This window comes from Rhinichthys klamathensis, unplaced genomic scaffold (genome assembly GCF_029890125.1).
Source record: "Rhinichthys klamathensis goyatoka isolate OS25496 unplaced genomic scaffold, OSU_Roscu_1.1 h1tg000531l_1, whole genome shotgun sequence".
Classification (NCBI taxonomy): domain Eukaryota; kingdom Metazoa; phylum Chordata; class Actinopteri; order Cypriniformes; family Leuciscidae; genus Rhinichthys; species Rhinichthys klamathensis.
Window position 1 is genome coordinate 154,574 of NW_026607007.1, and position 72,089 is coordinate 226,662.

The window sequence follows — 72,089 nt, forward strand, 5'->3', positions numbered from 1 at the left end:
GGCCGCGAGCGCAGAGCTGCCTGACGTCGGACAGCTGGAACAGCGAGCGGAAGTACGAGGCCAGAGCCGGATCGTTGCGCTGCAGGACCAGTGGCTTCTGCTCCCAGTACTGAAGGAAGAACTGGTCCACGCCGACCGGACTGATCAGACTCTGGAAGAAATCCCTCGGAGAGTCGAAGCACAGCGGGTTCCCCATCTTCATCTGCTTCACAGGTACATCCTCCTCCTCCTCCTGTCCATCACACTTCTTCACTCTTCTGCCCTTCTTTGGCATCTCTGCGGCATAAATATCATAATATAAATATGCTCTTCATAACCTTCACTGCGCTGATTATTCTGGAATTTTTGTCAAATACAGGCTATTTTCACTGTGTGTAAAACATGCAATACGCTTCAAATGATTATTCATAAATGTGTATGTGCACTACTTTAACATCAAGACAAGGTGATGCGGCTGTTGTGGAAAAACTAATGAAGAACAGAACAGCAGTCGCATCAGTCGTCCTCTCCTCCGCCATGTCTACAGTTTAGGACCCGATCAACTCAGACACTCGGCTATCAAAATGATCTTCGAGTTTCCCAGTAGTAAATACGCCCTTCATGTCCAGTTCCTACTAGGAAACTAGCATTTACAACAATTCCAATTCCTAGCACGTGAAAGCAGAATTAATAACCATTAATTCTTGCCACTGTGAAGAAACTAGAATGAGAATTAATGTTCATAACTAACGTACAGCACAGATGAAGCTTAAAATAATTACATGCTTTTAACCATTGATTCAGTTCACGCATTCATCATCACGAAATAACCAATTAGTCCAGTTTAATTTAGTCAGTTTATGGAAAAGTGTCAACACAAGTGACAGATTGAGGGAGAATTAAGGTGTGCAAAACCTAATAATACAATTTATTGATTTGCTTTTTATTGTAATTTAAAAATGCAGTGTCAAATTAAAATACAAAATGCAATTGATGATTTGACATTTTATTATTATCTATTATTTAATAGAAAAATGCAAAGGAAACAATTAAGTGCATATAAAATGCTAATGCAACAATAGTGACAAGCTTCAAATTAATGCGTTGTTTAGTTTTCCTCTTTTTTTTTTTTTATGGTTTAAATTTCAAAACCTAAGACAACCGGACATGTTTAAAATTTTGACATAATTTAACTCATAAAAGTAGAGTAAGATATTTAATCGTATACTTGTTATTCAAATAAGACAGACGGGTCCGTCATAATTTATATGCCAGTAAATAACTCATTCGCAGTGGAAGTACAGACAAACATGTTCCTTACCGACAGCATCACAGGCGCACGTGCAAAGATGGTGTCACACTTCAAACGCTCCGGGTGGAAACTTATAAAAACCGTTCCTGGTCATTTTTTAGTCAAGTTCATAATCGTAGCAACCACAATCAATCACAGGAAAATATGTGGCGTATGCCGATTTTTATTTCACGAGCTCGTCCAGTTCAAGTGCTTTGTTGTCTGAAAGAATATGAATCATGGTGGACACCAGGTTTATTTTTGCTATTTCCTGTGGAAATTTTATTATAGGCAAAATGTTGAAGAAATTTAAGTTTGAATACAACATAGTGTCCCATTTACTTCTATATACACATTCACTACACTCTAGATACTCGGCTTGCTTACTACTCTGGAATTCCTGTCAAATTGAGGCTATTATAATTATTAAATTTGTAAATATGACTTGAGAGGGCATTTGTGTCCAATTTCTGTCTCGGAAACTCCGATAGGAATTTACATTTACATTTACATTTTACATTTATTCATTTAGCTGACGCTTTTATCCAAAGCGACTTACAATTGCAATATATGTCAGAGGTCGCACGCCTCTAGAGCAACTAGGGGTTAAAGGGATAGTTCACTTTGAAATTAATTTTTGATATGTTTTAGCTTACCTTAAGGCATAGGTCGGCAACCCGCGGCTCTTAAGCGCCGCCCTAGTGGCTCCCTGGAGCTTTTTCAAAAATTTGAAAATGGGAAAAATATTTTTTGTTTTAATATAATTTCTGTAGGAGGAAAAACATGACAAATATTCGTAAAGTTTTTCAACGTTGTAAAAATGTGTATAATAAATATTTTAAAAAAAATTTTTTATTGAAGGCAACATTGGGTACAAACGTGTTAAACCATCAATATACAAACAAACATTTATACAGATATACCATACCAGAGACAAAGAGCAAAAAAACAAAAACAAAAAAAAAACACAACAAAACAACAACAACAACAACAACAAAAACATACATACTAAATAAAGGAGTAAAAATAAGAAAAATGAAGAGGAATCGGGGAATAGGTCATAATATTGACACAAGAGTTTTCCATTCTTCTTGTTCTTTACAAGCTTATGTGATTTAAGAAGCATATTAAATTCCGAAATATAATGTTTAAAACATAAGGAAGACTTATTAAATTTCTGCTTGTGTATGAAGAACTTAGCATATAAGATTATAAAGTTTAATACAAACTCCAGGGTGCCATCTTGTGGGAAACAAAAGTAACAGATAACATCTTTCAGGGTGAATGAGTGAGTTATATTTTGAGATTGGAGAAAGTGAGTACCCAAATCTTCCCAAAACCTTTTGGTAACTGGACAATTAAAAAATAAATGAGGAATTGTTTCAGTGTCCTGTTTACAAAAGCTACAGCATGTGTCAATGTCTAGAAACTTGGCAACAAAACAATTAGTAGGGTAAATGTTATGTAAAAGTTTAAAGCGGACCTCTTTAGCTTTATTAGAGATACAATATTTGTGAGGAATCAACCATGTTTTTTTCCAATTTATTTCACTTATTAAGGAATTCCAATAAAACATCCCCCTTGGAGCAATGGAGTTACGCTTTTGCAAATGTCGGCGAATATGCTTATTATTACATTTTTTATCAGACAGTTCTACACCATCCAACATAAGTGAAAGCTGTCTGATATCATTGTTTCCATAGCTCAGATGATTTTTAATTAATTGTCTGATTCCGGAAGGGATGGCATCAGTGATAGATTTAAACTCTTTAAAGGGTATTGGGAAATCATGAGCTACCATAAACTGTTCATAAGAGAGCATGGTGCCAGAGTCATCAAATAAGCAGAGTACATGGTTAATTCCTCTATCGAACCACTTAGGGAAGAATACTGATTTATTCCTAATAAGAATGTTGCTGTTGTTCCAAAGGAGAGATTTGTGTGGTGAGAAGTTGTGATTGAAGGATAATTTCCAGGCCAAGAGGGACTGTTGGTGGAAGTTGGACAATTTGATAGGTCATTTATTAGGTAGAAAATTACACTTTAGAAGAAATGAGAGCCCACCCAGTTTATTAAAAATAAAGTTTGGAATAAAGAAAAAAATAGAATCAGGATTTCGAATGCACCTTTTTAACCAATTCATTTTGAATGTGTTGACCACATCTATAAAATCCCAAATCTCTAGACCTCCCTTTTCTTTAGGGTTAGAGAGAACATTCTTTTTAAGCCTATGAGACTTGTTCTTCCAAATGAAATCTAAAAAAGTCTTGTTGACTTGATTAACAATTGAGTCCTTTACAAAAAGAGACAAGGAGGGGTAGACAAAGCGAGAAAGGCCTTCTGCCTTGGAGAGTAATACTCTACCTAAAACGGACAAGTCTCTTTGTAGCCAGCAGTTGAATATTAATTTGGTTTTCTGTATCCTATTCGAAAAATTTAAGTCCTGTCTAACTATAATATTTTTACATACATGTATACCTAAATATTTTACATTCTGTTTAACTGGAATGTTATCAATAGCAGAGTCACTATACAACAATGAAGAGGCAACAGCTCACACTTGGATCGATTAAGCCTTAAACCAGACGCAGAAGAGAATTTCTCCACCAGTTCAAAGACAATGCTCAACTGGTCCTTGTTGTTCAAAAAAATGGTGGTGTCGTCCGCCAGCAGTGAGATCTTTATTTCTTTTCCAAAAATCTTTATACCTCCAAAATGTACTTGTGTAAAGTGTATAGCTAGTAGTTTGGTTACTAAGATAAATAAAAAGGGAGAAATGTTGCACCCCTGCCTGACCCCCCTATTAATCTGAAATCGTGGAGAAGTATTTTGATTAAATATAACAGAACTGTTTATATCTTTGTAGAACATGCTGACAATGTCGACAAAAGGGCTTCCAAAACCAAATGCTTTGATGGCTTCTATTAAAAAAGGGTGTTCGATTGTGTCGAACGCTTTGTAAAAATCAAGAAACAAAATGAAGGCGTCAGAATCAATATTGTCAGCATAGTCAAGCAAGTCTAAAATGAGTCTTATGCAGTGTTGGGGGTAACTCATTACAAGTAACTTGAGTTACGTAATCAGATTACTTTTTCAAGTAACTAGTAAAGTAACGCATTACTTTTAAAATTTACAACAAAATATCTGAGTTACTTTTTCTAATAAGTAACGCAAGTTACTTTGTTTTCCCCTTTATTGACTGACAGCTCTTCTGTCCTAATGTTGAGACAAATCGAAGTGCAGAGGCGTTGTGTGTAAACATGATGGTTATTATAGTTCTAGATTAAATGTAAGCGTGGATTTACTCATCTCACTTGCACAAAAAAGATTCAATATTCCTCAAAATGAATAAAATCAGTGAAATGCAGAATCAGAACACTTTGCAAACCTCCAATACCTAAATATATTAAATAAAACATAAATTTTTATGCATTTAATCTTTATTGACCAAAGTACTTGCTTCTGACCTCCGATTTTTCAGTTAAACCATCAGCAAAAATGACTATAGATTTTTTTAGATGTTTTTATTGTTAAAGTAAGTGTTAAATTTGTTTCTCCTGCATCCTCTTCTTCTGTTACCCAGAACAGCAGCAGCTGAAAGGTTTGTTTGAGCGGCGCCCTCTACTGAACACTACTGTACTCTACTGTACAGGAGTAAATCTGCATTTCCTTCAGTCTGAGGCTTATTATTTCACTTTTGGTGTGAAAGGGTCTTTACATTTGCCCAAAAATACATCTTTTTTGGTATAAAAAAACAAGCCCAGCCCAGGTGGAAAAAAAGTAACGCAAAAGTAACGTAACACATTACTTTTCTAAAAAAGTAACTAAGTAACGCAATAAGTCACTTTTTAAGGGAGTAACGCAATATTGTAACGCATTACTTTTCAAAGTAACTTTCCCCAACACTGGTCTTATGTTATTGCTAATGTGGCGTTTTTTCATGAAACCCGTTTGAGTTTCTGCAATTATTGAATTTAAATCAGATTTTAATCTATATGCATATACAGAGGCCAGAATTTTATAATCTATAGTTAATAATGTGATTGGACGCCAATTATCAATTAAATGAGGGTCTTTACCAGGTTTCGGGATCAAGGAGATAATGCCTTGCTTCATTGTTGTGGTCATTTCCCCTTGATCTATACACTCCCTATACATGTGCAATAAAGGGAGTTGAATAAGCTCCCAGAAATGAGTATAGAACTCCGCTCCTAGCCCATCTATCCCGGGAGATTTTCCTTTCTTCATAGCAAACAAAGCATTTTTAACCTCATTTAAAGAGAGATCAGCGTCACAAGAAGCTTTATAATCTTCACTAATAATAGGGATACTGTTCTGAATTTTTTCAAAAAAACTTGCACTTTCTACTCTGTTAAAATTAGACTGATATAAATTACCATAAAACGAGCTAACAAATTTAGAAATGTGAGTAGGATCCTTAGAAAGGGTGCCATCAATGTAGAGCTCAGTTACAGAATTTCTTTTAGCATTCCTTTCTTCTAAAGCAAAAAAATAATTGGTGTTCTTTTCGCCCTCTTCCAGCCACTTAGCCCTTGATCTAATAAATGCCCCTTTTGCCATATCTGTATATATTTGGTCTATCTGAATTTGGATGGCTTTTATCTCAATTTCTTCTTCTGGGTTAATGTTTCCTTTTGACATTAATTGAGTTAATTTATTCATCAAGACATGTTCTGAATTATATTTTTCTTTCTTTATTTCCTTAGATCTCTTTATAGCCAATTGTCTAATTTTATACTTGAAGTACTCCCACTTTTTCTTATGTCCATTATTAATGTCAATCTCGAAGATCTCTTTAGCTAGAAGCTTAACAGAATCATTAAAGGAGTCGTCACTCAAAAGAGTATTGTTAAACTTCCAATAACCTCTCAAGCCCGATTGCGGGTCAATGGAGCCTAGATTCAAAATAATTAATTTGTGGTCCGAAAGGGGTGCATAAACATGTTTAACCTCATTAACAAATTGAAGAGAGAAGAAGAAGAAACTAAAAATAAATCAATTCTTGACTTCAGAGTCAGACTTCTATTACTCCAGGTGAAATCTTGGATGTCTGCGTTAAAAAAACGCCAAGCATCAGTCAAGGATAGGTCTGAGCACAGAGAAGAGATTAAATCGCTTCCCTGGGAGGAGCGAGCCGCTCTAGGTGGGTATCTATCCTCTATTTCGTCAGGACATTCATTGAAATCCCCCGAAAGAATTATATAGGCATTTACGTATTTTCCCTTTAAATCCCTTAGCTTGCCAGTAATGGAATTAAATAAGTTCTTGTTGTCAAAGTGTGAATTAAATCCATATACATTGCAAACTATGAAAACTGTATTGTCCTGCTTGACTATTGTTGTTATCCATCTTCTGTCACTAGAGGGCACAACTTCCAGAATATCCCCCTTGAAACCATGCACAAGGATTGAGACACCAGCAGAATGGTTAGAACCATGACTAAAGTGAGCAACATTACCCCATTGAGCTTCCAGAACCCTGTATCAGAGTCACAAGAGTGCGTTTCTTGTAATAAAATCAAGTCAGCTTCAGACCTTTTACAGAATAAAAATAATGCTTTCCTCTTTGTTAAGTCCCGAATACCTCTCACATTTAAAGACAAGACGTTAAGACGTTTAAACAAAAAATCCATAAAGGAACAGAGATATAGAACAGAAATTACCTGAAAGTGCTATTGAACGCAAAAAGTATGTAAAGACCTTACAAGAAGGTGATGATAACCTGCTTTAAAATAGCAAGAACCTTGTACACAATACACATAGCCGTCAACTTGGAATTAAGAACGGTCGAAACGGTTGCACTTAGTAAATGAAAAAACTAACATGATCTCATTTAAAGTCCAACAAGGAGATCATATATATTTGTATAAAAAATAAAAATAAAAAAAATAAAAAAAATAAACAGAGTAAATTCTGTTAAGGTAGCATTAGTATTAAGTGCTCAACCATCTCAGCCTGTAACGAGCGCAGGCAGAGTATTCAAGCCTGCCTGTGGCTACAACAAAAAGGAAAATTAATCCAAGTCTAAACGACAAGGTAGCCTGGCTACATACGTTGTATTAAATCTCCAAAACAAAATAGACCATTTAAGTTATTTTCCAAAAATGCCACATGAACAGTGGGCTTATGTGTACTTTAATACCTTTGGTGAAAGAAGATGCTCAGCCAACGAGGCTATTCCGGACAGTCAATAACTTTTCCATTGATGACAGCCGAAGCACCACGGAATGAAGCCTTTTTCCCTTCATCACGCGCCTTCTTAATCAAAGGCCAGAGCTTCTCCCGAGCCGCTCTGTCCTCCGGAGAAAGAGCTTCGGTGATCCTGAGACGATTCTCCTGCAAATACTGAGAGTTTTTAGCTTCTTTCCAGACGGCATCACGAAGGCGACGAAAGGCAAACAAAACACTATAGTTGATCTCGCAGCGCCGTCATCTCTCAGTTTCCCCACGCGATGGACGATGTCAATGCCGTGTTTCAAGTCTTCTCGAAGCTTTGGTGCCATTTTCCCAAGGATGTCGATTATCTTGCCTCTGATGTCTTCATCTCTTGACTCCCTTACGCCGTGCATCTTAAGCGACCACCTTCTGCTGTAGCGTTGACACTCAGCAACAGCTTCTCTCAGGTGCTTATTTTCTTATTGGAGCTTTGTATTGGCAACTTTCATTTTCTCCAGTGTTTGCTTGTGTTGTTGAACATCCAGTGACAGCTGTTTGACAGTTGTTGTCAGCTCCTCAACCCGTTTGGAAGTAGCTTCAGTAGTTATGCCTATAGCAGAGACTCTCCGGAGCGTTTCATCCTGCTTGCTGGTCAATGCTCGTATCGCCTCCATGAGTTCAGCAGTAACCGTCTCCCAGTTTCGCCCACCTGACTGAGATTCACGATTCCTTTTCTTGGCAGGCTTCTCTGGTGTCTCCGCCGCCAAAATGGGAAATAAATCGGCATCTGACAATGGCTCTGGGCAGTGTTGGGGGTAACGGATTACAAAGTAACGGATTACAGTAACGATATTACTTTTTTGGGTAACGAAGTAAAGTAACGCAGTACAGTAAAAATATCGGTAACTACATTACTTTACTATACTATAGGAACGCGCTTTCCTGCGTTACCCAAGCCGTGTTTGCCTATGTGTAAAGTTCTGTCTGTTTAAGTGGCGCGTGCGTGCGTGCTGTGTGTGTGCTTGCCTGCGCACCGTTGCCATAGAGATCGATTTGAGTGACGTAGCTACTGGTGTGAAGGAGAGAGGGAAATGGAGACGGAGACGGAGATAGGGGGTTTCGGCCAGTGGCGATATGCACATTACTTTAAATTTATTGCTCGAAAGGATAAAAATATTCATGTGAAATGCACTCTATGCCCAGGAGACAAGTGTCTTTCAACTGCAGCCAACTCAATGAGCAACCTGTCGAAGCATTTGTCAGCCCAGCATGGCAATACCAAACTTGTGGCGAAAGATCCTGCTCGCCGGTCATTTGAAGTCACTGATCAGCCGACCCCGCCTAAACAGGCTAAGCTTTTCTCAAGTCTTGGAGCGCAGCAGGTAACCCAGAATGAAATGAACAGGCTTGTTGCAGGGTTTATTGTAGAAGACATGCTTCCCCTGTCGACCATTGAATCGCCCAGGTTTAGAAAAATACTCGATAAAATACCCGCGATTTGCAAGCCAACGTCCGACAGGAAAACATTTTCCCATTACCTGGATAAGTGTTATTCCGACATGGAATCAAAGCTCAAAAGAACTTTCGAGTCCCTGGATCATGTGTCCACCACCGCGGACATTTGGTCAGCCAATAACAAAAGTTACTTAGGAATGACGGTGCATTGGATAAACCGCGAGAAGGCTGCTCTTGCCTGCAAGAGGGTGAGAGGAAGACACACTTACGATGTCATAGCTAGCGAAATAGAACAGGTACATTCAGCTTTTGGACTTTCACATAAAGTAACAGCATGTGTCACCGATAATGGCAGCAATTTTGTAAAAGCCTTTAGAATGTTTGAATCCCATCCTGATGATGGGTTTGACTCTGACGAGCCATCTGATGAGGAGGAGGAGGAGGTCACTCTTACTGATGTTGCTGAAGCACTCTCCACAGAATCAGATGAGACATTTTCACTGCCACCTCATCTGCGCTGTGCATCACATACACTAAACCTAATCTCAAAAAATGACCTGGAGAAATGGCTGACCAGTAACAATGACTGTAAAGCAGTTTACAGAAGTGCTCTCGCCAAGTGTGCAGCTCTCTGGACAAAAACTAGTCGCTCTACTGTGGCTTCAGACCAGGTTGAGGATGTGCTAAAAAGAAAGCTCATCATACCCACTGCTACACGCTGGAACTCGACTCATGACGCCTTGTCTCTCATCACAGAAATCCCAATCAGAGATTTAAACACCATTTTCTCTAGACTGAGTGTAAAGGGCATCACTGAGCGAGAGTATCAGTTCCTGAAGGAATATTGTGCCGTGTCAAGACCTCTTGCTGCCACATTAGATATACTACAAGGAGAAGATGATTGCTACTACGGCACCCTCCTGCCAACCTTGGAGATTCTCATGTCAAAGTTGCTTGCGTTGAAGGATGGCCTTTCCCAGATGACAGCTGGCATGCCTGGTGCTATTGTACAGGTAAACACATATTGAATATTACAATTAATTGGCCCTACACGAAAAAAAAAAAAGTTAAATTTACTTAATTTTTCTTTGGCAAGTTTTTGCACGGATATTTTTAAAGTAAATTTCACATATGGAATTAAGTAAACTCTACTTAACTGTTAAATGAAACTAAAAAAGAAATGAAGAAAATTTAACTTGGCTAGAAAAAGGTTGAAAATCTATTTAGTTGAAGTTTCCTTTTTTAATACATTTAACTCAAACAATATAACATTGAATTAATAATTTACTTAGTTTTTTTATTCTTGCCTGAACTAACTTTTTCATGTAAATTTATTACATGATTTATTTTCTGTAGTATTTACTTCACCACAAAATCATTTTTTTCAGTGCCGCCTTAAATAATAGCTTGCAGTGTAGGCTATAGGCCTACAGTTTAATATAGCTGATGTAGCCCAAATTTATGAGGCTGTAAAAGCTGATAATTGAACTGTATATGTTTGTCTAATGTAGCCTACTATTTCATATCACAGGTGATCAAAGACAGATTTGCATCTGTCTTGGACACATGGGCGTAGGTTTGGTCTCAGCTTTGGTGGGGACACAAACCCCCCCCCCCCCGGCGGGAATTATTTTGTTGTAAGATAAGTAACAGTGCTTTAATGGCGATTTCCTTCGTCATTTCAGACTGCTGGCAATACAGAATATCACAATACAGAAGTGAATCTACTTCATCTCATTATATTGTATCCTGACCCTTCTATTCTATATCAAATTCTATTGATATATTCTATTCTTAAAAAAAAAAAGAAAAGAAAAGTGCATTAGATTAAACTGGGAAGGGTCATAAAACTTGCATATTGCTATCCTAGGTTTACTGCTTCTATTGTTCTCAATTGTAAGTCGCTTTGGATAAAAAATGTCTGTTAAATGAATAAATGTAAATCTGTTGTGGTTTGATGCTGTCTTTCCTGCATACAAAATGGTTAATTAATTCTGTTGTCTATCCTATGGCTAGCAAGTTTAACCCTCCTACCAGATATTGTTATTTGGATATTATCAATCAAATAATGATTCATTATATTTGAATAACCAACAGTGTTAACTTTTGCCTTTTTAACATTGCCAACATGTTTTTCCAGCACATGTGTCTAGCAAGTAGGCTACACTACAAATACATTACATAAACAGAATGTAGAAACGAAAAATGTCTCAGATGATCCACTGTTTATGACTGCAAGATTCTAAGTTAAGGTAGGCTAATTAACATTCAGTGACTTGCTAACGTCTATCATGATAGTGCGACTTCTATGAGTCTATCCGTGCTGCACACCCCTAATTAATGCTCCTAACCGTGAAAGATTGCAGAAGCTAGGTTTAACTGTAACAATATCCTGGGTAACCAGGATCACCAGTTAATACTATTTTCCACAGTAGAATCTGCATTTGAAAGCCTGGTCAGTCACTACTACTGCTAATTATTTGTGTGGCTAGTTATTTTTGCCTACACTCTGCTTTATGAAAAAGCTTCGTATGTCCCCTTTCTTCTTCTTGGGTGACATAGCTGATCTACAAAGTACAAAAAGGGGCAAAAAAACCGGAATATTAAAATGTTTTACTCTGGCCTTTGTATATGGCAGGCAGAGAGACAGCCCTGGTAACTTACCGTCGGCGTCGTCACGCGCACACACACACACGCACACACCACCCGCTCGCTGCCAGTGAGTGCAAGCACAAAAAGTAGTCCCGGCCCGCGCGTGTAGCCTGCCTGTCAGATACCCCGCCGCCAATCAAATTACGGCGTATCTTGTACTGTAGTCGTCCTGGCCGTTGGAATCGATCCAAATAGCAGCGCAAAGATCCAAATGCAGCGCAAATATCAAAATAGCAGTTCAAAGGAGCTTGCTAAATATTGGTGGGGACAAATTTGTCACCTCAAAATATTGATTGGGACTAGTACCTAGCGTCCCCCCCTAAACCTACGCCCTTGCTTGGACAGCAAGGATGCTCTGATGGCTGCTGCCACAATGCCCAAATTCAAGGTCCGCTGGCTCAAAGATGAGAAGAGAAGAGATGCTGTTAAAACCATGCTAATCTCTGAGTGTCGTGGCCGGATTCCTGAAGAGCCACTGATGAGTCGAGCAGTTGAGAGCCCTGCCACCTCCAGGCAGTCACAATGACTTTTTTGAATTTGAAGAGGAGTTTTCCTACACAGCAGAGACTGAAGTCATGGAGTACTTAAAATTGCCTGGATCTGAGTGGGATGTTCTCTCCAAGTTCCCCAGGATTAAGAAACGTGTGTGTTGACCCCATTTTAAAATGACCCCACCATAGCTTCCTTTATCCTGTGGTTTGTGGATTTTACAGTGAGGCATATTTCTTTGTGCAGACAGGTATATTGTTCTTTCATATGGTTTTGCATGCCATTTTGTATACATTTATACAATAAACACTATGCAGACAGGCTAAGTGATGATAGGGGTATGATATTTGTCCATGTATACACGGTAAATTAAGAAACGGGAAAGTAAAGTAATAAGTAGTGAAGTTACTTTTCAAATGCAGTAACTAGTAAAGTAATCTTATTACAATTTACAGAAGTAACTAGTAACTAATTACTTTTTTTGAGTAACTACCCCAACACTGGCTCTGGGGTGGCTTCATACCAGCACATTTCGTCTCCACTCAAAGGATTCTGGGCTACCGACTCTTGAGACTGGTTATCTTCCATGTTTAGCGACACGTGTTGAGAAATCGTTAACCTTTCAGAGTTCCTCTTTTTCTTTTTAGACTTGGGCATTCGTGGTAGTCTACAATTACTACGTCTTGCTATATGTTCGTTTTCCTTATGTCTTTTCTTCTGAAGGTTCTTGCATCAAAATTTTTTTTTTTTTAAAAGGCAGTAATATCATAAACCCTTCGAAATTGCTCGCAGAGCGACAAGCACACGTCCTCCTACAACGCTGCCATCTTGGGAGCCCCAAATATTTAATTTCAACATTTCTGACAATGAAGAATTTACGTCATAGACTGTAACACACGTGTCTGTCAGATCGGCGTGATGCCAGACCGGTGGCTGACAAACAAACAAACAAACAAACCGGCGGGTGTGTCATGGGCCATGGATCCCAAGGGGAAAAAGAGAAAGATAGCTGAGCACTCCCAACGCACTCTAGTGCGGCGCGGGACTAGATTTGATGGCCGAGCGCGAGCGCGGGCGCGTGCGGTAATGCACTCACTCTACTAAAACAAAATAGAAACGATTTACAGCCAGGCCAGAATTTCTATTCATAACGTGTTTGCAGCGTTGAGCGATATAGCCAATCACAGACATATGTGTTGATTTCTTGAACGCAATGGCCAATCAGAAGCATTTAAGATAGACTCCCCTCACCGCTCAAAACTGACGTTTTTGTTCAGTGCTGAATTCTGTATGCTGGCAAATCCTTTAATTATAACGAACAAAGTGTGGATATTATGAAAGATTCATTGTGCAGTCAGCTTCATTGATAATAACAGAGATGTGTGAGATCGCGATGAACTGTCAGCTTTTTAGGAATTATTAAGAGAGCGCACTTGGCGCGCATTCAGTCATGGTAAACTGCTTGCTTTTATGTTAAATTAACAGTGGTTTGTGTTTTAATGCTTTAATAACAAATAATTTATCAGGAAGATGTATGGTGGCGACACGTAGGCTAACTTGAAAGTATTTGGAGGTACAGAAAAAAAGTGTATTTGCGGGCGGGAGCGGGACAAAACATAAATGTTGCGGGCGGGAGAAAGAAAGTTGAGAACGTCAGTTATAACGACCCACGCATTAAAAAATGGTCGGGTTAAAATCGGGCTCGGGCTCATAATTACGTTTAATGTGTCGGGCCGGGCTTAATTTTTTGGGCCCGATCTAAGCTCTAATTTGTAGCCTACTTATCATTTTGATACTAATAAAGCTAATAGCCTATAACACTTACAGCATGTGTTGCCTTCATTATAAGGCTTATATAAAGCTTTTAATTTTTTGCGGCTCCAGACAGATTACTATTTTTTTTTTTTGGGTCCAATATGGCTCTTTCAACATTTTGGGTTGCCGACCCCTGCCTTAAGGGCATCCAAGATGTAGGTGTCTTTGTTTCCGCAGTAGTTTCAATTTTGATATTTTTAGGTCAAACCGTTCTTGTCTGTCAGTCATATAATGCAGGTCTATGGTCTCCACCTCAAAGAGCAGCACAGAGAAGTCCAAATTTAAACATGATTTAATGACTCGTAAATGTAAGTACACATTGATGGCCTAAGACACGAAACGAGCGGTTTGTGTGAGAAAACGAACAGTATTTATATAGTTTCTTGTAACGCACAGACCGAAGCGCCGGCGCCCTCAGATCACTTGGACGTGGCTGTGGTTACTAGGGTTGCCAACTGTCCCGAATTAGCCGGGACGTCCCGATTTTTGGGCCTAATTTATTTGTCCCGATCGGGACTTCTCTTGTCCCGATTATTGAGTGCTACGCTGATCTGACTGATACAACAGCAACACAACCCGTAAATTAGTTCAAATCTCCTAGAATCTAGAGCTGCGCATGCGAGACAGAACATTATCCAGATTATTATAACATTATCTAGGAGTTTCCTGGTCGTAAATTGGACATGAACAGGTCATATTTACGGGTGTTTCTCAAGGCTGCGTTTCTCGGCTGTCACGCTGAAGGCCGTCTCAGTTTGAAGGATCCTTCGTTTCGAGTCCTTCATTCGGCCTGTTTTGAAGGATGCATCGGATGTATCCTTCGCGATCCTATCCTTCACCCACAATCCTTTGCACACATTCAAATTCACACAAAAAAAACCTGACGAAAACAGTCAGTACTGAGCCTTTCTGAGTTTATTATGAAAATAATGCTTTCGGACATGAAAGCATGTTATCTTTTGTTGCAGTAAATTAATCACGAACACTAAACTGACAGTAAGCCACTGGGAGACAGACGGCTCCTTCACAGCACTGCATTAATAGACAACCAGTTAACAAAGTTTTAACAGTATTTCCATGCCGTGAGCGTAATCGCTCGGGAGGACAGTAGTTTACAAGCCTCAGAAGTCCCAGACTAACACTCTACTACGGCGAGATCATTTTGATACCCGAGTTTCCGAGTTGGTCGGGTCCTAAACTGTAGACATGGCGGAGGAGAAAACGACTGATGTTCTGTTCTTCATTAGCTTTTCCACAACAGCTGCATCACCATGTCTTGATGAAAAGTTGTAGGGGTGGCAGTGGCTCATGTAGATTGTCTACAAACCAGAAGGTTGGTGGTTCAATCCCCGGTTCCACCTGACCGTGTGTGTGTGTGTGTGGCCTTGTATGGCTGACACCGACGTCGGTGTATGAATGGGTGAATGTGAGGCAATATGTAAAAGCGCATTGGTGGCCATTGGGTCTGTGTAACCGCTATATAAATGCAGTCCATTTACCATTTGATGTTAAAGTAGTGCACATTTATGAATAATCATTCAGATTATTGTATGTTTTACACAGTGAAAATAACCTGTATTTTACAGCAAGCTGACTATCTAGATAGTGTGGTGGTCAATGTTTATATGGTTGTAAGTGAACAGGACGCAACATTTTAATTAAAATTATCTTCAATACATTTAGCCTATAATAAGATTTCCTGGTGTCCTCCATGATTCCGGTTCGTCCTGAGAGCAAAGCCCTTGAAAAGTGGGATACTTCTGATAGCATAAATCATCGAGCTTCTCCAACAGGGAGTTCCTCCTTATTAATGCAAGCTTTAAGTCATTATTTTTCATTTCTCATAACATCTAGACATATTTTCTCAATCCAGTGAAATCATTTAAAGCATTTTAATAAAATCTTCTACAATGACAAACAGATCAAACAAGCATTACATTACAAAGCAGACATTCTGCACCTCACGAAAGTTACAGGATGAGACTCTACAGGACAGTTTCAGAAGTGATCATAACGAGGGTGAACGAGTCTTCCGGTGTTCACTCCCGCCACAGTGGAGACTGTGATGCTCCCGCCGGCGTCTCCGGGAGCTGCAGCTTCTCACACTCGGTGAGCTTCAGGGGCAAATGCTGCGCGATCTCGTTGGGGTCTGTGTAAAGCGCAGGAGGAATGTGCTGCAAAGTCAACAGAGACAAACACACCAGTGTCAGATACAGAATAATGCGACACACACTATTTGCCAGTTTAATCAGTGTTAATAAACTTGTTTGGGCCCGATGACAACGCGTGTTGAAGTGTCCACTATCCTCTCCCTATGGAGGATCCCTATTCCACTCTACAGATAAAGCGTTGTGAAATTTCGGTTCACGTACCAACCCCAAAGTGATCAAATAAAATTCTGTATAAAAATGTATAGGCAAGACAAGTAGTTCGTTTAGGCATGGTCTGTAGAGAATTACAAACCTGCGCACATATATGCAAATGCACATAACTATAGAAATACTTAATGCGCATGTGAACGCCATCAGGTCACAGGTTCGCGTTTAAAGTCTGTTTAGAGAGAACAGTGTCGTCTTAGCGGCCCCTAATTTAATAACAAATGATCATTTCGACGGAAGTGAATCAATCAAAACTAACTTTAGCTGGAAAATAACATTATTCAAGAACCGCTATAAAACCAAAACAATCTCTGTTAACTCAAATTATATGTTTATCTCTGTAAAGCTGCTTTGAAACAATCTACATTGTTAAAAGCGCTATATAAATAAGGATGACTTGACTTGAAACAACATAAGGGCGAGTAAAAGATGACAAAATATATATTTGGATAAATTGTCTTTAATCTCTCTCCGGCTGAGGAGAGAGTCTTGGATGGCCTGAGGGCGAGTAAACCATCAGGAAACTCAAGTATTTCTTGAGTAAGCAGTTAAAGCACTCACCTGAAGATCTGATATTTTACTTTCACGTGTGCTGAATTCTCGAAGCATGTGGTTTCTTCCAGCCTGCAGAACAAAGAAGTTTAAGAACCGCTGAAATCATATTTGAACATTAAAGCATTCAACGCCGTCTTGCCTCGTGATAGAGACGGGTGTCGTTGATCCTGATCATCACTCCATCCACTCGCAGGAAGAACCGCAGCAGGAGGAAGAAGCTGGTGGGCATCACTCTCTGAAAACACACATCGCTTTACCAACCAGTAATGCTGCACATCTGCAGATCAAGCCGAGAACACTCACGATTTTGACACTGATCATAGACACGCCGTGATCATGCAGCTCGTCCTCGAACAGCAGCACGTCCTCGAAGAACTGGATCTGTTCTCGCGCCTTCAGCTTCTCCATGTCGATGCGGTCGGCGGTCGGCATCACCTGGTCACGTCAAGTCTGTTATTTATACTGCGCTTTTACAACACAGAGCGTTTCAGAGCAGCTTTACAGAGATAACAGGAAAATAATGCAACAGAGTTTGTTTCCAGAAGAAAATAGTGTCACAGTCCAGCTTAAGTCAGTTCAGTGATGCTTCATTTCTGATGTAAAAAAGTTATTAATTATATATATATATATATATATATATATATATATATATATATATATATATATATATACACACAGGGCCGGCGGAAGCGCTATGCAAACTGGGCACTTGCCCCCACACCATGACGAGCACCTCAAACTTGATCTGCGATCGACTATACGTTTACATGAAAAACAAATGATCCATTAGTAATCGGATTGACGGCTCAATCGGACTGAAAAACCTTCCTCTAAACACCTTAATCGAGCGGAGTGTTTATTCCTTTTCTAATCCGATGGAGAGAACATATGAACACTTGATCAGATTGAAAACCCAAACTGAAAGGACTGCGCATGTGCGATGTAGAAATAGCTTAATGACGTAGAAATAGCTTAATGACGTAGAAATAGCGTAATGACGTAGAAATAGTGTAATGTAGAAATAGCGTAATGTAGAAATAGCATAATGATGTAGAAATAGCGCAATGACGTAGAAATAGCGTAATGTAGAAATAGCATAATGACGTAGAAATAGCGTAATGTAGAAATAGCATAATGACGTAGAAATAGCTTAATGACAAAGAAATAGCGTAATGACGTAGAAATAGCGTAATGACGTAGAAATAGTGTAATGTAGAAATAGCGTAATGTAGAAATAGCATAATGATGTAGAAATAGCGCAATGACGTAGAAATAGCGTAATGTAGAAATAGCATAATGACGTAGAAATAGCGTAATGTAGAAATAGCATAATGATGTAGAAATAGCGCAATGACATAAATAACGTATAGTAGAAATAGCGTAATGATGTAGAAATAGCGTAATGTAGAAATAGCATAATGATGTAGAAATAGCGTAATGTAGAAATAGCGTAATGATGTAGAAATAGCGCAATGACTAAGAAATAGCGTAATGACGTAGAAATAGCGTAATGACGTAGAAATAGCATAATTAGAAATAGCGTAATGATGTAGAAATAGCATAATTAGAAATAGCGTAATGACGTAGAAATTGCGTAATGACGTAGAAATAGCACAATGACGTAGAAATAGCACAATGACGTAGAAATAGCGCAATGACGTAGAGCGTAATGTAGAAATAGCGTAATGTAGAAATAGCGTAATGACGTAGAAATAGCGAAATGATGTATAAATAGCGCAACGACGTAGAAATAACGTAATGACGTAGAAATAGCGTAATGACGTAGAAATAGCGTAAAGACGTAGAAATAGCGTAAAGACGTAGAAATAGCTTAAAGACGTAGAAATAGCTTAAAGACGTAGAAATAGCGTAAAGACGTAGAAATAGCGTAATGACGTAAAAATAGCGCAATGACGTAGAAATAGCGCAATGACGTAGAGCGTAATGTAGAAATAGCGTAATGTAGAAATAGCGTAATGACGTAGAAATAGCGAAATGATGTATAAATAGCGCAACGACGTAGAAATAACGTAATGACGTAGAAATAGCGTAATGACGTAGAAATAGCGTAAAGACGTAGAAATAGCGTAAAGACGTAGAAATAGCGTAAAGACGTAGAAATAGCGTAATGACGTAGAAATAGCTTAAAGACGTAGGAATAGCGTAATGACGTAGAAATAGCGTAATGACGTAGAAATAGCGTAATGACGTAGAAATAGCGTAATGACGTAGAAATAGCGTAATGACGTAGAAATAGCGCAATGACGTAGAAATAGCGTAATGACGTAGAAATAGCAATAGCGTAATGATGTAGGAATAGCGTAATGACATAGAAATAGCGTAATGATGTAGAAATAGCGTAATGACGTAGAAATAGCGTAATGACGTAGAAATAGCGTAATGACGTGTGATGCGCTGAACGAGCTGTTCCTCCTGTTGAATAAAGTGTCGTATAAACGAGCTCATCCTGTAATCCTCGTTCTCTGCGTGTGTGAAGTGGAGCAGGACGACGGGCACCAGTGCCGCTTCAGACTCTCACACACACACCACTGGGTTTGGACAGTTTTACTGCGTGATGATCAAATATAAGGCAGCACGCCACAACAGCTCATATTATGACCAGAGACGGATATTAAGTCTGCTGTTTAAAACAAATCAAGAATCAATCTAGGAGAATAGTTATTATGCGCAAACATCGGGAAACTCTGTATATTCGTGCAGTGAGCGCACGTCAAAAAATATATTTCGATTTGAAGCTTGTGACTTATAAACACACACATCAACCCGAACACATTATTTAGTGTTCATGTAAACAGTGCATTGGGATTCATCGATCGGAATGAATTCAGTGCGACTGGAAGGTGTGCATGTAAACAGATCGTTTGAATGGATTGGCCGAAATTTCATTTGAGCACGAAATCTGTCGCAAATCGTATTACTCCCAGAAGAGCAGCCGGAGCAAGAGCACTCATTTAAATTGTGAGTCAACTAATTCATTACACCGGTCTTAAGTCAACAGTAGTGGTCAATATGGGATACATTGGCATTTTTTCTCTTAAATACGTGAGCGTAGGGGGCGGCGCTCTGGAGACACCGTGATGTCATCGTCCAGCTCAGTTCAGCTCTCGTATAATGGTGTCGATGCAGCAGAGCAGAATATTGCTGATCATTCTAGCTCTTCTGAGCCAGAGTTAAAGCACAGAATACCTTGATCTGCATGTGCTCTCCCAGTAAAGTCCCTCTGTAGTCGGTTGTGTACGTCCAATCGTAGCGCTTCACCACGTCCTTCGAATGCTCCGAGTCGGCCCTGAACACACACACACACACAGATTCTCCTGCGTCAAAGCCTCTCTTCAGGCGCTCCTGCCAAGCACACACACTATACCTGCTGTCCTGCCACTCCTGGGCACAGGCCACCTTCACCGAGTCCTGCACGTTGTTGACACGTTTGAGCGCGTCGATGGCGTTGAACTCGATCCCGAAGCCGTCGCTGTGCTGAAGGCGCAACACGTTCTCCCCGAACAGCATCTCTGGCAGAGCCGGCATGTGCATCGTCTCCGCCAGCCTGCGACACACACGTCATGAGCTTTCATCATCATCATCATCATCATCATCATCATCATCATCATCAACAACAACATCGTCTCCGCCAGCCTGCGACACACACGTCATGAGCTTATATCATCATCATCATCATCTTCATCATCATCCTGCTCCCATTAATCTGATGTGCTCGTAATAATGTTCAGATACAGCAATGGCTGACTGGCCAGATTACATCATGTGACCCATCTCTCACTCGAACATCAGCTGGGTCTGCGATGAATCACAGTTTAGTTTCGGTTCAGATTTCGGCTTCCAACGATAACGAAAATGTGATAATCAAGATGATCATTGTGCCGCATATTCCTTTAAAGCAGAGTCTTCCACCCCTCCTTAAAGCCCAACCCCCCGTCCCGATCAGCCCGATCGTGTGGCGCGCCTGAGGGGAACGCATGGGACACGCTCTATTCCAACTAGAGTTATTAAAGACATGTCGCTCTATTCCAACTAGAGTTATTAAAGACATGTCGCTCTATTCCAACTAGAGTTATTAAAGACATGTCGCTCTATTCCAACTAGAGTTATTAAAGACATGTCGCTCTATTCCAACTAGAGTTATTAAAGACATGTCGCTCTATTCCAACTAGAGTTATTAAAGACATGTCGCTCTATTCCAACTAGAGTTATTAAAGACATGTCGCTCTATTCCAACTAGAGTTATTAAAGACATGTCGCTCTATTCCAACTAGAGTTATTAAAGACATGTCGCTCTATTCCAACTAGAGTTATTAAAGACATGTCGCTCTATTCCAACTAGAGTTATTAAAGACATGTCGCTCTATTCCAACTAGAGTTATTAAAGACATGTCGCTCTATTCCAACTAGAGTTATTAAAGACATGTCGCTCTATTCCAACTAGAGTTATTAAAGACATGTCGCTCTATTCCAACTAGAGTTACTAAAGACATGTCGCTCTATTCCAACTAGAGTTACTAAAGACATGTCGCTCTATTCCAACTAGAGTTATTAAAGACATGTCGCTCTATTCCAACTAGAGTTATTAAAGACATGTCGCTCTATTCCAACTAGAGTTATTAAAGACATGTCGCTCTATTCCAACTAGAGTTATTAAAGACATGTCGCTCTATTCCAACTAGAGTTATTAAAGACATGTCGCTCTATTCCAACTAGAGTTATTAAAGACATGTCGCTCTATTCCAACTAGAGTTATTAAAGACATGTCGCTCTATTCCAACTAGAGTTATTAAAGACATGTCGCTCTATTCCAACTAGAGTTATTAAAGACATGTCGCTCTATTCCAACTAGAGTTATTAAAGACATGTCGCTCTATTCCAACTAGAGTTATTAAAGACATGTCGCTCTATTCCAACTAGAGTTACTAAAGACATGTCGCTCTATTCCAACTAGAGTTATTAAAGACATGTCGCTCTATTCCAACTAGAGTTATTACTAGAGTTACTAAAGACATGTCGCTCTATTCCAACTAGAGTTATTAAAGACATGTCGCTCTATTCCAACTAGAGTTACTAAAGACATGTCGCTCTATTCCAACTAGAGTTACTAAAGACATGTCGCTCTATTCCAACTAGAGTTACTAAAGACATGTCGCTCTATTCCAACTAGAGTTACTAAAGACATGTCGCTCTATTCCAACTAGAGTTACTAAAGACATGTCGCTCTATTCCAACTAGAGTTATTAAAGACATGTCGCTCTATTCCAACTAGAGTTATTAAAGACATGTCGCTCTATTCCAACTAGAGTTACTAAAGACATGTCGCTCTATTCCAACTAGAGTTACTAAAGACATGTCGCTCTATTCCAACTAGAGTTACTAAAGACATGTCGCTCTATTCCAACTAGAGTTATTAAAGACATGTCGCTCTATTCCAACTAGAGTTATTAAAGACATGTCGCTCTATTCCAACTAGAGTTATTAAAGACATGTCGCTCTATTCCAACTAGAGTTATTAAAGACATGTCGCTCTATTCCAACTAGAGTTATTAAAGACATGTCGCTCTATTCCAACTAGAGTTATTAAAGACATGTCGCTCTATTCCAACTAGAGTTATTAAAGACATGTCGCTCTATTCCAACTAGAGTTATTAAAGACATGTCGCTCTATTCCAACTAGAGTTATTAAAGACATGTCGCTCTATTCCAACTAGAGTTACTAAAGACATGTCGCTCTATTCCAACTAGAGTTATTAAAGACATGTCGCTCTATTCCAACTAGAGTTACTAAAGACATGTCGCTCTATTCCAACTAGAGTTACTAAAGCAGGGTTCCTACACATTTTCCATTTCAAAATTCCATACTTTTCCAGACTCAAATTTCCAAACCTCTTCTGTAGATTTTCAGACCGTATTTAAAGTGCCCCTATTATGCTTTTTCGGATATTCCCTTTCATGCAATGTGTAATGCAGCTTACTGCAAAGTTACGAAGACAAAAGAGCACACGTAAAATAAAGTTAATGTTTCTAAAAAAGAAAGAATCGACTCTGACCCGCCTAAACAAGTAGTCAGGAATTTGAATCTTCCGTGAGGGCTACACGTCACTGGGTAACACATTTGCCTAATACCCACAACCAGTGGTTAAAGTGGGATTTGGCAGGTGCCAGGTGGGGGAACCCTCAAATTTTGCGTAGGTGCAACAGGGAAAAATTACTCACCGTAGGACAACATATTGAGTATCGTGGTATAGCAATACTTTTTGGGACAAGAGTGTGACTGTGGCACCACGTATCACACTTATTGACTTGATATTTTAATGGTTTTATTTTGGTCCATCAACACTGATATGATGACTATACTATATGTTAAAATTGCTGAACACTGGGACAAAAATTTAGCCCTGGCACTCTAGCCACCCCCCTCACGGCCCCACTCACACAGACATGTGCATTTAGATGTTAGGTAGTTAGGGGGGTTGGGGGGTATGCTCCCCCGAGAAAATTTTGATTTCTCTGACCTACATTTGTGCAATTTAAGACTTTTGAAGGCCAAAACAATGGATAACAAATAGCTTTAAAACCATGTCAGTGCGGGCATTAGATTATTTGTCAATACCTGCTCTCTCCTCATCTTCATCTTTCTTTTTCTCTCAGTCTCCTTATCCTGCCCTATTTCTACCTAAACCCCCTGAACTTTGACTGATAGTCTTTTCATTTTCATCTGTGTCAGTGAAGAAAGTAAACATAGGCTCAACTGATATTTATATGTTTTATTAATCATTTTCTTAGATAAGTTAATTTACTCAAGGCTACCAGGTTAGTATTGCCAATAGGAACCTTCTACAAGCTTTGGAATTTGAAAAGTAATTTTAAATAATACAAATTATAGGCTACGTTTAACGCAGTTGGTGGAATTGGCAGACGTTCCCTTAAGGCCCGTTCACACCAAGCACGATAACTATAAAGATAACGATAAAGATAACTGTATATGCGTCCACACCAACGACTGATAACGGTCTTTTTATTCTAAGCACGCACGCGCCCGCGCTGCGGTTTCAAAGTAGACCTTTAAATTAGAATGGATTCTGATTGGCTGTCAGTGTTTTATCGTTCGACAGCTGGAAAAAAAAATCGTTCTGAAAGTGATCCCAACGATATCGTTCCTCATATCTTTATCGTTATAGTTGTGGTGTGAACTCTGTTATTCTTTAATATGGAGAACGATTTTTAGAATTATATCTTTATCGTTATCTTTATAGTTATCGTGCTTGGTGTGAACGGCCTTTAGGCCTCATGCGTTGTGGAAACGCATCAAAGCATTCTCAGGTATAAATATGCAGCATTAATGCACATAGGTGATTTTGAACGAATATTTAATGTCGATATACAATGGTTACATAATGTTAAAACTATACCTGCTATTGATATCTTTGTAAGACTGCCGACCCTATAGAACAGTGGCAAGGGAAACCAAATATCTGGCGAAATATCGAACCTAAAACTAACTTTACTATGATCGCTCGCGTTCGGACAATTCGTTTGAGAATCATTGAAAAATGTGGTGATGTACAATGTATATTATGAGAAAATGAAAGCAATTGTTGTAGGAGATCTCCAAAGCAAAATTAGTATTTTCACCAAAAAAAAAATGGTTTTAAAACAGTTATTTATATATTTCGCTGCAGTGTCAGTAGGAAATTTTAGTTTGCATTTCCAAACATTATTTTGCCATTGTAATAATCCAGTGAGCTTTTTATATAAGGAGTCTGACAACAGCTAGTGCTCCACACGTAGATCTGATCTCAGCTTCATCGAGTCCATCTGCGATTACATGAAGAAACAGAAAAAAACTACTAAATCCAGAAGAACTGTGGCAACGTCTCCAAGACTCTTGAAGAAATCTTCCTGAAAAGCTATATGCAAGTGTACCAGGACAACAGCTGTTTTAAACGCAAAGGATGGTCCCACCAAATATTGATTTGATTCAGTTTATAGAAGCTAATTGATAAATAATCTATGTATGACATTATTTTGGAAAGCATCCTCACTTTACAGCATATTTACACAAGTGCCTAAAACGTCTCACAGTACTGTACGTTTGCAGGAAGGTTTCAAGCATCTTGGAGACATTGCTGCAGTTCTTCTGGATTTAGTCTAAATTTCTTCTGTTTCTTCATATAATCACAGACAGACTCGATTATGGAGAGATCAGATCATACCGGCTCTTGTCACTCCTTGTGCAAACAAAAAAATCTCACTGGATTATTACCATTAATGGCAAAATGAATGTTTGGAAATGTAAGCTGACATACTACAGAAAAATATATAAATAACTGGCTTATAACCTGCATTTTTGCATGATGAAAAAGTGCACCTTGAATTCATTCAGTCATTTTTGACAATGACTAAATAGCTGCCTTGAAAACACACTTCTTGTATGATAAATTTGTTTTCATTAAATTCTTAATTTATTATTATAGAAAACTAAATAGGGTCAATAGTCTGGAAATGCAAATATTTTTCCATACTCTGCTTTCTGTTTTCCATACTTTTCCAGACCTGGAAATTACTCAAATCAAATTCCATACTTTTCCAAACTGCGTAGGAACCCTGCTAAAGACATGTCGCTCTATTCCAACTAGAGTTATTAAAGACATGTCGCTCTATTCCAACTAGAGTTATTAAAGACATGTCGCTCTATTCCAACTAGAGTTACTAAAGACATGTCGCTCTATTCCAACTAGAGTTACTAAAGACATGTCGCTCTATTCCAACTAGAGTTATTAAAGACATGTCGCTCTATTCCAACTAGAGTTATTAAAGACATGTCGCTCTATTCCAACTAGAGTTACTAAAGACATGTCGCTCTATTCCAACTAGAGTTACTAAAGACATGTCGCTCTATTCCAACTAGAGTTATTAAAGACATGTCGCTCTATTCCAACTAGAGTTATTAAAGACATGTCGCTCTATTCCAACTAGAGTTACTAAAGACATGTCGCTCTATTCCAACTAGAGTTACTAAAGACATGTCGCTCTATTCCAACTAGAGTTACTAAAGACATGTCGCTCTATTCCAACTAGAGTTACTAAAGACATGTCGCTCTATTCCAACTAGAGTTACTAAAGACATGTCGCTCTATTCCAACTAGAGTTATTAAAGACATGTCGCTCTATTCCAACTAGAGTTACTAAAGACATGTCGCTCTATTCCAACTAGAGTTATTAAAGACATGTCGCTCTATTCCAACTAGAGTTATTAAAGACATGTCGCTCTATTCCAACTAGAGTTACTAAAGACATGTCGCTCTATTCCAACTAGAGTTATTAAAGACATGTCGCTCTATTCCAACTAGAGTTACTAAAGACATGTCGCTCTATTCCAACTAGAGTTACTAAAGACATGTCGCTCTATTCCAACTAGAGTTATTAAAGACATGTCGCTCTATTCCAACTAGAGTTACTAAAGACATGTCGCTCTATTCCAACTAGAGTTACTAAAGACATGTCGCTCTATTCCAACTAGAGTTACTAAAGACATGTCGCTCTATTCCAACTAGAGTTACTAAAGACATGTCGCTCTATTCCAACTAGAGTTACTAAAGACATGTCGCTCTATTCCAACTAGAGTTACTAAAGACATGTCGCTCTATTCCAACTAGAGTTACTAAAGACATGTCGCTCTATTCCAACTAGAGTTATTAAAGACATGTCGCTCTATTCCAACTAGAGTTACTAAAGACATGTCGCTCTATTCCAACTAGAGTTACTAAAGACATGTCGCTCTATTCCAACTAGAGTTACTAAAGACATGTCGCTCTATTCCAACTAGAGTTATTAAAGACATGTCGCTCTATTCCAACTAGAGTTACTAAAGACATGTCGCTCTATTCCAACTAGAGTTATTAAAGACATGTCGCTCTATTCCAACTAGAGTTATTAAAGACACGCTCTATTCCAACTAGAGTTATTAAAGACATGTCGCTCTATTCCAACTAGAGTTATTAAAGACATGTCGCTCTATTCCAACTAGAGTTACTAAAGACATGTCGCTCTATTCCAACTAGAGTTATTAAAGACATGTCGCTCTATTCCAACTAGAGTTATTAAAGACATGTCGCTCTATTCCAACTAGAGTTACTAAAGACATGTCGCTCTATTCCAACTAGAGTTACTAAAGACATGTCGCTCTATTCCAACTAGAGTTATTAAAGACATGTCGCTCTATTCCAACTAGAGTTATTAAAGACATGTCGCTCTATTCCAACTAGAGTTATTAAAGACATGTCGCTCTATTCCAACTAGAGTTACTAAAGACATGTCGCTCTATTCCAACTAGAGTTACTAAAGACATGTCGCTCTATTCCAACTAGAGTTATTAAAGACATGTCGCTCTATTCCAACTAGAGTTATTAAAGACATGTCGCTCTATTCCAACTAGAGTTATTAAAGACATGTCGCTCTATTCCAACTAGAGTTACTAAAGACATGTCGCTCTATTCCAACTAGAGTTATTAAAGACATGTCGCTCTATTCCAACTAGAGTTATTAAAGACATGTCGCTCTATTCCAACTAGAGTTACTAAAGACATGTCGCTCTATTCCAACTAGAGTTATTAAAGACATGTCGCTCTATTCCAACTAGAGTTATTAAAGACATGTCGCTCTATTCCAACTAGAGTTACTAAAGACATGTCGCTCTATTCCAACTAGAGTTACTAAAGACATGTCGCTCTATTCCAACTAGTTATTAAAGACATGTCGCTCTATTCCAACTAGAGTTATTAAAGACATGTCGCTCTATTCCAACTAGAGTTACTAAAGACATGTCGCTCTATTCCAACTAGTTATTAAAGACATGTCGCTCTATTCCAACTAGAGTTATTAAAGACATGTCGCTCTATTCCAACTAGAGTTATTAAAGACATGTCGCTCTATTCCAACTAGTTATTAAAGACATGTCGCTCTATTCCAACTAGAGTTATTAAAGACATGTCGCTCTATTCCAACTAGAGTTATTAAAGACATGTCGCTCTATTCCAACTAGAGTTATTAAAGACATGTCGCTCTATTCCAACTAGAGTTATTAAAGACATGTCGCTCTATTCCAACTAGAGTTACTAAAGACATGTCGCTCTATTCCAACTAGAGTTACTAAAGACATGTCGCTCTATTCCAACTAGAGTTATTAAAGACATGTCGCTCTATTCCAACTAGAGTTATTAAAGACATGTCGCTCTATTCCAACTAGAGTTATTAAAGACATGTCGCTCTATTCCAACTAGAGTTATTAAAGACATGTCGCTCTATTCCAACTAGAGTTACTAAAGACATGTCGCTCTATTCCAACTAGAGTTATTAAAGACATGTCGCTCTATTCCAACTAGAGTTATTAAAGACATGTCGCTCTATTCCAACTAGAGTTACTAAAGACATGTCGCTCTATTCCAACTAGAGTTATTAAAGACATGTCGCTCTATTCCAACTAGAGTTATTAAAGACATGTCGCTCTATTCCAACTAGAGTTACTAAAGACATGTCGCTCTATTCCAACTAGAGTTATTAAAGACATGTCGCTCTATTCCAACTAGAGTTATTAAAGACATGTCGCTCTATTCCAACTAGAGTTACTAAAGACATGTCGCTCTATTCCAACTAGTTACTAAAGACATGTCGCTCTATTCCAACTAGAGTTACTAAAGACATGTCGCTCTATTCCAACTAGAGTTACTAAAGACATGTCGCTCTATTCCAACTAGAGTTACTAAAGACATGTCGCTCTATTCCAACTAGAGTTATTAAAGACATGTCGCTCTATTCCAACTAGAGTTATTAAAGACATGTCGCTCTATTCCAACTAGAGTTACTAAAGACATGTCGCTCTATTCCAACTAGAGTTATTAAAGACATGTCGCTCTATTCCAACTAGAGTTACTAAAGACATGTCGCTCTATTCCAACTAGAGTTATTAAAGACATGTCGCTCTATTCCAACTAGAGTTATTAAAGACATGTCGCTCTATTCCAACTAGAGTTACTAAAGACATGTCGCTCTATTCCAACTAGAGTTATTAAAGACATGTCGCTCTATTCCAACTAGAGTTATTAAAGACATGTCGCTCTATTCCAACTAGAGTTACTAAAGACATGTCGCTCTATTCCAACTAGAGTTACTAAAGACATGTCGCTCTATTCCAACTAGAGTTATTAAAGACATGTCGCTCTATTCCAACTAGAGTTACTAAAGACATGTCGCTCTATTCCAACTAGAGTTACTAAAGACATGTCGCTCTATTCCAACTAGTTATTAAAGACATGTCGCTCTATTCCAACTAGAGTTACTAAAGACATGTCGCTCTATTCCAACTAGAGTTACTAAAGACATGTCGCTCTATTCCAACTAGAGTTACTAAAGACATGTCGCTCTATTCCAACTAGAGTTATTAAAGACATGTCGCTCTATTCCAACTAGAGTTACTAAAGACATGTCGCTCTATTCCAACTAGAGTTACTAAAGACATGTCGCTCTATTCCAACTAGAGTTATTAAAGACATGTCGCTCTATTCCAACTAGAGTTATTAAAGACATGTCGCTCTATTCCAACTAGAGTTATTAAAGACATGTCGCTCTATTCCAACTAGAGTTATTAAAGACATGTCGCTCTATTCCAACTAGAGTTATTAAAGACATGTCGCTCTATTCCAACTAGAGTTATTAGGGATGTAACGATTCACTCATCTCACGATGCGATACGATTCACGATACTGGTTTCACGATACGATTTTCTCACGATTTTTTTAACAAATGCGATTTAAGACAAAAGTGTCCGTTTTATTATTTCTCAGACAAAATGCTGCACATTTCTTTTTAATTTAAAATATATTTGTCAAATAATAAAACTACATTAAAAAAATTCCCTTCAAGGTTGTTTCAACTCAGTCTTTCTGTCTGTTTGGTCAAGAGGCTGGACACTGGTACCTTCGCACACTATGTAAAAGACTGTGTAAAATTAGTAGTACCAGATTGACAGGGGTTTTACATTGTAATAAAGGCAAGATTCTAATTTTGTTATAATTTGTATCATTACACTAGTAAGAGTAAAAAAAAAACACATTTAGAGAAAGAGATAGTAAAATAAATACAACACCTGGTTGCCACGGAAACACTGATGCACCTTGTGATCTCCGTGGCTCTCGCAATTGTAGTATTAATGACTTTTACATGAAAACGGAGGTGACTGGTGTTACTCACGGTGGTGGTGATTATTATTAGTCTACGGAAAGTCAAAATGCCGCCACACCTCCGATTTGAATGAGTCAACGTCAACATCTACGCTTGCCGTCGCCAAAGCCATGTCTACTGTTTGACGGCACGTGCACACCAGTCTATGGCACACACTGGTGCGGCGCGAGCGGAGCAAACCGAGCGTTTTCAGTTCATTCCTATGGAAGTTGAGCTTGGCTCACACAAGATCAAGTTCCATGAATGAAGTGAAAACACTCGCTAGCTTCACGCCAGTGTGTGCTCGCTGCTATTGTGCTATTGTAAAGCGAGGTTCACAACTTCACAGTAGGCTATAGTAAACGCGCCCTGCTGTTTAAAACGTGTATCGCGATTCGTTTAACATTTCAACCGACTTGAATCGTCACACATTTTTATCGATTTTCAACCGGTTGCGAGTGAATCGTTACATCCCTAAGAGTTATTAAAGACATGTCGCTCTATTCCAACTAGAGTTATTAAAGACATGTCGCTCTATTCCAACTAGAGTTATTAAAGACATGTCGCTCTATTCCAACTAGAGTTATTAAAGACATGTCGCTCTATTCCAACTAGAGTTATTAAAGACACGCTCTATTCCAACTAGAGTTATTAAAGCGCATTAAACTGCGAAAGATGTGCTTTCTGTGAGACGGAGCGGGACACGGACGAGCAAAGAATACGCCTCAACCTCAAACACACACACAAATATCTCAATGTCCATATCCGTCTTTAATAAGAATCAATGCATATTTAATTCATACACTATGCAGTGATCTAAAGTTTAACTCCGGGTTTAATGACTATTTTGACAACTGATTATTTAATGCAATACAGTGTTTTAAATTGTGAAAATCAATAAGGCAAGGCAAGTTTATTTATATAGCACATTTCATACACAATGGTAATTCAAAGTGCTTTACATAGAGGAAATTAAAATAATCAAAAGAAATAATAAGAGATTATAAAGTCATCATATTAAAGGGCCAGTACACCCAAAAATAACAATTCTGTCACCATTTACTCACCCTGAATTTGTTCCAAACCTGTATGAGTTTCTTTCTTCTGCTGTACACACAAATTAGTATTTTTTCTGCATGCTATATGAGTGAATGGAGCCCCTTTGCCTACTAACATTCTTCAAAATATCTCCCAGAACAGTTTGGAACAACATGAGAGTGAGTAAATGATGGCAGAATCTCAGTTAAAACTCATTTCTCCAGCATCCCTCACCTCTCGATATCTTTGGACTTCATGATGTGAGTCCTGACGGCGGTGACGGTCCACGGGCCGAACCGGAAGTCCTGTTTGCTGCTCTGAAACCCTTGAGGAATCACTGAAGACATCCTGCAGACCAGCTAATGTCTGAGAAAGAGCAGCGACTGAAACCCACGTCTCTTTACTTCATTAGCAGAATCGCGACCATAGACTGTAGAAACTGCATGCTCTAAAATGTTTTTGAATGTAAGGATTAATCTGGACTCAAAATCAAACTTAAGATTCGCAGTTAGTTAAACGCTCTTTTATAGTTCAGTTGATTAAAGCAGACCAAAACTGGCACACATACATCAATTACGTTAAGACTGTTCACAACACAGAAGTAAAACCATTAATAAAAGCGAATACGAGCATAATTCACTCTCACCTCGCATCCGTTTCCATGTATGCATAGAGCGCAACCTCCAATTCCTCCCGGTGTCGCGCGAACAGCAGCCGATGATTCCGGTTCCGGCAGTGGACAACAAGTCCTATCTATTTAACTGGGGAACCCTGACATCTCAGAACCTGCTTGCCGAACTCCCAACTAAATTACATATTTCAAATCAGCAACAAAATCTGACACAAACTGTACCATAACCTTTATTGCTTAAGCTCCAATTACGCAAATAAATAAATACATAAATATTTATTTAAGTAACAACATTCATTCCATTAACAAAAATCCTACTGACATTTGAAATTAACAATAAGTAAAACAATTGACTTTGTACGAGGGACATCGAGTATTGACATTAAAACAGACAATACATAACATTATTACATCATAAATAAATAAATATATAAAAAGGAAAGAAAGGCAAAGAAATATTTAGTTTTTTGTTTTGACTCAAGTAGGGGGATAGAAAGATCTCATTTAAACATGGGTTAGAAACATGGGTTTAATATCTGGAATGTTTGAATTGCCTTTGTTTCTTTTAAATGTACATAGGGAATCAGCAAGACTTTTTAATTCAGAGCAAAAGACAAAAAAAAATTGGTTTCGAAGCTGTAAATTTAGATTTGTGGATATGACCTTTTCCAAGCAAGCACATGATTGTGACTGCGTTATCTAAAAGAACAGAACCAGTGTTAGAAAGCAAGAATAAGACCATTTCTTCTGTAATATCAAAAAGGGTATTAAAGGGTTATTTCAAAACTGAAATCTCTGTCCAAAATGATACTGTGAATCTAAAAAACAAATGAAGCACAGATTTATTTTCAGATCCACAAAAAGAATATTCTGGTTGAATATCCATAAACTTAGATAAAAATAACTTACAGGGGTACAATTTGTGAAGGATTTTTATATGAATTTCTTTAACCTTATTTGGTATTACAAAGTTATTATGAGCAGACCATGTGTTACACAAATATAAGGAAGGATAAAAAACTTCCATAAGGCCATTGCTTTAGGAGCAATACTGCTCATAGAGATTAATATTTTTCTTATATAAATATTATTGCATGTTTTATCTAACAAATCAATTCCACCTATCATTAAACAGGGAGTTTCGTCCTTTAATGGAGAGTTTTATACGGATGATGTAATAAGATGTAGAAGCTTAGGTGATTTACCTTTAATTATCCTCAAAAACTCAATATGCGTAATATTAATATTGTTTTCCTTAGGCAAGGCAAGGCAAGTTTATTTATATAGCACATTTCATACACAATGGTAATTCAAAGTGCTTTACATAGAAGAAATTAAAATAATCAAAACAAATAAGAATAATTAAAACAGTTTAGAATAAAAAATAAAATAAAGTACAGTAAAAACAGTCGGACGAACAGTGGCACAGTGCTCATTCAGTAAATGCATAGCTAAACAGATGTGTTTTGAGTATTAATTTGAATGTGACTACTGTAGGAGCACATCTGATCTCCTCTGGAAGCTGTTCCAGCACATCTGATCTCCTCTGGAAGCTGTTCCAGCACATCTGATCTCCTCTGGAAGCTGTTCCAGCTAATCTGATCTCCTCTGGAAGCTGTTCCTGCACATCTGATCTCCTCTGGAAGCTGTTCCTGCACATCTGATCTCCTCTGGAAGCTGTTCCTGCACATCTGATCTCCTCTGGAAGCTGTTCCAGCTCATCTGATCTCCTCTGGAAGCTGTTCCAGCACATCTGATCTCCTCTGGATGCTATCGATCGGAGCCTCCGGGCCCCGCGGCTGGAGCGTCGTAGGCCCGTCCCGGGCCTCCGTCCTCCTAAACGCAGACCGTCCTTCTCGTCCCGTCTCCCCTCTCTCCTTTCGGGGAGAGGCCTCCGTCTTCCCCTCGGGGGAGGGCGGCGCCTCGTCGCTCCGAGGTCCCGGGTGTCCTCCTCCGCGGCTGCCGGTGCCTCAAAACCACCGCTGCCCGCGCGAGGAGACCTCACCCGCCTCGGTCGGCGGACGTCGTCGTGGGGGTCTCGCTCGCACCCTGGGGAGGGAGGGGGTCGGCGGGTCGGGAACGTGGGACGCCCCTAGGTCGCCGGCCAGTCTCCGGGTCCGCCCCGGGGCGGCCGCTTCCAAAAACCCCAGCTTCGACCTCAGATCAGGCGAGACTACCCGCTGAATTTAAGCATATTACTAAGCGGAGGAAAAGAAACTAACAAGGATTCCCTCAGTAGCGGCGAGCGAAGAGGGAAGAGCCCAGCGCCGAATCCCCGTCCCCTCAGCCGGGGCGAGGGAATTGTGGCGTACAGAAGACCGCTCTCCCGGCGCGGGCCGGGGGTCTAAGTCCTTCTGATGGAGGCTTAGCCCGTGGACGGTGTGAGGCCGGTAATGGCCCCCGCCCCGCCGGGGTACGGTTCTTCTCGGAGTCGGGTTGCTTGGGAATGCAGCCCAAAGCGGGTGGTAAACTCCATCCAAGGCTAAATACCGTCACGAGACCGATAGCGGACAAGTACCGTGAGGGAAAGTTGAAAAGAACTTTGAAGAGAGAGTTCAACAGGGCGTGAAACCGTTAAGAGGTAAACGGGTGGGGTCCGCACGGGCCGCCCGGAGGATTCAACCCGGCGGGCGGGGCGAGCTCGGCCTCCGTCGGGCGCACTTCCTCCGCGGCGGTGCGCCGCGACCGGCTCCGGTTTGGCCAGGAAGGGTCAGGGGGCGAAGGTGGCTCGGGTTTGCCGCTCTCCCCGGGGCCGCGGGCAGTGTCCTCCGCGCCTTCCCTCTCCTCGCAGAGGGACGGGGCGCCCCGCCCCCGACGCGTGCGTCGCCCGGACCGGACTGTCCCCAGTCCGAATCCGAAAGCGCCGCGCCGCCAGGGCGGGGACCGGCCCACGAAACAGGCGCTCGAGGTCCGCGGCGATGTCGGCCACCCACCCGACCCGTCTTGAAACACGGACCAAGGAGTCTAACGCGCGCGCGAGTCAGAGGGTGTCTACGAGCCCCCACGGCGCAATGAAGGTGAAGGCCGGCGCATGCCTGCCCGGGTGGGATCCCCCCTCCCCGGAGGGGGGCGCACCACCGGCCCGTCTCACCCGGTCCGCCGGGGAGGTGGAGCGAGAGCGCGTGCAATGGTACCCGAAAGATGGTGAACTATGCCTGGGCAGGGCGAAGCCAGAGGAAACTCTGGTGGAGGCCCGCAGCGGTCCTGACGTGCAAATCGGTCGTCCGACCTGGGTATAGGGGCGAAAGACTAATCGAACCATCTAGTAGCTGGTTCCCTCCCTTGAAGCGACGCCGGAGATAGTGGGGACAGTGCAAGTCACCATGGGTACACAGCATATTGGAACTGGGTGCTGGGTGGCTGGTTCGGTTGGTCAACCTTGTGTAGATTTTGGTGGTGTCTGTTGAGTGTCAGCCAGTCGGATCAGGACTCTCGGAATATGGGCTTTACTCGGGAATGCCAAACCCTCCATCTTGAGCCCGATAACTGGGGCCGGCGCTCAGGGTAAGGTGGGCTTCACATTTGGAGTCGGGTACCGTTTGACCTGATCCGCTTCAACGCGATGGACCGAAAGGTCGGGTCGTTGCGACAGCGGAGGGATCGGCGGTTCTTAGGCTTCATTTGAATAGAGCTCACTGGCCTGGCAGCTGACTGTGGGTCGGTAAGGGCGAAGCGCCTCCTAGATCTTGGTCCGGGGGTTGCAACGCCTAACCCGATCTGCACCTTAACCTACCCGCTAATAGCCTCGTTATGGCGGGATGGGGGTGACGTCCCATCCTCGCTGACATAAATGATGGTACGGACAAGGTGGGAAACTAAACTGAAACCATCATCTCATAGGGCGGTTGCAATGCAGAGCTGTGTGGGGGTTACTCCAAACCCCTCCGGCTTGCCTAGGAAACCAAGCTCCCCGTTTCCAACCGGTCCGGGGTAACCCGGGGAGGTGGGGTTGAGCGTCCCTGCGGAGGGATGGGTTAGGCGAACTCATTGGACGCCGCAGGGTGTTTCGCCCCACCTTGGAGCACTCGTGACAACGCGGACAAGATTCATGGTCTCGGTTAACTGATGCGGACAAGCCTGGAGGCCAAAAGGGTGTCACAAGTAGTAGAACCACACCTTAAGTCTCGGAGTGACCCGTAAGGGTAGCCTAGCAGAACCCATCTCTTGCGTAAATGGGGTGCTTTGTCAGATACCCTGTGCAATGTCGGTGGGCTAGCCTGCGACGCTAATACCCGGGGTTGCATCAATATAAGGGCGGAACACCTCCGAAAGCGGCCTGTGGGGGCAGAACCCGTGCGGAGCTCGTCACCTGCTAAAGTCTCAGGCAGGTTGGCGGGTCAACCCGCTGTGCTAATGCTCTCAACAGGGCGCAAACCCGAAAGATGGGCAGTCCGTCATCGCAGCTGGTAGTGGCGGACATCTGCCAGCGTTGCCGGACTCCTAGCGAAGGAACATGCCATTGGCAGGAAGGCCTCTCCCACGGTAGGTGAGGAACCATTCGCCTAGGGAGCGAGGAACGCTGGTGGGGAAACGTCTTACAACTGGATTGCACACCCGAAAGATGGTCATAAGCCCCTTCTAGTGACACTCCCGCGGCACGAGAAGCGACACGAGGGGGGGAGGGCATTGCCTCGAACATTAAGCTAACCTCTCTGTTCTTCTTCTGTTACAGGTGCAGCGGCAGCAGTTGTTGCGGACAAGGTCTAGGGCGCCGGTGTGCCGGACTTGGGACAGGACATATCTCGGTATGATTAGAAAAAGTGCTACTCACTGTGAACAATGCGTATGCACTAGTGACACCAATTCGTAGCACAATCAGGCCTTCATGTCTGAACGGTGACGTAAGTATACTACCCTCCACTGTTAGCCGGTTTTGTCGTCAAGTGCGCAGGTCGTTCGACCGAATTACCAGCGTGCAGGTAGTATGGGTGACGGGCACCCTTATCCACCCGGAAAGTCGCGCCCCCCTGTATCGTACCAGGTTGACGATACTTGCTCACTGGTGGCGCGGCGTGTCGCTAGCCAAATGCCTCGTCATCTAATTAGTGACGCGCATTAATGGATGAACGAGATTCCCACTGTCCCTACCTGCTATCTAGCGAAACCACAGCCAAGGGAACGGGCTTGGCAGAATCAGCGGGGAAAGAAGACCGTGTTGAGCTTGACCTTTGTACCGATGGGTACCGGCCACGCACCCATGGGTACACGGGCCTTCCGGGGGGTCCTGGGGCGCCCCTGAACCGTTCCGACCCCTCTGGTGTCACCCCAGTGGCCCCACTCGATGGCCCCAGCAGCCTTTTGGCGCAGTTTTCCACCTTTTTGGACTTTTTGGACACTTTTTGGACACTCTTTCACTTTTCACCAGGCTGTACCCATGGGTACAGGCGGACCTCTCTCTGTGTTTTTTTTTTGCTTTTTCTTCATTTTAAGCAGGCTGAGCCTCATTCAAGTGTGAAATCGCTCATAATAAGAGATGTCTTGCTGATGTGTGGCACACTGCACGTTGGGATTTGCATAAAAACCCTCCCATCACCTTTTTGTGAGTTTTTATGACTTTCCACCCTCTCTGGCGTACCCATGGGTACAGGATGACCTCTCTCTGTGGGTTTTCCTTGCTTTTTCTCAGTTTCCAGCAGGCTGAGCCTCAATAAAGTGTCAAATCACTTGCAATCAGAGATGTATTTTGGAAAAAAAAAACACCCATCACCTTTTTATGAGTTTTTATGAGTTTCCACTCTCTGTGGGTTTTCTTTGCTTTTTCTCCATTTTCAGCAGGCTGATCCTTAATAAAGTGTAATCAGAGATCTTTTACTGATATGATATGTTGCATAGTTTGTAGTGTAAACAGAATTCAAAACTTTTTACAGTTTTCCCTCAATTGTTTACAGAAAATGAGCCCACTCATACCTCATACTCTCAGATCTCTACACACAAATAATAAAATACACACCCTCAATTCTCCTGCAAAATGAAATTGTACTTTCAAAACAATGTGAGCACTTAGAATATTGTACTGACATTACACACAGAGAGAGAGAGAGAGAGAGAGAGAGAGAGAGAGAGAGAGAGAGAGAGAGAGAGAGAGAGAGAGAGAGAGAGAGAGAGAGAGAGAGAGAGAGAGAGAGAGAGAGCACTGAGAAGGTCATTTCTTCTCAAAATGGTATTTTGTTTTTAAATTACACCAATCATATGACTGAACATTTATAAGAATGAGTTGAAACACTTGTTTGATCAATGTAAAACACTATGATCAATGGAAAACAGTTCTTCTCCATTCATCATTATGGGCTAGGCCTTTTTTTCTCTCAGTGTTACACCTACTACAGACAGTGCATACATCAAATATTATTGTTTTCATACTCAGAACACACAAATACATTGTGTCTCAGGTACCAGTCTGTAATTCTGTAATACCTCAAGCTTCCTGTCTGCTTCCTGCATCATATTAAAAGTGACTATTGCACTTCACAGTAATGCATGGTTGAGAGGGAACACAGTGCCCTGTACTGCTAGGTATATTTCAAATATAATAACAAGTGCTAAGGTGCATACACTTAACTGCCCATTGTTTTTATTCTTCTGTTTTTTTTTGTTTTTTTAAAAAGGGACAATGCAAATTGCTTTATTAGTCTTCAGATAATCTCCAGATAAGCATTTTCTTAATTTTCAGCATACTGATCCTGAACAAAGTGTAAAATCACATGTATATGTGTGTGTGATGAACAACCAGGGCCTGCAAACATATGAATGTCCACAAGATGGCGATGTGGGTCTAGAATAAAAAAAACACCATGGAGGGAGTGGGGGATGTTTTGAATTAGCATTTCCTTTGTCTCTCTCTCTGTGTGTGTGTGTGTAGGCCTATGTGTGAAAGTGAGAGAGATTGAGTTGGTGGGGGAGGTTACAGGTCAAGGGTTATATACAGTTAAATAAATGTATGTACTATTTGTGTATCACAAATACATTTTTATGGGAAACATACAGAAAACACAGGAAAAGTGTGTAGGCCTAGACCAAATGTAATAAAAGCAGAATTTCTGGAATGCTGCACTGGAAATGTCAGTGCAGCCTGCTTAAAATATTTTTTTTACTAACAACAATGACAAACAGGGCTTAAATATTTCAAGAAAAGGTGATACTGTGCCTGGAAATGAAGCACAACTCATTACATTTTGACAAATATTGATATTCACGAGTACATATTGACAATGAGAACAGATGCATTTCACTAATGATCCTTCATGTCCATTTCTGTTCATTGACTTTATACCAGTGTGCCAAAGAAAAAGCAATTATTTGGTTTTGAACTAAACAAATGAAAATGTCTTAAGATTTGGCGTGGGAAAAACGCAGTTATCTCGGCGAAAACCCGACGGATTCTGCGAGCACTTAGCTCGTTGGAACCGTATAGCCTGACTGAAAATAACCATACAAGTTTCATAATTTTAGGTGGGGTTTTCGCGGAGATATTAATCGAAAACCACCGGGCGCGTTTTCATTTTAAGCGTCGATTGTGACGTCAGCGCGCGCCCACTGATCTCGGCGAAAACCCGACGGATTCTGCGATCACTTAGCTCGTTGGAATCGTACAGTCGTACTGAAAAGAACGATACAAGTTTCAGATATTTTTTGGTGGGGTTTTCGCGGAGATGTGAGCCGAAAACAATCGCGCGAGCCTCAAAATGGCGGCCGCCAAATGGACCGGCCATTCTATCTAATATTTCTAATCTGTATATCTATAAACTACTTTCATCTTCGAGCTTTTAAAACTTTCTTTCGTTCTTTCGTGCATTCTTTCTTTGTCTCTTTCTCTCTGTCATCCACATATTTCTTTCTTTCGTTCTAAATCCAAACTAAATTAAAATTTTGATAGTTGGAAAGGCCATTAGCTGCCATTCTATGTACTATTTCTGTTATTTCACAGCATTATTTGCATACGTTTGAATTGATAGAGTACATAAAAATTTAGTGTTTTTATTATGTTTTTTTGTTGAGAAAACGGGATAATACCGGGCCTTCACATTGTGCAAATGTGTTTAATGTTCAATTACATCGGAATTATTAGAACCATTTAAAGAAGGGGGTTACCATTGTATGACAGAGTTGAGATTTTTTTTTATATTGTATAAAAAAAATGTAATAAAATTCTGCCACTTGACAGGTCCTTTCCCATTCAGTTTTGCATAAAGCTATTATGACAAATTCCTGTATTTTCTGCATACATTCTAATAAATACATTGAGAAATAACGAAATAACGAAATAAATTAATGTCAGCATGTGACAATATACAAAAGATGTTCTATAATGTCTTCGAGCTTTATTCGTGCCCAGGAGAGACGCACACAGTCTGGGATGCACTTTTGAGAAAAGTCAACCTGTCTTTTCCTGGAGGTTTCATGTTTTTTATAGAGCTCCACCACAGGGGGAGACTGAACTCATTCCCCACCCAGAGCTCACCCTCTCTGGCTCGGTTGACTGCCTTGAAGGCCCTGGAGCTTCCAACCCACCGCAGCATTTTGGACTTTGTCATTTTTACAGCTTTAACTTATAACTTAGTTATCTAAACATAGATAAAACAACATTTTAGAACGTCGCTCTCATTTTGTATATTGCCACATGATGACATTCATTTATTTATTGTTAGGCACCCTAAGGTGGCAGAGATCAGTGTCAAAATGTTTTCTAACTGTTCAAAGACATGCTAATTTTGATCAAACCTTTTATACTTGTATTGATTTTCATTTCACCCCCTGTCCCCCTTTGTTCACTTTGAGGAACAAAATTTAATGAATAAACACTTTATTTTGAACCACATAAACAAGGAACATCTTTATGACAACAATATAGGAATGCATGTGACATGTACATGCTTAAAATATTTTTTTAATGAAGTTCCTAAACGTAAGTTAGGGAGGAGCGAGCCCATCCAATCTTTCAATCAACAAACAGAGTATATAAGCAGCCGCTTACCTCTCCCTAGTATCAGCTGTTCCAGTATGCATTACTGCCGCAAGGAATAATGTCCGACATCCCGGAAATCCAGCTCTTTCCTTCAGACGACGAACTTACAAGCCTTCCTGGGTCACAGCCAGTCACACCCCGCGTGAGATCGAATCTTACGGATCATCTTCATGAGCGTTCTGATCGAGAAATCCAGCGCTCACATAAACCACTTTCCAAAAGGCAACGCTCTCCTCCATCTTCAAGATCACCAGTTTTAACTGAGCCTCGTCCATCTTCTCTCCATTCTTCCGCTGCTAATACACTGATTCCACCCATTTCAAAATGTTCAGTCAACAGCCTACGTCAAGTCCTCTCCAGCTCTGCAGGAGAAATGGACCAGAAAATCCATTTCTCCTGCAGATCAGCAAAAGCTCAACTCTACGGTCTTTTCATCAGTTCTTACAGTTCCAGCATTCCATCAAACACTTCAACATCTTATAAAAGCAAGACTCGCACCTCTTCTACCTCCGTTTCTCTCCCGGTTCGGCATTCTGAACCCACACAATCCCAACGCGCCGATCCAAAGGCCGCCGGCGCCGCCGCGGCTCACACTTCCTTGTCCGCCGGTATTTCCACCCGGCCAGCAACAGCGGCCGCAAAAAACAGTTCCGCTTCTTCTCCAGCTCTCCCAAACTTCATGCAGTCAGCCCCACTCCCCAGGCAAGAACCAAACTCACAAACACATTCCTCCGACTTCCCTCTGCTTCTCCAGTTCTCTCTAAACTTCTTTATAATAACCCTTGTGCCAGGTCACCCTCACACACGGTTACATTTTCTCTCACCCTCAAACCAACCTACTCAAAGAGTGGATCCTAGCGCGAGGTTGCCTTCGTGTCATGACTTAACGAATAACAGGAAGCAATAGCAGGTAATAACTCTTTATTAAGTGGAAGTCCAAACAGAAAGACACGGGCGTGGAGGATGACACAGGGACGTCGATGGTCAGCGTGGTGAATCCCAAGTGGTGCAGTGAAGACAGATGAGAAACGATCCACAAGCGGTGATAATCCCCAACCGACGATAATCCACGAACAAGACGAAATCCACAGGTACACACGACGAGAGACTCAGGAACACAAGACTGGAACACGGACACATCCAACAACGATCTGACAATGGAGATGAGAACACTGTGAGCATAAATAGTGAATGAGATCGGCTGCAGCTGGTGATGAGATGATGATCAGCTGGAGCGGATCAAGGAATGACACACACTCACTCACGCCCACCACACACGTGCTTTCATGCAACAACAATAACACGAGACGAGAAGGAAGCAAATGGATTTGTATACCGTGACAGTACCCCTTCTCCTAAGAACGCCTCCTGACGTTCTCAGAACTCCTTACCTGTCGATTGTAATCATCGATCAGAGAGTGATCCAGAATGTCTCTAGCAGGTACCCAACTTCTCTCCTCCGGACCGTAACCTTCCCAGTCCACCAAGTACTGAAATCCGCGTCCCCTCCGCCTCGAATCCAGAATACGATTAACCGAATAGGTGGTATCCCCATTTACGAGACGCGGCGGGGGGGGAACCGGGACTGGCGGATTAATGTGTGAACGAAACACAGGCTTAATTTTGGAAACGTGAAAAACGGGGTGTACCCTCCTGTACGCTGGAGGTAAACTAAGGCGGACTGCCACCGGACTAATGATCTTGGTGACAGAGAATGGGCCAATAAATTTGGGAGCAAGCTTATTAGAGACGGAACGGAGAGGAATGTTCTCAGTAGAAAGCCACACTTTTTGACCGACGACGTATATGGGAGCCTTAGACCGGTGGCGATCGGCCCTCGCCTTGGTGCGCGCCCCCACTTGGAGTAAAGTCTCACGGGCTCTAGTCCAAGTGCGGTGACACCTCTGGATTAAGGCGTGTGCGGAGGGAACCGCGACTTCGGATTCCAGACTGGGAAAAATAGGTGGCTGGTAACTAGGGTTGGGTACCGAAACTCGGTGCCAATAGGGAACCGGTTCCGACGTAAACGGTAGTAACCAGACCGAATAAGAACGAAAATTTCGGTGCCTGATTTCGGTGCCTAACTTCATTAGGCACACACGCACACACACACGCAAGGTCTCTCGCTCTCTCCCTCTCCGCCGTGCCCTTGCGTGTGCTACACAGTTTGGAGCACAGTTTCTTCTGTCTCGCATGCGCGCCCTTTCTCGCAAGGTTTGGCTGCATTTCACGTGTAAAATTACGTGTCAGAACGCCCTCTGGGTGTGCCGATAGTCTAAATCCCATGTAGAATCAAGCCAATTCATTGGCTGATGGCGCGGGCGCCGCATCGATGCACTTACGTCGTCATATTATGTTGGCGCGCGCGCGCGCCGCCATCTGCTCCTCAGATTTCTCTGCCGAAAAAGGAAGCTGGTCGGCAGCGCGAGGAGCTTGGCAGCGTCCCGTTCCCTATGGCGAGATATGTTACACCAGTAACCAGAGATGTTCTCTTTCATATGTTCACTCAACGCTGCGTAGCTAAGAAGCAGTGGATTTGTATTTGTAGGCTGCTGTATCACGTGCCGTTTGAACTGACGCGCTACAGCGATCTGTCACATTTCAAAGAGCCAAAACGTTATTTATTGTGTGAATCTCGTAAAAATATTGACAGAATCTGACAGCTGTGGATTTGTTCCATATCAAAAGTAACCTTCTCTGTCTTGTCTGTCTGTCGGTGTCAGTGTCCTCTTTGCCCGCGATTTTTCTGTGTGAAAAGGGTCATTTGCGTGAGTCTCACTGTCAATGCGAGAGATTTGGCAGCTCTGCAATCTCCAGTATTATTACATTGTTTGATACAATATTGTTTCATTTGATATTATGTAAATATGAATTTTTATTTTACATTGGTTTTATTATTACCATATGTTACTTGTATTTATATTGTTTAAAGATTTAAGTTAATATTGTGTCCAGTTTGGCCCTGTAAATTAAAGGGTATTATTTTTTGATAAAGTGTGTGCGGTTTCATTTTCTTAAGTACCGATTTAAGAACCGTTTAAGCACCGGAACCGTTTAAAAAATACCGAGTAGGTACTGGAATCGGATAAAACCCAACCGATACCCAACCCTACTGGTAACCTAAACTACATTCAAACGGAGATAGGCCCGTGGCCGACACTGGTAACGTGTTGTGGGCGTACTCCACCATGGAAAGTTGCTGGCTCCATGAGGAAGGATTCTTGGAAACTAAACATCGCAACACCCTTTCCAGATCTTGGTTGGCTCTCTCGGTTTGACCATTGCTCTGGGGATGAAACCCTGAGGATAAACTAACCGTCGCCCCCAGTAATTTACAAAATTCTTGCCAAAATTTGGACACAAACTGGGGTCCTCTGTCAGAGACCACGTCCATCGGGAGGCCATGTAAACGAAAGACGTGGTCAATGACTGTCAACGCTGTCTCCTTAGCTGAGGGTACTTTGGGTAAGGGAATGAAATGAGCCGCCTTCGAGAACCGGTCCACCACGGTCAAAACGACTGTGTTGGCCCTGTAACAACTGTGTTGGCCCTGTCGGCCCAGGGGTGGTGATGGTGCAGTGGATTAGACACATGCCTTTGGTGTGAGAGACCCAGGTTCGAATCCACTGTGAGACACCAATGTGTCCCTGAGCAAGACACTTAACCCCTAGTTGCTCCAGAGGCGTGCGACCTCTGACATATATAGCAATTGTAAGTCGCTTTGGATAAAAGCGTCAGCTAAATGAGTAAATGTAAATGTAAATGTAAATGTGTTACCCTGGGAGGGTGGGAGGGCGGTGATAAAATCGAGAGCGATATGGGACCAGGGTCTCGAAGGAACTGGCAGCGGTTGAAGGAGCCCATCTGGGGGTCGATTGGAAGTTTTACCAGTGGCATAAACCGAACAAGCCAAAACAAAACTGTGAATGTCATGAGCCATGAGTGGCCACCAGAATCGTTGCTTGACTAGAAACTTAGTACGATAAACTCCTGGATGACAAGCCACGTTGGAGCAATGACCCCACTGAATGACGTCAGACCTTAATCCCTCCGGCACGAATAAGCGATTCGGTGGGCAACCGGGCGGAGGCGTTACCCCTTCTAAGGCCGTCTTGACCTTCGATTCGACCTCCCATACGAGTGTGGAGACAAATAGACTCTCCGGTAAAATGCACTCGGGAGTAGACGGGCGTTCGGAAGGATAAAAAATGCGAGATAAAGAGTCGGGTTTGATGTTTTTAGACCCCGGGCGGTACGAGAGAGAAAAATCAAAACGTCCGGAAAAAAAGGGCCCACCGAGCCTGCCTGGAGTTCAATCTTTTGGCAGTTCTGATGTATTCTAAATTCTTGTGATCAGTCCAGACTATAAAGGGTACCCCAGAGCCCTCTAACCAATGACGCCATTCCTCCAACGCTAACTTGACTGCCAACAACTCCCTGTTACCAATGTCGTAATTGCGTTCAGCTGAGGATAACCGATGGGAAAAAAACGCGCAAGGATGCATCCTGTCGTCTGTGGGAGAACGCTGGGACAGGACTGCTCCTACCCCCACCTCTGACGCATCGACCTCCACCACGAACTGCCATGAATAGTCAGGGGCAACGAGGATGGGAGCTGAAACAAAGCGGCTCTTGAGTTTGGCAAATACAGCCTCGGCTGTATCTGACCACCTGAACGGAGTGCTGGGGGAGGTCAAGGCAGTCAGAGGTGCGGCTAGCTGGCTGAAATTACGAATGAAACGTCGATAGAAATTGGCGAACCCCAGAAACCTCTGTAGGGCCTTACGGGAATCTGGACTTGGCCATTCTACCACAGCCTTAACCTTCTCAGGGTCCACACGCATTCCCTCAGACGAGATGATGTATCCTAAGAAAGGAACAGACTGTGCATGAAAATCGCATTTCTCCGCCTTGACAAAAAGCCCATTCTCTAACAACCTCTGAAGCACTCGTCGGACGTGTTGCATATGTTCCTGGAGAGACGAGGAAAATATCAATATGTCATCCAGGTAAACATATATGAACTGATCTATCATGTCTCGTAACACGTCATTGACCAGTGCCTGCAAGACTGCTGGAGCGTTGGACAGCCCAAAAGGCATGACCAAATATTCAAAGTGCCCCCTGGGGGTGTTAAAAGCAGTCTTCCACTCATCCCCCTCCCTGATGCGAACCAAATGATAAGCGTTACGCAAGTCCAATTTCGTGAAGACGGACGCTCCCTGCAACCTCTCGAAAGCTGAAGACATCAACGGCAAAGGATAAGTATTCTTTACCGTGATGTTATTCAACCCCCGGTAATCAATACAAGGTCGCAGAGACCCGTCCTTCTTCCCCACAAAAAAGAACCCCGCCCCCGCTGGAGAAGAGGAAGGGCGGATGAACTTGGTTGCCAGAGAATCAGAAATATATTTCTCCATAGCCTCCCTTTCAGGAACAGAAAGTGAGTATAGCTTGCCTTTAGGCGGAGACTTACCTGGCATTAAATCTATGGCACAGTCATAGGGACGATGAGGAGGAAGAGAAGCAGCACGAGACTTACTGAACACTTTCTTCAGATCGTGGTACTCCTCGGGCACGTTAGACAAATCCCCTACCTCCTCCTGAAACACACAAACAGGCACAGACGGACAAGCAGACACGAGACAAGACTTATGACATTCCTTGCTCCACTCCAGTATAGTTTTATGTTGCCAGTCCACTCGAGGGTTGTGATGGATGAGCCAGGGATGTCCAAGAACAATGGGTGCCAGGGGTGAATCCAGAATGTAAAAACTAATAGTCTCGGAGTGATTGCCTGAAGTGATGAGGGTAATGTTTTCCGTGATAAATGAAATGGTGGGGAGTTCTTGGCCGTTGAGTGCGTGAACATCAATCCTTTGTGTGAGTGGTTTGAGGGGAATCTGAAATCTGTGTGCAAAAGTGCTGTCCATGAAGTTACCTTCAGCCCCGGAATCCAAAAGTGCTCGACAATCGTGCTGGTGAGCTGACCATCTCAGTCTTACAGGAAGGAGAGTAGATGTGGATGAGGTCTTCTTGGCGGAGATCCCACCCGATAGTAGCCTCATGCTTACTATCGGGCTTGGCCTTTTACCGGGCAGTTGTAAGCGAAGTGTCCCGTGCCTCCACAGTATAGGCAAAGGCCCTGGGATCTCCGCCTTTCCTTCTCCTCCCTGGAAAGCCGAGCTCGACCCACCTGCATGGGTTCGTGATCGAAGACTGGGCTGACCGTGTCCCTGCCACTGGACCGTTGTTCCTCGACTCCTCCTGTAGAACGGGTGGACAAAGCTCTGCTCCCGACCCTAGCCAGCCGAGCGTCCACCCGTAGAGCCAGTTCGATGAGGCCGTTGAGAGATGTTGGTAGGTCCAGGGCGTAGATCTCCCTCTGGACACGGTCAGCCAACCCATGCAGGAACATGTCCCACTGCGCCTCCTCGTTCCACTGACATTCGGCCGCCAGGGTTCGGAACTCGATCGAAAAATCCGAGACCGACCTCTCGCCTTGACGGAGGTCGGCCAGCACCCTAGCGGCCTCTCTCCACGCGAAGGCGAAATTGTAGAGCAAAATGCATGGCACATCTGGTCAGGAATGCTCTAGAGTATGCAGACTCACCCGCGTAGCTCTCTGGAACAGGTAGGCGTGGTTCGCTGTGCGCTGGGATCTCAGGTGGAATGGGGGGAACGGCTGGTGTGGGCGGCGCAGCGGGAGCTCGAAGAAGTAGAATCTGCTGGGTCAGCTCGGACACCTGTGTCACCAAAGTTTGAACCGCACGACCCGTGTCATTCAGATTCTTCTCCTGCGAATCCATTCTTCTCATACTGTGTTGCACAAAGTCCTCCAAACTAAATGTTGACGTACCCGCTGCTTCCATGGTTGCGTCAGATCGTTCTGTCATGACTTAACGAATAACAGGAAGCAATAGCAGGTAATAACTCTTTATTAAGTGGAAGTCCAAACAGAAAGACACGGGCGTGGAGGATGACACAGGGACGTCGATGGTCAGCGTGGTGAATCCCAAGTGGTGCAGTGAAGACAGATGAGAAACGATCCACAAGCGGTGATAATCCCCAACCGACGATAATCCACGAACAAGACGAAATCCACAGGTACACACGACGAGAGACTCAGGAACACAAGACTGGAACACGGACACATCCAACAACGATCTGACAATGGAGATGAGAACACTGTGAGCATAAATAGTGAATGAGATCGGCTGCAGCTGGTAATGAGATGATGATCAGCTGGAGCGGATCAAGGAATGACACACACTCACTCACGCCCACCACACACGTGCTTTCATGCAACAACAATAACACGAGACGAGAAGGAAGCAAATGGATTTGTATACCGTGACACTTCGCTAGCCATCTTCCCTCTTTCCTTCCATTCCAATTCGCCTCACCCCTTTTTCCCCTTCTATCTTCCAATTGTCTCCTAATATTCTTTCCAGTTCACATCAGAGCTTGAGGTTGCCTCAGCAAAGGATTTCTACACTTTTCCACACAAAACCTCCCCTTCCTCTCACTTCAGGCCATGCCAGCCATCTTGGACACCAGCAGTGTTCTTCTTCTTCTTCGTCTTTTACTGGCGACTTGCAACCAATTGGAGCATTATTGCCACCTACTGTATCTTATTTACTTTTGCTTAAATCCTTAGGTTTAGTCCAGTTTGTTGTAGATAAGATGATATGATTTTAAGCACCATCTTTCTGGATTTATTTGAGAAGATATTTGTAATGTTCATTTGTTTGATTCCTTCATGTTCCAGTCCATTCCTTAAATCCATTCTTTGATTTGAGTATTTAATACACTCAAACAGCACATGTTCCACAGTTTCCACCAGCAGTGTTGGGGAGTAACGGAATATATGTACCGGCGTTACGTATTCAGAATACAAATTATGAGTACGCCCATCTGTATTCCGTTACAGTTACAATTTAAATAGTTGGTATTTAGAATACAGTTACATTGTTGAAATCTTTGGATTACATTACGATACTTCTGTTTCACGAGTTTAGTGACTCTCTAAATAAATTAAGGCAACTCAGCTTTCCCAGAAGCCCCAATGTGAAAACGAAAAATGCGCGGTTTGCGTGATCAGTCACAATGAGTCAGAAGAGGAGCAGCGGGAGCTAGAATAGAGATGTAGCCGGAACTACAACAGAGACAGGGCAAGAATGCGTTTCGATCTCGACATTCAAACAGCATTTCACTTTAAAGAAAGAGAAGGGAGAACGAAAAATAGCCTAACTGTGTAGTGCAACCTCTGCTTGCCAGCAACCAACCTCCTTTCAGCGTCCAAAGCAAGGGGGTAATCCATCAGCCAGAAGTTGAAGCTGCCTCCGGGGGCCGCCATTGTAGCTGGCTATCACCTGCTGTTAGCATCCCATTGACTCCCATTCATTTTGGCGTCACTTTGACAGCGAATAACTTTACATCTGAGGCGTCCAAAGACTCCATTTGTCCATTATTTATTTCTAAAAGGAAACACGACAATGTATAAAAGACTCCATTACTTTGTATCTTACACGTTATGGCCCCGTAGAAGCCATTCTTGTAAAAATAGGCTAACGATTGCGTCATAACCACGGGACGCTCTGTCGTACAGTAGAGAAATTACCGTGTAGACAGAAGTAGAAGCTCGTAGGCAATCGTTTACTGTCTATGAGGCAATCGGGTGGACATGGAGGCATAAAGTCAAGGGAGAAGCCCTTAGATAGAGAGTTCATAAAAGCAACGGGACAAAATATTTCAACAACAGATTTGTTTCAGATTTCAATTCAGATTTGTCCCGGCACAGCTACTAGAAGGTCAGATTTGTCCCGGCACAGCTACTAGAAGGTCAGCTCGTCGTCAAGCTCAGTTTGAGCCTGCGCAGTGCGCTTGGCTATCAGGAAGTGAGTGCCCATGTTGGGCTTCATCTCTCTTTTCGTTGAAATCAACGGGGTCGCTGTGTCCATTTCTTTTACTGTCTATGGTCCAAAGACTCCACCTCCAACCTGAAGAAGCATCTTAAAGTACAATCTGCTTGCCAGCCCATTCACTCTCAACAGCAGTCCATCTTCCAGCTCCTAACAATGCAATCGCCATGGAACCACTACCAGTCCCAGCCCATCTCCGTTCCCTAATTCTATCAGGTGCAACTATCGATCTTCCTTCTCTACTGACTTTCGTCCCTCTCAATGAATCCCACCGCTCGTTTGACTTAAATCGTTGATCTTACAAATTCTGTACAACCTTCAAAACGAGTTCTCTCACTTTCAGAATTTTGCTTTGCTTTTGCCAGATACACAGAAGTAATTTGCTCTTCATTTCCAGCCAGACACAAGGAATTAAATGACTACCTCTCTACCATAGCAGAGCTCAGTCTCTCTTTCGGAGGTAGTAATTTTTATACATACCATAAGCTTTTTCCAGCTAAATCCTAAATGCGCCGCCCGCGTCACACCCTGGAACCAGTGTCCTTACTGAGAGCCTTGGACCTCGAACTATATAACCGAGTCTTCTTAGGCGTTCGAAGCCCTTCTTGCGCCATCTGCAGGTCTTTCATTCATTCTACTTCAGAATGTCCCCAAACCAACTTAGATCTTCCGAACCATCCAGCTCCTTTCCAAGAAAAATCCACTTGATATGTCCCTCAATCAAGGAATGACCGTAACCAGATTTCTACCTCAGTTTCAGGCAGACAAGTGTGCAACAGCTTTAATTCATCACGTTGCAACAGACAACGATGCCACTTCCTCCATGTCTGTAATTTCTGTGGCGGAGCTCACGCCCGTTCTATGTGCCCTGTGCGCCGCTCCTTTAGCTAACTTTAACCGTCGACATTCTTAGCGTCTGCCTAACCACTCTCCGCTCAGGTATTTTTCTCCTAACAAAACAAGAGTCCCAGACGCCATGTTCAATTTGGCTTTCTTCCGATCACCAAATCAAAATGCTAGGTCGATGGTCGTCCCTCGCCTTCGAAACATACGTTCGTTCAGATCTGCATAACATTAGACAAGCACAGCAAACACTAGCATCCCTCTAAGTCTGGACCACTTCTCCCTACTATTTTGCATCTCCCAGTTACCTAGCCCCGCAGGGCGTGTATTCATCTGGATGCAGTGAGAGCTCTCCCTTTTCAGATGTGCGTGACCTACCACTCCTGGAGTGGGGTCTCCCATGTGAATCGCCGTGTGGGCTCTTCCGTTCAGAAGCATCATAGGCTCTCCCGTTCGACTTGCTGTGTGGGCTCTCCCGTTTTGATCGCCGAGTGAACTCCCTATTTATACATATGGGGGGGCTCTCTCCTTCGAAACGCTGCGGGAGCTCTCCCGGTCGAATTGCAGTGTGAGCTTTCCGTTCGGGCGCCGTGGGGGCTCTCCCTTTCCGAATCGCTGTGTGATCCTTCATGTTTTTAACCATGGAGGCTCTCCCGTTCGGATCGCAGTGTGGGCCCTCCTATCCAAATAAATCAGGACTGGAGGTACCAAGGATCGTACGTCCCTCGAACGCGACGGGCCATTATGTCTTTATGTGATCTCCGCCCCCTGCGTCAGAAGGATGGTAGTTCTGCATTTCCTATGTATACCGTAGGCTCCCTCTTGCTGCGTAGGGAGTTTCGCTTCAGACACCGGTGGCCCGTTCGCCTTTAGGGACGAGGACCTTCTTCCCCATTTGTGACATCTGGAAGCCCCATGTTCTCTAACTCCATGGAGCTCCATGTCATGGATGTGGCAGGGCGTTCTCCAACCTCGTACTCAAACCTCCAGTCCCAAGATACTCCCGCAGGAGTAATTTCTGAAAGTCACTGCCGCAGCAGTGCAGCGGTGAGATGTACCCCAGTCAAATTTCCACAAGCCCATGTCGTTTCACTCCACAATGAACGCAGGCACACACTTTCAAACACAGCTCCCGCCGGAGCTCCACTCATAGCCCCACATGGTGGGCATAGTAGGGAGACGCAGTTCCAGCCAGGAGCCCCATTAAACGTATCACTGCCGTAGCAGCGTCCATCCATGCTCCATACAGCTTTAAATTTCCACTCTTTTTGGGGGGTAACATGCTTTAAGCTTTTAGGCATCCTGTATTTGATCACGTTATTCTAACTTGCTGTCCCAAATATTTATTCAACACTTTTGGGGGGTATATCAGAGCTCGAGTTGAAGCTGCTTCATCGAGCCCCTCTCCAGCGGACAGCAAGCCAAATAAGTTTAACCTAATATCTTAAAGATTTTATGGGCAAACAAACTCGTTAAATGAAGTTCCTAAACGTAAGTTAGGGAGGAGCGAGCCCATCCAATCTTTCAATCAACAAACAGAGTATATAAGCAGCCGCTTACCTCTCCCTAGTATCAGCTGTTCCAGTATCCCTCCACCTCCCCAAACTCCACCTTCATCTTAGGTACCTTGCCCTTTAATTAACAGGTCCTACATTTAGCCACTGGGGGGTATCTCAGAGCTCGAGTTGAAGCTGCTTCATCGAGCCCCTCTCCAGCGGACAGCAAGCCAAATAAGTTTAACCTAATATCTTAAAGATTTTATGGGCAAACGAACTCATTTAATTTATTAATACAATAAGAAACCACAAACATGGATTAAGTACATGTAGATAAAGTGACAATAGCATCTGTGTGTGTACATAATAAGATATGATTACATTAGGAACAAAAATGTGATCCAAAAAATTAATATTCTTTAAAAAAGCCTCCCAAAAAAAGAAACTGTTTTCTTTTTTTTGTATGAAACTGTCTCAATTCTCAGGGTGAATTCCTCACTGCCTCAGTATAAGGGAGGCCTGTGGAAGGATGCCCTGCTTGTCCATACAGGCGTTGATCACTGACCCAGACGGCTGATGCACACAAAAGTGTTCTATAAAGACAAATCATGAGGAGCATTAGCCATTGTGTGTGTAATGTCAGTAAAATGTCAGTATAATCTTTGACAGCACCGATGCTGCAGGCAGGAGTGAAGGTATATGTGTGTGTATTCACTTTTTCTTATGTTGTTAGTGTTGTTTGTGTATTGTACTGCAACATGGAATGACAAAGAAGTGAACACACCTGACAACTGGATCTCAGATGTCCTGGAAAACAGCTCGGCCCCTTCTTGCAGTGAGGACAGAGACTGTGCACAAAAAAAAGAGATGCAGTTAGGGTTCAGTGAGATGTGCAGTGAGATGTGCAGTGAGAGATGCAGTGAGAGATGTATATATATGAGGTGCAGTGAGATGTGCAGTGAGATGTGCAGTGAGATGTGCAGTGAGATGTGCAGTGAGAGATATATATATGAGGTGCAGTGAGATGTGCAGTGAGATGTGCAGTGAGAGATGCAGTGAGAGATGTATATATATGAGGTGCAGTGAGATGTGCAGTGAGAGATGCAGTGAGAGATGTATATATATGAGGTGCAGTGAGATGTGCAGTGAGATGTGCAGTGAGATGTGCAGTGAGAGATGCAGTGAGAGATGTATATATGAGGTGCAGTGAGATGTGCAGTGAGAGATGCAGTGAGAGATGTATATATATGAGGTGCAGTGAGATGTGCAGTGAGATGTGCAGTGAGATGTGCAGTGAGAGATGCAGTGAGAGATATATATATGAGGTGCAGTGAGATGTGCAGTGAGATGTGCAGTGAGAGATGCAGTGAGAGATGTATATATATGAGGTGCAGTGAGATGTGCAGTGAGAGATGCAGTGAGAGATGTATATATATGAGGTGCAGTGAGATGTGCAGTGAGATGTGCAGTGAGATGTGCAGTGAGAGATGCAGTGAGAGATGTATATATATGAGGTGCAGTGAGATGTGCAGTGAGAGATGCAGTGAGAGATGTATATATATGAGGTGCAGTGAGATGTGCAGTGAGAGATGCAGTGAGAGATGTATATATATGAGGTGCAGTGAGATGTGCAGTGAGATGTGCAGTGAGATGTGCAGTGAGAGATGCAGTGAGAGATGTATATATATGAGGTGCAGTGAGATGTGCAGTGAGAGATGCAGTGAGAGATGTATATATGAGGTGCAGTGAGATGTGCAGTGAGATGTGCAGTGAGATGTGCAGTGAGAGATGCAGTGAGAGATGTGTATATATATGAGGTGCAGTGAGATGTGCAGTGAGATGTGCGGTGAGACGTGCAGTGAGACGTGCGGTGAGACGTGCAGTGAGACGTGCGGTGAGAGGTGGGGTTATTCTTTCATTTTAGCAGCCATTGCCATGACAGCTGTGGCTCTCACATGCGAAGGTCAGACTTCCTCACTGCCAAAACCAGGTGGCCCAGCTCATCCGACGTCTCTGCCATCTCCCTGCCCTCAGCACCTGTGATCACCTTTCCGTGGAAATCACAACTCCTGTGTCAAAAAGAGGAGTCATTAATGTGCTGTCCATGATGTTTAAACCATAAATAAATAAAATAAAAACAGAGAGAGAGAGAGCGCATCATTGTGCTGAAAATTAAGAAAATGTAAATCTAAAAACTTGTTTAAAGACTAATAAAGGTAAATGTGCATTGTCCCTTATAAAATGAAATAAAGAATAAAACGAATGAGCAGTTAGATGCAATTTATACTGTACAATAAACTACTTACAGTAAACTAGTGTTTGAGATCAGGCTAAACCTGCATCCCCTGGGCAGAATCTAAGCCTGGTCTCACCCCCCCATCGCTCCCTCCCTCCATGGTCTTTTAGGAACATAGATCCACATTTCCACACACAAATACTAACCTGAACACATATAAACTCACAAAATAACTTAGAAAGAAAAGCAATGAAATCTTTTTGTACTTTAAAATAAACTGTGCAAAAGAAATCTCTCATTACAATATGAGTTTAGACCTGAGATAGGCAGAATCTAAGCCTGGTCTCACCCCCCCATCACTCCCTCCCTCCCTGGTGTTTTAGGATTATAGATCCACATTTCCACACACAAATACTAACCTGAACACATATAAACTGACTAATGAAGGTAAATGTGCATTGCCCCTTATAAAATGATGCAATTTATACTTTACAATAAACTACTTACAGTAAACTAGTGTTTGAGATCAGGCTAAAACCTGCATCCAATGGGCAGAATCTAAGCCTGGTCTCGCATCCAAATATGACAAATGATGCGACGACACACAAATAGACAAATTCAAATAACTCATTGATAGTTTTACTTCTCATTTTTTAAATATATTTGCAACAAGCTTAAAAGTGCTTCTGTGTGTAACAGCATGCAAGTAGCAGTGGCCCAACTCATTAGCATTTCAATGGAGTGTGTGTGAGGCCTGATGGCCTTGCTTAGCAGCAGCTACAAACACATTTTGCACTCCTTGCCCCTGTTTTCATTAAACGCTTCGGGCCCAATGCAGGCCTGATAGTATTACATATATTAAACATAATACAGGACATATTTTGTAGTACTATACACTATCATTCACAAACGTTTGGGTTGAGTCACTATTTTATATCTTTTTTGGAATAAATTAATGAAAAGAATGCAATTAAACAATGGGTTAAGGGATATTTCCTTTAATGCTAGCCAGTATAAATCCTTAAAAAAAGGGTCCAGTGTACAACAAAGCACAGCATAAAATAAACAATAATCAAAATAATATCAACAAGAACAAAACTTTTATACACAGATACACAAACAATACAACAATACATCTCTTGTACTAATTGCATTTTCATAGTTTTAAGACAATCTGACACAGCGTCCCTCTGCTCAGCTCCTCGGAGAGCTCTAGAACATGCTTGGTCTGCTCTTCTTCTTCGTCCACTGTCCAACTGCTGCACTTGTGTAGCGATGTTGTCCAACAGATCGGCCATTAGGATCCGTTTATATTTTAAGCCTTTCGAATGAGCCCACCCCCGAGGTCCAACTCGCCACGGTCCCCGAGTTACGGCCGTTCAAAGTCGGGGGCCCTTTTCGAGGTCTGAAAATTCCTCAGAGTCCAAAACCTGCAGTGGGTGGGGACTTCCAGGGCCCCAGACGCTCTGGTGGCACGCAGAGGAAGGTTCACCGTCCTCGGGCACGGCCAGGTGGCCCCCGTGGTCTTGGAAGTCCCCTTGGAGACATGGGTGACAGCCAGACCCACTGAACGAATGTGAAATTTTTGTTTTTCTCGAATATCTCGAAAACCACACGGCGAAAAAAATTCAAACTCGGGTCGTCTGTAGGCCTTGAGGGGCCCTATCCAACGGTGCCACCCCTGTCCCCGAGGGCCTCGGGGTCAGGGAGTTAGGTCCGGTCAAAGGCGCACCTTTTTCGGCTTATATATCGAGAACCCCTCGCTCAATATTCCCCAAACTCTAATCGATCGTAGTGCTGGACGGGGCCTTTCGAATGAGCCCACCCCCGAGGTCCAACTCGCCCGGGTCCCCGAGTTACGGCCGTTAAAAAGTCGGGGGGGGGCCCTTTTCGAGGTCTGAAAATTCCTAAGTCCAAAACCTGCAGTGGGTGGGGACTTCCAGGGCCCCAGACGCTCTGGTGGCACGCCGAGGAAGGTTCACCGTCCTCGGGCACGGCCAGGTGGCCCCCGTGGTCCTGGAAGTCCCCTTGGAGACATGGGTGACAGCCAGACCCACTGAACGAATGTGAAATTTTTGTTTTTCTCGAATATCTCGAAAACCACACGGCGAAAACATTTCAAACTCGGGTCGTCTGTAGGCCTTGGGGAGCCCTATCCAACGGTGCCACCCCAGTCCCCGAGGGCCTCGGGGTCAGGGAGTTACGTCCGGTCAAAAGCGCACCTTTTTCGGCTTATATATCGAGAACCCCTCGCTCAATATTTCCCAGACTCTAATCGATCGTAGTGCTGGACGGGGCCTTTCGAATGAGCCCACCCCCGAGGTCCAACTCGCCCGGGTCCCCGAGTTACGGGCGTTCAAAGTCGGGGGTCCCAGCGAACGGCGATCCGGTAGGGGGCGTCCCCGCGGCCCGCCACATTCCTGGTTCGAGTCAGGGCCCCCGTGGGACCTCCTCACCCGAGTTTGAGCTCTCTGGGTTTTCGGGTTGCCGAGATACGGGCGATTTTCTCCCAAGATCGTGACGTCATCAGTGGGCGCCATTTTGGAGCGCGCCCGGCGGTTTTCGGCTAATATCTCCGCGAAAACAGCACCCAAAATCATGAAACTTGTATCAGTTTGTTCAGTTCGACGGGACGGTTCGAACGAGCCCGGTGGTCGCCGGATCCGTTGAGTTTTCGCCGAGATATTTGCGTTTTTCGCTTCCGGTTCGCTTTGGGGGGCTGTATCTCGGGCCCCCGGGGGCCCACGAGGCTGGGGGTGGGCTCGTTCGAAAGGTCTCGTCCCGTTCTACACTCGATAAAAATTTGGCCTTCACCGAGCTACGGGTGTTTGAAGCCGTTTGCAGTGGGGTTACCATCCTTCAAACTGCATGCGCTCGTAGGCGGCCGCCCAGGCCGAGCACGGTGCTGTATACCCGGCTTGGAGAGCCCAGCCCCGCGGTTCCGGAGGAACTGTCGGGGAAAAGGGTCACCTGCAACGTGCCATATGGGTTTTGTGAGGAGGAGAGTGCCCGGTTCTCCCTGGGAGTCTGGCGCTGGGGGCTTTGCTCTCCACGGAGGCTTGGCACTCCCGGGGCTTGACCCTGGGGCTTGGCCCTCCGTGGAGGCTTGTCCCCGAGGCTTGTCTCCAGGGCCGGGCTCGCTCCAAAACCAAAGTCCATAACGTTGAGGTGCGCTGTGAGCTCCAGGCACACGGGTCTCCTCGACCGGCCCGGGGAGGGTGATCCACAGGGTGCAGGTCTCCTGGGCACAGAAAAAGCCCAATGCCCATGGTGAAGTTGACTCTGGGCTTGACACTGGTGCCAAGCTGGCTCTGAAAAACATCAAACTTCCAGGAAAGTGACGGTCTGATATTTCTCAAAAGTGCATCCCACGCAGTGTGCAGGTCTCCTGGGCACGGAAAAAGCCCAATGCCCATGGTGAAGTTGACTCTGGGCTTGACACTGGTGCCAAGCTGGCTCTGAAAAACATCAAACTTCCAGGAAAATGACGGTCTGATATTTCTCAAAAGTGCATCCCACGCAGGGTGCAGGTCTCCTGGACACGAATAAAGCCCAAGGCCCATGGAGAGTATGACTCTGGACTTGACTCTGGAGTCAGATTTGAAAAAATTGACAAAGTCCATAAACGTGCTGTGGGTTCTGAGCTCCATGCTCTCAGACCTCCCTGGCCAGCCCAGGGAGGGTGGCCCATCCCGGGCCAGATTCAGATTTGCCCGCCACCTATGGAGGTCCGTCTGGTTCAAAGACGGTCCTAAAACGGACCTTGGGGCTCTTGTAGAGGAGGTGAGAGGCCTTCCTGGGCACGAATAAAGACAAAGAGAGCCCCTGGCCGGCTTGACTCTGATAAACGGTCAAAACTTATGCCGATTTCGGGTTACCAGTGGCGCGGTTCTCTGGAGGCGCGGGGTGGCTGGGACAGTAATGCCCGGGCTTAAGCGTGGGACCCCCGGGTTCGGCCGGTGCGCCGGTGGGGGTGGAGGTCGGAGCTATGGTTCTCCGAGTCGGGCGGAGGGTGGACCGTGGTGGGGGTCCACGGCCGGGTCCCTGGTTCCCCAGAGGCCGGAGAAATTCGGCCCTAGGGAACCAGGGAGAAAAAATACCCGGCCAAAACCTAAGTCGATTGTGGGTTACCAGTGGCACAGTTCTTTGGAGGCGCGGGTTGGCTGGGAAATAGTACCCGGGCTTAAGTGTGGGACCCCCGGGTTCGGCTGGAGCGCTGGTGAGGGTGGAGGCCAGGGCTGTGCTTGAGCTCTGGTTCTCCGAGTCGGGCGGAGGGTGGACCGAGTTGGGGGTCCATGCCCAGAGCTCTGGTTCTCCGAGTCGGGCGGAGGGTGGACCGAGTTGGGGGTCCATGCTCAGAGCTCTGGTTCCCCGAGGCGGGCCGAGGCCGGAGACACTCGGCCCTATGCAACTGGGGGGAAAAAATACCCGGCCAAAACCTAAGTCGATTGTGGGTTACCAGTGGCGCGGTTCTTTGGAGGCGCGGGTTGGCTGGGAAATAGTACCCGGGCTTAAGTGTGGGACCCCCGGGTTCGGCTGGTGCTCGGGTGAGGGTGGAGGCCAGGGCTGTGCTGGAGCTCTGGATCTCCGAGTCGGGCAGAGGGTGGACCTCGGTGGGGGTCCCTGGCCAGAGCGGGCGGAGGGGTCGGCGCGGTGTGGGTCCACGGCCGGGCCCCTGGTTCCCTCGACGCGGTAGGGGGGCGGACCGTGGGTCTCCCCCAGGCCCAAAGTCCCGGTTCCCCGAGTCGTGTAAAAGGTGGGAGTAACTATGACTCTCTTAAGGGGAACGAGTGAACTGGTGTATCTCAGTGATGAAGCCGAGGTGGGGCTCCATCCTCTGGGCACAGGGGGGTCTCCTAGTGGTCCCCCAACGCCCAGAGTATGGAGCTCCAACTCGGCTTCCTCTCTGAGTTACGCCCGGTCAAACCTGGACAGGAAGTGGCCATATCTAAGGACCGGAAGATCCCCGTGGCTCAGGACGGCGGGAGAAGTAGGGTCCCCTAGGGTCGCCCTGGCACCCGCCGTCCCAAGCCGCTGGGCCCTTCGGTTCCCGAGATAGGCCCGGTTACGCGCGAGGGACTTTTGGACAAAACGACCCGTATCTCGGAAAGGGGAGGTCCCAGCGGCTCGCCCTTTCGGGTGTCGGGGGCTCCACCCGGGCCCTCTCGGAGCCCACCTCCCCGGGCCCCTGGGACCTTTCCTTCCGAGGTGCGCCCCGTCCCGTTGGGCCCGTTTTCTCCGGGACCCGGGGGCCCCGGGGCTCGGGGGTTGTCTCGTTGTGAGGGGCCCACGCAGACCCTACTTTGACCCGAGTCTGTTGTCTCTGGGCGGCCGGGTCCCGGATTAACGGCCGTTCAAAGTCGGGGCCCTTTTGAGGTCCGAAAATTCCTCAGAGTCCAAAACTTGCAGTGGGTGGGGACTTCCAGGGCCCCAGACGCTCTGGTGGCACGCCGAGGAAGGTTCACCGTCCTCAGGCACGGCCAGGTGGCCCCGGAAGGGGAAAGGCGGGACTAACTCTGACTCTCTTGAGGTAGAGAACGACCAGAGAGCTGAATGTGGATTTGGTTTTCCCCGAAAATCTCGAAAACCACACGGCAAAAAGATTTCAAACTCGTGTCGTCTGTAGGCCTCGAAGGGACCTTTCCAACGCCCCCCCCCCCCCCCCCCCCCGTCCCCGAGGGCCTCGGGGTCAGGGAGTTACGTCCGGTCAAAGGCGCACCTTTTTCGGCTTATATCTCGAGAACCCCTTGCTCAATATTCCACAAACTCTAATCGATCGTAGTTCTGGACGGCGCCTTTCGAATGAGCCCACCCCCGAGGTCCAACTCGCCCGGGTCCCCGAGTTACGGGCGTTCAAAGTCGGGGGGGGGCCCTTTTCGAGGTCTGAAATTTCCTCAGAGTCCAAAACCTGCAGTGGGTGGGGACTTCCAGCGCCCCAGACGCTCTGGTGGCACGCCGAGGAAGGTTCACCGTCCTCGGGCACGGACAGGTGGCCCCCGTGGTCCTGGAAATACCCTTGGAGACATGGGTGACAGCCAGACCCACTGAACGAATGTGAAATTTTTGTTTTTCTCGAATATCTCGAAAACCACACAGCGAAAAATATTCAAACTCGGGTCGTCTGTAGGCCTCGAGGATCCCTATCCAACGGTGCCACCCCCGTCCCCGAGGGCCTCGGGGTCAGGGAGTTACGTCCTGTCAAAGGCGCACCTTTTTCGGCTTATATCTCGAGAACCCCTCGCTCAATATTCCCCAAACTCTAATCGATTGTAGTGCTGGACGGGGCCTTTCGAATGAGCCCACCCCCGAGGTCCAACTCGCCCGGGTCCCCGAGTTACGGCCGTTCAAAGTCAGGGGGGCCCTTTTCGAGGTCTGAAAATTCCTAAGTCCAAAACCTGCAGTGGGTGGGGACTTCCAGGGCCCCAGACGCTCTGGTGGCACGCCGAGGAAGGTTCACCGTCCTCGGGCACGGCCAGGTGGCCCCCGTGGTCCAGGAAGTCCCCTTGGAGACATGGGTGACAGCCAGACCCACTGAACGAATGTGAAATTTTTGTTTTTCTCGAATATCTCGAAAACCACACGGCGAAAAAATTTCAAACTCGGGTCGTCTGTAGGCCTCGAGGAGCCCTATCCAACGGTGCCACCCCCGTCCCCGAGGGCCTCGGGGTCAGGGAGTTACGTCCGTTCAAAGGCTCACCTTTTTTGGCTTATATCTCGAGAACCCCTTGCTCAATATTCCCCAAACTCTAATCGACCGTAGTGCTGGACGGGGCCTTTCGAATGAGCCCACCCCCGAGGTCCAACTCGCCCGGGTCCCCGAGTTACGGGCGTTCAAAGTCGGGGGGGGCCTTTTCGAGGTCTGAAATTTCCTCAGAGTCCAAAACCTGCAGTGGGTGGGGACTTCCAGCGCCCCAGACGCTCTGGTGGCACGCCGAGGAAGGTTCACCGTCCTCGGGCACGGACAGGTGGCCCCCGTGGTCCTGGAAATACCCTTGGAGACATGGGTGACAGCCAGACCCACTGAACGAATGTGAAATTTTTGTTTTTCTCGAATATCTCGAAAACCACACGGCGAAAAAAATTCAAACTCGGGTCGTCTGTAGGCCTCGAGGATCCCTATCCAACGGTGCCACCCCCGTCCCCGAGGGCCACGGGGTCAGGGAGTTACGTCCGGTCAAAGGCGCACCTTTTTCGGCTTATATCTCGAGAACCCCTTGCTCAATATTCCCCAAACTCTAATCGACCGTAGTGCTGGACGCAGGGCCGGATTAAGAGTTCAGAGGCCCCTGGGCACAATGTCTTGTAGCCCCCACCCCCCCCCCCCTAAATGTATATTTTGTCCAAGGACATTTTAATATGGCATTTACAGTTTTACTGACTTAAAAGGAACTTTGTTGTACTATGCTGGATTAAAGTTCATAAATGGTCGTTCTTTCCCATATGAATTTGTAAAGCTATGTTGGGTGGACCTCTGTGCCTCTAGGGGGGTTCGGAGGCATGCTCCCCCGCAATAAAATTGTGTACATTTTAAGGTTAAATGCATCAATCTCGTGCTCTTTGAGAGATCAAAATTAAGAGCTTCAACCCATGAACTGCTCGTTGAACAAAGAAAAAGCATTGATTTGTACCAGGACAATAAAGAGGGCTCAAACATCTTTTTAGTTATGAGAGTCTCAGTCTACATTACATTATCAATGGTGTTTTAGGATGCCAAACAATTATTATAATAATCTAATAATGATTTATATAATTAATTCCTATGACGTAAAATCCATAGCCTATAAATGTACTATAAATGAAAATGAATATTTTAAAAGTATATTTTAGTCTACATTACACTATAAAACAGGAAAATTAAAATACTTTTGTCCTAATTTCTTCACTTGCAAGAAATAAACCCTTGAGCTTTTATTTAGGAGAAAACACCAGATAACCATGCTGATCGCGTGAGCAAATTGCACTTTTCTTTCAATCACTCAGCACAAACAGGATGCCTATACTTAAAGCAGACATGGGGACTTGTGACTTGGTGACTTGGACTCGAGTCGACTCGAGTCGCTATTTTTATGACTTGTGACTTGACTTGACATAAAATGAAATACTTGAGACTTGACTCGGACTTGGAAGTTAAAGACTCGGGACTTGACTTGACTTGAGACACGATGACTTGAATGACTTGAGTGTTAATCACATCATGTTTTCAGTTTGAATATAAAATATATATAAAAAAATGTTTTAAAGTTGATCACGACACTATCATCAGTCATACCTCGTACCTTACGCACACCACGCCCACTTAGATCAGATATCACATCAAAATGTCAGCCGGAGGGGTACCGAGGGTCATTGCTTTCGGCTTCAAGAATTATTCACACGATGGCAAAAGACGAACAGCGCTTTGCAAGACATACAACATTAACATTGCGGACAGCCAGACGACAACCTCCAATTTCGTCCGTCATTTGAAGAGCCATTCTGCCCAGTAAGTGCTTGTCAATTTGTTAATGTTAGTTGGTAGTTAGCTAATGTAATAGCTAAAGTAGCCATTAACCCTTTCACAAGTAAGTTTAAACTATTCTAACTGATCCCCCAGCGTGAGTTTTTCTAGGCGACCGTTATTTAGAACCTGTCACTCACTTTAATGTTTCATGGTGACGCGTCATTGCTTGTCAAGTGACACAGCGCAACCACAACACAGCGCTGAATGAATGATCTGCTTTTATGTCATTTTTCCTGTTTTATTCAAAATGTTCACAAATGTATTAGCTATAACATGCAACACTGATATTCCGATTGTCAAATATGTGTAAGTGGATGTGTTTTGTTGTTTAAACACCTTTATAATGATCGCGTTAGTTGAGCTGTATGTGCGAATGGGCAGTGCCATGTTAACGTTAGTTTACAACACGTCAATTTCTCAACTTCTCACGAAATACATGAAAGTAAGTGACCGGTGAACTGGGAGAAGAATAGGGTAAAATGTAAAGCTACTTACACAATGTGTATCTGATATGAATAAAACGTGCGTCTTATTATAATGGAAATGATTATTATTGACGCTTCCATAGACATCAGTGTATATTTTACAAACTAAATATATTTTTTGCTAGTAGTTATGTGTATTTAAATGTCTGAAACCTAAAATAAAAATGATGTGGTTGAAAACACTGAATAGTTGTGATATATGACAGCACTGAGAGCGTATGTCTCTGGCTCAGCGCCAGCCAACGCGTTTGAATTCATTGATAAATAACTTACACGAAGCAGAATAGTGGGTCATATGTCTAATGCTTTTTGAAAACTTAAAAGGGGCATATAATGCCATTTTTGTACAAGCTAATATGATTCTTTAGGGTCTAAATTAAAAGTTTGTAATATACTTTAATTAAAAATTCTCATTAGTATTGTAAGAAAACACTTATTTTACTTGGTCAAAAACAGCTCTGTTTTCAGCACGCCGTTTCAGTGCATATGACTTTAAATGATAATTCGCTCACCCCGCCCCTCTGTTCTGTGCGTACACCGTTTGTAACACAATAACACAATAACCATAACGCGTTGTTCAGTAAAACGTGGAATTATGAATTATATTGAGAACGTCATACATAGAAAACATGCCGTAATGTACCCTGAGTGTAAACCTTAGACGCATTCATTGTGAAGTGTGCAGCTAGCGATTTGCAAAGATATAAATATTAATATAAAGTTTAATAAAACGTTACACTCACTTCAGTTCTTCTGGAGATTAAGCAGGAACACGAATATCTGGTACCGATCTTTTTTCATGAGCAGCTACTTAGCAAATCCAGCTTTATACTGACCCTCGTTTATAAAGCAGTCTGGTGTGTGAAATGATTCGGGCAAACATGAGAGCATTGACGTTGCTCGTGGGGAATATTCCCTTCGAAAACAAACTCAGCCACTGCGTCTTCAGCGGTTCGGATTTAGGAACATTAAAATGACTGCTGTGTTCGTTATTACACCCAAGAACAGAACACCACAATCGCTTAGATGCCATTCTGCTCATAGACAGTGCTCCAGCATATCAACAATGACCGCGCCTGTCCGCGCAGACTATGATTGACAGCTCGCTCTCACGAGCGAGGGCGGGTCTGTGTTGAAACGCGGCTGTCATTCAACAATCGTGGGAGGGGCTTCCGAGCCTGTGACGTCACAGGCTCGAACGGCTCGATTTGAGGCAGGGGAAAACGTATAAGGAGATTAAAACAAAACCACTGTATGGATTTTTATCATTATATGATGGTTGTGTACAGGCACTGCCAACACACATTTCAGTACAATCAACTTGTAAAAGTGCATGTACCATTATATGACCCCTTTAAGGCTTTCTTCTTCATAAAAGAAGTCGGACATCACATTTTTGTATACATTTTTATTTCTTTAAATTAGTAAGCTACAGGACACCATCTTTCAAAACATGACCTGCGTGAAAGAGAAAAGTGAATGAATGCGTCATTGTTCCCAAATGCACTTCCGAATGCGCCTCTGTTCATTTCAAACCAAACTGACGCCCATAGATCAAATTCTGCAGGTAAAATTACAATAATAAGGTGACTTGACTTGACCTACTACAAGACTTGACTTGACTTGACTTGACATAGCCTGTGACTTGACTTGACTTGACTTGCCCAGGAAAAAAATACTTGGGACTTACTTGAGACTTGAAGGTTAAGACTTGAGACTTACTTGAGACTTGCACATGTGTGACTTGGTCCCATCTCTGACTTAAAGTCTTGTGCTGTTTTATAAAGGCACAAAGCCATCATGGTTTCGATTTTAGTTCGTTGGCAAAATATAACGCTAGAGACCTTTATGTTAGGTAAGGTTATACATTTTACATCTCATATGTGTTAGGAAAAGGGAGAAGAGAGAGTTCGGCAAAAGGCGGATTCGAACTCGGGTCGAGCGCATCAAAAGCTTCTTTCTAGTACTTCTCGCGCTACGACCTACGCCACTGTAGCTATTCCGTGACGCGCGTCTTTTTTGCTAAAAAGACAGGCACTTAGTGCAAATATACGCTCCGTTATCTAAAAAAAATGTTTTCTTCCCCTCGCTTGGGCCACAAGTGCGCATGGCAAACTTGCAATGAATACATTTTATCAGACCGGCCCTCGCGGCCTCGAAACACTACCGGCCCACCGGGGAAACTCCCGACTCTCCCGATTGCCACTCCGCCCCTGGTGCCCAGGGCCCCTTAGATGTCGTGGGCCCCTGGGCAAGTGCCCAGTTGCCCTAATGGTTAATCCGGCCCTGGCTGGACGGGGCCTTTCGAATGAGCCCACCCCCGAGGTCCAACTCGCCCGGGTCCCCGAGTTACGGGCGTTCAAAGTCGGGGGGGGCCTTTTCGAGGTCTGAAATTTCCTCAGAGTCCAAAACCTGCAGTGGGTGGGGACTTCCAGCGCCCCAGACGCTCTGGTGGCACGCCGAGGAAGGTTCACCGTCCTCGGGCACGGACAGGTGGCCCCCGTGGTCCTGGAATTACCCTTGGAGACATGGGTGACAGCCAGACCCACTGAACGAATGTGAATTTTTTGTTTTTCTCGAATATCTCGAAAACCACACGGTGAAAAAAATTCAAACTCGGGTCGTCTGTAGGCCTCAAGGATCCCTATCCAACGGTGCCACCCCCGTCCCCGAGGGAACAGGGAGTTACGTCCGGTCAAAGGCGCAACTTTTTCGGCTTATATCTCGAGAACCCCTCGCTCAATATTCCCCAAACTCTAATCGATCGTAGTGCTGGACGGGGCCTTTCGAATGAGCCCACCCCCGAGGTCCAACTCGCCCGGGTCCCCGAGTTACGGGCGTTCAAATTCGGGGGTCCCAGCGAACGGCGATCCGGTAGGGGGCGTCCCCGCGGCCCGCCACATTCCTGGTTCGAGTCAGGGCCCCCGTGGGACCTCCTCACCCGAGTTTGAGCTCTCTGGGTCTTCGGGTTGCCGAGATACGGGCGATTTTCTCCCGAGGTCGTGACGTCATCAGCGGGCGCCATTTTGGAGCGCGCCCGGCGGTTTTCGGCTAATATCTCCGCGAAAACAGCACCAAAAATCATGAAACTTGTATCAGTTTGTTCAATTCGACGGGACGGTTCGAACGAGCCCGGTGGTCGCCGGTGTGGTGAATAATCCGGTCACTCGGTGTGAATAGTCCGGGCGTAGGACCCAAGCAATCCGATTGGTTCAAAGCACGTTTTATAGGTAATCGCGTTGGGGCCTGGTTACAAATCATACAAAATCACTTTATTATAGAAGACGTTTGTACTACGGTATAACGAGTCATTAATGTATTTAATGTATTTTAAATTATACGTTTCATATACTAGTATTTAACCGAAGCTATAGATTGTGAAATTAAACATTTCTCGTTGTTAGTGTGTTTTTTAGTTAGCTTAGATAGTAGCATAGCATACAGATAACGTAATCCGATGATCGTGCTTTGAGCTTTACCTGAGCTTATACTGCACTGATACTGCCTTACCGTATTCACAGCAGTTAGTAGTGCAATTATAATTATGTCATTATTTTTTATCGCAATAATCGGCACAATATGTTACAGGTACACTTTTATTTATTAAAAGAGCCATAACATAATATTTATTTGTGTATATTACTATTTTCTTATTAACAGTTTAGACATTTAAAATAATTACAGAATGCTAGCTATGTTTTGTGGGTATAAATATTTAATTGGTTGTCAAGCCTTGACTAAAGAACACTATAATAACATTATGGAATCACAAATCTTAATGTAATCAAACCCCTTAATTTATATAATAATCTTTTATTTTAAAGAAATACCATTTTTAAGTGTGTTTTGTGACAAAGTTATTTGTTATTAAGCAATAGGGTATAATATGCTTTTTTTATTACAAGCATGTCATTTGTGTACTAATGCATTATGATGTATGGCATAATTTAATCTTAATACAGAACATCATACAATACAATAACATTTAATGTATAAAAATTTAATTAAATTTCACAATACATAATTAATTCAATTGAATTATGAGATGTAATATATTACATTTTTATTAACACAAAACTACAAGCAAAATGCACATTGTTTTAGGACATTTATAGAGCTTTTAAAAATACACAACAATACAAAGCAGCTTTAAACAGAAATACTTTCGTATGTCTTTACTTTCCTAAATACTTTTGTGATAGTTCTCTGGCTATACATTGTGAAGATTTAAAAACAATTAATGTCGAGTTAGCTGTGTTTAAATATTTAATGAACTGTAAGGTTAAAGTTTGAGAACTAATGAGACACAAATAGATGCAGTGTCTTTTGCTGTATGAAAAGTCAAATCTTTAGTTTGAAGTATATTCATGTTGTATATGCAGTCAATTCTTTGTGGAACCATCCTAAGACCTACATGATGCAGTCCATCAATTTAGTGGTGGGGTCGTGACCTGGTAGGCGAGGAGGTGTCATGGACTGGCTTGAGGGAACTCTGCAAAAAAACACACACATGCTGCAACACGTCATGTGCAACTGTACATTTGCACAGTCTTTAGTGCTATGGAACATCACTCACTGTTTTTACTTAGATGGGCACACTGGAAGGCACAACGCAGCAGGCGTAGTGAGCTCGCTGAACCTTGTCGTCATTTCCCCTTGGCATGATTGGGTCGTGACCTGCAAAACACACACACATGCTGCAACACGTGCATTTGTACACGCAAAGTCTGTTGTGCTGTGTAACATCACTCACTGTTAGGATGTTGTGACATTACAAGGCCATTTTAATGACACACTCCACAAGATAAGATATCTCAGCCCAAAATTGACTGAAACCTTCCATTCGTCTCAGTATTATAAGGCTGATCTGAACAACAGAAGATTAAATTTCTTAATTAAAATATATACTATATAGTATATATTTGTACCAAAATGATACCTTAAATTGCGTACCTCAGGAATCAGTTCACACATTACAAGGTCGATATGTTCAAGCTTTTTTTCCTTCTTTTGCTTAAACACAATGTTGTCAATGTGTCCTAGAAGTTCCTCAACATGTGCTGACAAGGCTGGATGAAAGCTCTTTGGTTGTGACATTTTCCCAGTCTTCGTTTGCCACCATTTGTTCCACGTAGGTTTCAGTGAGCCTTTCACAATTCCTTGGAACAACTCCTGAAAAAAATATTTAATATAGCAAACAATATCTAGCCATTTTAAGTTTTGTAAAGTCTTATATGTACCTGAATTTCAGTATCACTGACAAGAGAACAAATTCCCTTTTTTTCCACCTCCTCGACTGTCCTATATTTTAAAAATCATCGATCTACTTGATCTATTACACTTTTATGTTGATTTATTTGAATGAGGACACACATTTTACACATACCTTTTATACGTCATATGCTGAAGAGCATATGCTGCCATTGATGATGCGTGATATCTTCTCAGATGCCACAGATCGTCTCCCTGTATCACCTCGTTTTTCATAGAGGTCCATTTGTCCCGCACCTCCATTTCTGCCATCTAATGCAATAAACACAGTTGTTAAAGTAATGTAGATAAAAATAAAATAAATAAATAAAAGCATTTGTTTAACTTACTGTACAAACCAAAACCCCACAGTTGTTAGAGTCAGCCAGCCTCCACTGTTCCGGGTACTCAACAGTCCATTTTCCCAAGTCCCAAGTATTTCGGAAGGCATTGCTTTTGTACAATAGAAAAAAGGAATTAATAAATGTACATTAGTAAATAAAGATAACAATTTTGACATTTACAAAGCACATAATACCATAGTATAGCCAGGTCCATCGCAGAAATTGACTTGTAGTTGCCAGTGGGGTCGTAAACGCGAATACGATTCAGCAAACCATCCAAGACCTTTACAACATAAACAGAAACCGCTGTAACCAGAGTAACAACTGTTGAGCAAAAATGTTTTTTTTTTTTATCCATACATACCCACAAAATGAAGTGGTTTCCCTTTTCGGGGCTCTGTCCACCAACAATTCTTGGAATAAGGACTGTGTCAATCTCATCAAGGTCCTTTAAAATATTTTTAAGTAAATAAGTAAGTAAATGTGTCCCCTGCCCCTGAAATTTATTTGCTAGATTTTCATTTACCTTCAGACAAGAAATGTGACTGTCATCCACATGTTTCTTGATAGTGAAGGATCGCCACCAGAGAACGAACGTGTGCACCTGTAAAGCAGTTCCACCATGTGCTTTACAGAGCTGTGCAATCCTTGTGTCAAGAATCTAAAAGAAATAGTAGATATCAATAAAAATTTCGTTGAATAATATAAGAAGTACATATAGGAGGTTCGTGTACAAACGACCATACAAATAAGCTGCCATTGGACGGATATGGAGGGCTCGCCTGAGTCCCAAAATTTCTCCAATTATGCATTCATGTCTATGTCTCAGCACCCTCTAACAGAATCCACGGTTTCGAGAATATCCAAGAAACTTAATTTTTCGACCCAAAAAAACTATAAGGTGTACGTCATCATTGCCATCATCAGTACCCCCTTATAGATATTTTGGGTCTAAAAAAAAAGTTTCTTGGATATTCTCGAAATCTTGTATTCTGTTAGAGGGTGCCGAGACATAGACATGAATGCATGATTGGAGGCTCTAGAGCCTTCCAGAGCTGAGATATGGAGATCCCACAACATTTATTCCATTGGGGCAAATAGAGACTCACATACAGTGAAATTTTGGGATGAAATTTGGCCCTTTTGCAGCTTTTTGTTTGAACGTTTTCTGGAAACCAGGACTAATCAGAGCTATTACAAATATGTCTCAAAAATGTTATCAAATTAAAATTCTAACGTCGTCATTCAGCCATGGGAAACTTTTTTCCTGTGGACACAGTGTCTCGAAATCTTCAACTGTGGCCTGGCATCTCGGAAACTGAATGAGTGGCCGCTTTCTGTCGGTTTCCTCACTCAAAATTCTCATATACATTTCCTAGAAAAAAAATACTTTGTAATTGTCTTACATATATAATATTATATAATATATAACAGACTTCCATTTATTTGACATCTTACCTCTTCTAGCTCCAAGATGTGAAAGCGATCCACTGAAAACTGACTTTTTTTTTCAATTTCTGTAAACACATTTGGATCAGTCAAAAATTAGTTACTTATTGTACTTTTTTAAAAGCAAATCAAATAAAGCATACCTGTGCGTGATGCATCACCTCCTGCCATGTCTGTCTTCAGGCAGTAAGAATCATGGTCATCATGAATATTCACTGAAAAAGGTTGTATATGTAATATTTAAAATTTGCCATAAACATCTACTTCAAAAAGTGGACCATCTATTGTAATGCACTGCCTTTCTCACCATTCAGGTTAATGTTACGCCGCAGGAATGGTTTGAGTTGGGACACATTGGTTTTCTGGCGGAGAATGTTGCCTGATTTGTCTGCAAGTGTAGCAACCCCTTTTCCGGTAATGTCTTTGACTAGAAAAGGGCCGGTCCAGTTCCCCTCTAAACATCCACCTTTGCGTCCCTCTTTTCTTTTGTTTGCTTTGAGTACCTCCTCTCCTTCGTGGATGTGAAATGATTTCACATTTTTTCTTTTCCGGGACTCGTACTCCGCCTTTTGCTTCCCCTGTGCTTTTTCGATGTAATCCCGTGCCTTACGAAAATATTGTATAATAAACAGAGTTAATAGAATACCTTAAATAATGTGAATTATTACTTAATTATAGTTCATACTACAGACAATTACCTTTGTCTGTACTGCTGTCACCTCTACTATCCGTGTGGGCATTACAACCTCCAGATCCTCAGGTACAAAGCAATCTGTCTCAGATACTACCTTTGTGTTTAGAACCTCTGGCGTTTTTGGGTGCCGATGAAACATCAAAAAGTATGGTGTATACTTTGTAGAGCCCTAAAAAAAGTGTTTCAACAAATTACATTTAAATAATCAATTGCATATAATCATTTCTTTTTTAAGCAGTTCCAATCACCTGCTTTGAGGTGTTGATGGCATGCACCACATCCTCCAGTTTTTCGTCCCAGTCATTCTGCATGTCATTGCAGTACTTTGACAATGACCTCTTTATAGTCTGATTAGTCCTCTCATCCTGCCCATTTGACTGAGGGTGGTACGATGATGTGACACACTGCTTCACACCCAATACCGTAAATATGTCCTCATTTAGCTGTTATCAAAAAGGTATCAAAGACATGGTAGATTCTTATAACAAATAGCCAAAAAAATTAATAATAAAATCTTCTTAACTAAATTATAATAACCTTGTTGACAAACTCCCTCCCCTGGTCTGTGATTATTCTTTCAACCAGTCCATATGCATTAAATGCTTTTAAGACCCCTTTAGCCACCTCAACTGCGGTCTTACACTTCAGGGGTTTGGCGAAAACCCATTTGGAGAAGAGGTCAGTCATTGTGAGGACAAAAACGTTCCCCTGGGGACTGGTTGGAAATGGTCCCATCAAATCCATTCCTATTACATCCCATGCTTTAGTGACCTTGATAGGGTGCAACACTGGAGCCACTGTTTTAATAGTATCATTACGCTGACACTGTGGACATTGGGTTTGTAACATTACAGACAACAGAAACACATTACTCTGCACAACTACATCAGGGGTCTCAAACTCAACATAGGATCTTGAGGACACGACTTAACACCATTAAGTATTTAGTATAATATGATCTTGTGGCCTCAATATAATATGTTGTGGCCTCTACATAACGTACCCATGAGTTAATTATTTACACTTGAGGGGCTGTATGAAACCATCTTGTGGTTCGGGAATTTGAGTCTACAATTATCTTACCCACTTCGCGACGTCCGAAAAGATGCCTTGCCAGTAGTATGTGCTTGCAATCTTATTGCATGTCCTTGTTCTCCCCTGATGCCCACCTGTAGCTGAGTTGTCATGGCAGTCCCGAAGGACTCGTT

At 43.2% G+C, this 72,089-nt stretch overlaps 2 protein-coding genes across 3 annotated transcripts in view; both read right to left on the bottom strand.

The window, feature by feature from the left end:
• The window catches only part of riox2 (ribosomal oxygenase 2), a 21,675-nt gene extending 20,293 nt beyond the window's left edge, over positions 1 to 1,382 (bottom strand). Inside the window, exons 1-2 of one of the 2 annotated variants that reach the window (XM_056238718.1) lie at positions 1,301 to 1,382; positions 1 to 276 (exon numbers count right to left, since the gene is read on the bottom strand). The exon at positions 1 to 276 is cut by the window's left edge and continues 152 nt beyond it. In XM_056238718.1, coding sequence (XP_056094693.1) covers positions 1 to 274 — 274 coding nt within the window. In that variant the 5' untranslated portion in view covers positions 275 to 276; positions 1,301 to 1,382. The other variant, XM_056238720.1, reaches the window with a different exon arrangement.
• A 14,353-nt stretch (positions 1,383 to 15,735) lies between these two features.
• tiprl (TIP41, TOR signaling pathway regulator-like (S. cerevisiae)) lies at positions 15,736 to 31,424 on the bottom strand. Its single transcript, XM_056238717.1, has 7 exons — positions 31,302 to 31,424; positions 20,176 to 20,355; positions 19,998 to 20,097; positions 17,094 to 17,225; positions 16,930 to 17,025; positions 16,797 to 16,859; positions 15,736 to 16,031 (listed from the first exon to the last, which is right to left on the bottom strand). The coding sequence occupies exons 1-7, from the start codon at positions 31,412 to 31,414 to the stop codon at positions 15,897 to 15,899; spliced, it is 819 nt and encodes a 272-aa protein (XP_056094692.1). The 5' UTR covers positions 31,415 to 31,424; the 3' UTR covers positions 15,736 to 15,896.
• Between the last annotated feature and the right edge of the window lie 40,665 nt (positions 31,425 to 72,089).

Excerpts from the sequence above, each read along its gene's own strand:
- tiprl (XM_056238717.1), bottom strand. The coding sequence starts at position 31,414 with ATGTCTTCAGTGATTCCTCAAGGGTTTCAGAGCAGCAAACAGGACTTC. Across the intron at positions 20,356-31,301 it reads AAGTCCAAAGATATCGAGAG|GCTGGCGGAGACGATGCACA; the intron begins GTGAGGGATGCT and ends TGTGTGTCGCAG. Across the intron at positions 17,026-17,093 it reads CTATGATCAGTGTCAAAATC|AGAGTGATGCCCACCAGCTT; the intron begins GTGAGTGTTCTC and ends GTGTGTTTTCAG.